Source organism: Marmota marmota, unplaced genomic scaffold, assembly GCF_001458135.2.
Source record: "Marmota marmota marmota unplaced genomic scaffold, marMar, whole genome shotgun sequence".
Lineage (NCBI taxonomy): Eukaryota > Metazoa > Chordata > Mammalia > Rodentia > Sciuridae > Marmota > Marmota marmota.
The window spans coordinates 25,869,399-25,941,487 of record NW_025999932.1 but is presented as its reverse complement, the minus strand read 5'-3'; the positions used below and the strand labels follow the sequence as shown (position 1 = coordinate 25,941,487).

The window sequence follows — 72,089 nt, the reverse complement described above, 5'->3', positions numbered from 1 at the left end:
TCATTTATTCCCAACACAACATACTTGGGCTGTAGTTATTACTAGCATTGAGAAAATTTTTGAAGTCTTCCATTCCTGAATCTCGAAGATTTGCCCCCAACTTAAGACCACAGTAAGGTCTCGATACTATTTACTGAATGCAAACGTTAAAACCAAGCTGCTGGGAGGGATTAATGGATTCACTGGGTGAGTCCATGACACTTGTAGAGCCCAAGACTCCAGGTGGAGCTGATCCGAAGATGTGAGGATTTGCTAAACTGATGCTGTGGTTTTTCTCTAGGAGAAAAGAACTGGGAAGACACCAACTGATCTCAGAAGCCTCTGGAAATGCCATGATTTTATTAAAAGAGTCCTCTCCACCAGCCTTGCTTTCCTACGCAGGAGTAACTTTCCTTATTCACACCAGCAACAAAACCCAAGATCCTGACTCTGGGGCCCCATTCCCAGGCCTCCTCCTGAATGCGTCTCCTTTTAGTTTTTAGTTTTAGTTTTTGGGTTTTTTTGTTGTTGTTGTTATTGTTTTACTTTCAAGCATTTTATATCATTGGCCAAGCCTAAACATCTTTAAAGAACAAAGAAAGTCATCAGTCTGGGAGCTTAAGCTGTATCAACAACCCATTTCTCTAACTCAGGAACAAAGCTGGACTCTCCGATGGTACACATTTTTAATTTAAATATGCCTTTATAATTGAAAATTTCACCAGGTGGTGTATATATTTTTTTCAACTCAGCAGATGCATCTCATTCTCCCTGGCTCTTGTCTCTCTCCTGCCTTCTCTTGAGGATTTGGGGACACTGAGGGACCTGGCTCTACAAAAGGAAGCAGCCATCTGGGGGGAAGTAGGGCCATCTCCCACAGGCCAGGGGGAAACCCAGCCATCCCCATCCAGCCTCCCCGGGGCCAAGGGACCGCCAAGCCTGGGAAAATGCTTTCCCTATGTTTACAAAGCACTAAATTTACAAAGTCATTAATTCCCTTCATAAAGAAAGAGCCTAATGGAGTTTTCTATTAATCAGTGAGATCGCAGTTATAACCCTGAAAGACCAAGAAAGAAATAAGGAATCTAAATGGAAATGGGAGTGGGGAGGGGGACAGCAAGTCATTGCTCCTTTTCAGCTGTCAGATTTCTCCCGTTTTAAGGGGAAATACTTTGGATCACTCCCTCATGCATTTGTGTATTACTGTTATTTTTTTTTCCTTTTCAGGACATTCAGAAATGTACGGACTTTTTTGAACAACCAACAATAAAAAATTAAAAAAAAAAAAAAAGAAATGTACGGACTCACTAAGGTTTCCCTCCCCCTCCCCATCTCTCCCCCTCCCCCCTCCCCATCTCTCCCCCTCCCCTCTCCCTTTCCCTCCCCCTTCCCTCTTCTCCCCCTCCCCCTTCCCCTCCCCTTCCCCTCCTCCTTTGTATTTCTCAGGGGAATGGTGTTCTTTGTCCTCAAAATTGAGACTCCTCACTCCCAGGGCAGGTGTTACTGTAGGGAGAGACATCACCAGGGTCGCAGCCCCTAGGGCCAGACGCAGAGTCCTGGGGTGCTCAGGAAATGCAGCCTGACCTAAGAGACCCTGCTTCTCAAGGACTCAAATTACTCCTTGGATTCCAGGTTTCCAGGGAGACTCTTAACCCTTTGGGGGGCATAGAGCTGCAGGAAGCCGTCCTGTTCTGAGCACCTGGCCATCCTTCTCTTTAGGAGCCACCTGCTCTGGGCTCGGGGGGCAGCCGAGAGGTTGAGGCATGTTCTCTGGACACTGTCCAGGAAGCAACCCTTCCCCGAGGCCTTAGTGCCCTCCACAGGGTGACCATGGGCCCAGATGAGATGCTTATTGACTTGGGCCTCCAAACGGCCATAAACCATGCTGCTGTGGCCCCAGGGAGATGCCAGGAAGCTGCGTAGTAAGTCTCGGAAAGCAGTTTTCAAAATGCAGCCCCCCATACCCCCCCCCCGCACCAAAGTTCTCAGGTCGAGAAAACCTGTTAAAAATGCCGTCTCTCTCCACACCACAAATCCAGCACCGTGAAATCAGAATTTTGAACTGCAGCAGGGGAGGTGGGTCTTCATTCCTGGAAAGACACTTCAAAGGGATCCTTTGCCTGTCTCTGACCCCCGAGATGAGGACTTCCACTGCAGGTGTGAAGATCCTGGACTCCACAGGACCCAGAGCTCACCTGAGACCACAGGGGACCCTCAGGGACCCCTCCCCACGGAGCAGGCTGTACCCCACAGCTCCAGGCCTGGAAATCCTGTGTCAGTGGCCACTGTTCTTACCTTGCTCTTGGGAAGGATTCAACAAGAGAGTGGAACCCTCTGTGAAGGCCATAGTGTACAGATTTCAGTTCACCCTGGAGAGGGCCTCGGTCTCCCCTGCCTGCCTGGTTGGTATTTGGGATCTGATTCAGTCCTGTTTATATCCTTAGCCAAGCACCACCCTGAACCGTCTTCAGTGGAAGAAATGAATAGGGAGGCACAGGGTTGGGGCTTCCTTGACTGGAAGGAATGCAACAACCATTGACAATCAAATGAAGCTGGGGCATCTTGGCCACTGTGGGACCCTTTTGGGGCCCATCTCCTTGGAAAGACTTTTGAAAGGGTGCTGAGACATTTCTGGATTAGTGTTTCCACCAGGCCTTGCTGTTACATGTAAGGAGACAAGAGTCAAATCTTGGTCCTGCTTCTTGTAGCTGTGTGGCCTTGGGTACGTTGCTTACCTTCTCTGCACCAGTTTTCTTTATGTGTAAAATAATAAGAAGCAGCTGGGCTCCCTGGCACACACCTGTAATCCCAGTGGCTCTGGAGGCTGAGGCAGGAGGATCGTGAACTCAAAGCCAGCCTCAGCAACTTAGTGAGGCATTAAGCAACTCAGTGAGACCCTGTCTCTAATAAAATTAAATTAAGTTTTAAAAAGGGACGGGGGTCACTGGGGATATGGCTCAGTGGTAAAGCACCCCTGAGTTCAATCCCCAGTACCAAAAAAATAAATAAGAAGAATGGTGGGATAATGTTCCTGCAGCATTTGTTAGATTAAAAAAGGCTTGTGTCAGATGCTTAACTAGGACTAAAATGTGTCTGCTCCCATCCCCTCTAGCATTTTGCAGGTATATCCAACCGGGAATGTAGGCATATACTTGAACAATTGGAGAAAAGGTTACCAGGGAACCATTCCAAATGTCTGAGTTTGACAAGGAATCGGATTTGCCTAATTCATTCCTGAGTCGAGTGGAAACCATTATTGTTAATGTTTTCAAGCAACAGGTTGCCCAGTCTGCTGAGGACACCTCCCATCTAGGCATATGTTCCACCAAGCTAGGAGTGGCCAGTGCCAAAACCGTCTTGCTTCTCAGATTATCTTCTGAGCCCCGCCGTGCTGGGGTGCCTCTGAGCATGGTAAATATTTAAGCACACATCTCATGTAACTGTCACGGATCTGGATGCACCAGGAGCCACCGAGCAACAAGCTGGCACCTGCCTGAGTGTCCCGGCTCCGAGAGACGGTTGTTTGTGCCAACATCGGGAGTCTGTTGGCTACCAGCGGCTGATAGGTAGCAGCATTCTCTGGTCTGTTAATTGTCTTGGAAGCAAATCCTTGAGTGGAGAGAAAGAAAGCAACTGTAATTAAAGCTTCCCTTGGGCAGAATTTCCAGTGAAGGCAGTTGGCACCGGGGCTCGTGTGCCCGTTAAGCTCCAGGAGCTAGGCTGAGAACTTTACATACATTGAGTCTTTTAATCCTTACAACAGCCAGAGAAGGGACTATTATTGTCACCGAGAAAGGGAGGCTCAGGGAGGTTAAATGATCTGCTCTGAATTCTATAGCTTCTCAGTGTCAGAGGTAGGGATGAAGCTAGGGTTGGAGAAAAGGGGACTCCATGCCCAGAGCCCTGTTGGCAACGTCACTCAAAGACTGAGTGCCCGTAAGACCAGGGAGAAGGCTGGTGTTCACAGGGAATGCCTCTGGGTTCCAATACTAGGGCAGAGGCGAAGCCATGCCCTGGTGCCTCGCGGATACCCGCTGGTGAAAGACATCCTGTCTTATTTCACATTCTGTATTTATTAAGACCCAAGGGGATGGAAAGACATGAGAGGAAACAGAAAACAGAGATACAGCATGAAGTGATGCTGCCTGCAGCGAACAGGACCCGGGAAGCCGTTTATAGCAGAGATGAGGCCACTCCTCGCCTTCATCTCCCGGCCTGTCCTTCCCGACATTCTCCTCTGCTCCCTGCAGGGCCTCGGGGCTTACCAGAGCAGCTTGCCCATTACTGTCCATCAGTGTCCTCTGCAGGTTAAAAGATCCATTCAGAGTCCTGCATCTTCAGGACACCTCTCCTCCCTACACACTGCCAGGCCATGGTAATGTTAGGGTTTGGATATGAGGTGTACCCCCCAAAGATATTCCTATGCTGATGCAGAAATGCACAGAGCTGAAGTTATTAGACGGTGAGAGCTGTGACCTAATCCGTCCATCCTAGTTTGAATGGATTGACTGGGTGGTGACTGTAGGCAGGTGGGGTGTGGCAGGAGGAGGTGGGTCCCTGAGGCCCTGCCCTAGAAGGGTTCTCTTCCCTGTGACCCTTCCCTGATTCCTCTCCTTCCTGACCCCACTGTGAATTGAGCAGCTGCCTTTGCACTAGGCCCTTCCCCCGTGACGTGCTGGCTGACCTTGGACCCAGAGCAATGGAGCCGGTCATCTACAGACTGACACCTCTGAAACTGTGAGCCCCAAATAAACTTTCCCTCCTCTAAGTTGTTCTTGTCAGTTCTTTTGGCCACAGCAACACAAACGCTCATTAAAAAAGGAATGACCTTCTTGTTTCCACCGAGTCCATACTCTTTCTGGATGGCGTCAATCGTCTGCTTATTTATCTATACCTCTGTGAACTACGGCTCACCAGAAGATAAATCTTGTGTTCACCTACACTCCTCCAGGATGTGCCCAGGACACGGTCCCTGGAAGACACTCTATAAATGCCAACCGGGTGACTGAATGGATGAAGACTGGCCAGGGAATCGAAACTTCAAATTTCCAATTCACATTTTGTGACAGGAAGCATCTGAGCATTGTTTTTATTGCAGACTTAATGCAACACTTTTTCAGTCAAAGATAGTCGCTATGACTTTGTTTCCTCAGATAGTAAATATGGTTATACTGCCTCATAGAGATCATCTGAGGGATAACTAACGATTCCATGATACTCCGATATATATTTTCACGAGATCATAAACAAACAAGAATAAGGGGACTCCTAGAATTCAGAGATAATAAACAAGTGTATTTTTAAATCTCCAAGCAGATTATTTTAACTGGTAGCTGGGACAATTCATCTTACTTTTCATAACTCTTCAATAACTCAAAAGTATTTATGGAGCAGCAACCAAGGGCTGGAGACCGTGGGGAAAATTATTAGCATCTTCTACATATAAAGTGATCTATACTTCTCAGCACGTTTCCACATGAACTGCTTCTGTATTTCTAGTTTTCTTTATTATCATAGAACAGTGGTTGCCAAAGACGTCCATGTCCTAATCCTAGAAGCCAGGGAGCATATCACCTTGCATGGTAAAAGGGACTTTATAGAAGGATGAAGTCGGAGGTCTGGAGATGGACGGTATCATCCTGAATTATCCAAGTGGACCCAGTGTAAACACAAGGGGCCTGGCAGAGGAGGCTGGAGGGTTATAGCTGGTCATAAGGGATTCATGAAGGAAGCAGAGGTCTTAAGCCAAGGAGAACAGGGGGCTTCTAAAGGCTGCAAAGGCCACAGAGGGGATTCTCCCTGATCCACCATGAACTTGGAGCCCTGGAAGAAATACAGCCCCACTAACAGCCAGATTTTAGACTTTTCAGAACTGTAAGAAAGAGTTTGGGTTGATTCCAGCCACTAATATGCCATAATTTATCACAGCCACAATAGTAAGCTAATTCATCTTGGAAAAAACCTCTTGGTAGCAAGTGGTTCCCCAGCGCCACGGCCAGCACGCTGGACTTTGAGATGGAGCTGATAACCAACCTTGCCTCATGCATGGTGCTGTTGAGTGGATCACAAAGAGCTCAGAACAGGGCTGGACACCTCGCCAAGCTGTCCGTCAATAGTGTTATTACTGCTGAATTCTATTTTTATTGGGATTTGTGTGGAGACCCTGTCCTGGGGTGTAGGCACGTCTGCTTCATCCCCATATTCATTGCGTGAAGGAGTGTAAAGATCTCGCTATCCACCAGGTTCACGGGGGCCCAAGAGGAAATGAATGGCCTACCTGACCTTAGGAGAACCTGGCAGGTGGGGGAGCAGACATCTCAGCAAGGACAGGTGACAGCCCAGGTGACAAGAGGCATGCTTAGGATTGGAGGGGAGTTCAGAGGAAGACTGGTGGGGAGTAGAGGTGAGCAGAGGTCCCTCTGGTGAGGCCAGCTTTGAGCTAAGGAATGCAGACAGCAGAGGCCACCAGGCAGACAAGAGGAGACAGGAGCAGTGCCCAAAAGTGGCCTCCACAGCAGGGGGTGGAGCAGCTTGCTGAGAGCTCACAGCGGAGACACACACCTCGCCCTTTCTGCTGCGCTGGGGACACTCCACCCTTGACATATTTGCCGGCAGACTCCAAAAGTATACAGTCTTTGTAGGGACAATCAGATATACAGTGGGGCTACAGTTTAAAACAACCATGGGAGTTCCTACTCCAGAGAGTTTAAAAACAGAGGCGACGAAAATATGCAGTGGAGTTGGATGTGGAGGTTTAAGGAGGAGCAACCTGAGTAGGAATTTAATAGGTGAGTCGAATATAGTTGGGCTGGAACCTATGGTAGGACTTTCTCCCTGTGGAGGCTCGTTGGGTGAGCTCCCTCTGGGTGCCAGGGAGAGTGAGGGTGAGCAGTCTAGGTGCCAAAGGTCACACAGGACTTTGAAAGCTGTTTCCGGTTAAAACTTTGTTCTGAAAATGCTCTGATATATGTGTGTCCTCCAAAGTTCATGTGTTGGGAGCTTAACCCTCAATGGAACCGTGATGGGAGGTAGGACTCAATGAGAGGTAAGGATTAGATCATGAGAGTTCTGCCCTTGTGAAGGATTAATGTCCCAAGGGTGGGCTCATTACACAAGCAAATTCAGCCCTCTCTTGCCCTTCCGCCCTCCATCATGAGATGATGCAGCAAGAAGTCCCTTACCACATGCCAGTCCTCTACCTTTTACTTCCCAGACCCCCGAGTCATGAGAAATCAATTTCTTCTCTTTATAAATTACCAAGTCTGTGAGTCTGTATTAGAACAACACAAAAATGGACTAAGTCAGAGGGCCTTTGTGGGAGGGGGCATCTGTTGAAGGATTTTTGAACAGTAGGATGCAGTCCATGTGTTAGGAATGCTAACAAGTCTGTATGTAAGATTAAAACTCACCTTCAGATGTTCAGCGTTCTCAATCATTGTCATTGAATGGAATTGAGACTGGTAAGATGGATGGGAAAGAACAGGAAATCTGATCTGGTCTGAACTGCCCAGGGTTACTTTTCACTGGAGATGGGGTTATTGGTTGCCAACCCCCATAAAGACAACAAACCCCAGCCTTCACAAAGGTTATGAAGTCATCTCAAGTTGATCTCTCTTTGATGCTTCTAGCCTTTCCTGGTAAGTATTGCAATAAGTGCAAATGGAACTAACACTTCTTTGCTCCTGTTTTCTAAGTGGGTGATGGTATGAAGCGAAGACTTGTCTGAGCCTTAGCACCGCCCCAGAAGCTTGCTAAGTCTGGGACGATTCATAGTCAGTCTTCTAAGTTTTCTTTCCAAGCCCACCCGACATGTTCAGAGCTGCTAAACTGAACAAGTGCCAAAAATTGTGGCCCAGAAATAACAGTAGTGCTATTCTAATGTAGAGTGCTAAGAAACTGTGAGTGTAATATCAAGAACATGCTGTAAAAAGAGGGTGCATCAAGCACATGCATTCCCTCTGCATTTTGGCTTTATTTTCACTAAGCACGGTGGACCCTTTTTCCCAAGATGCAGGAATCATGACCACAACTATGGTTGGATCTGATTTGTTCCCCAAAGGCCTTATTGGGGAACAATTATTATTGGCAGGTGGTAGAAACTTTAAGAGGCAGGGCCTAATGTAAAGTTTTCAAGTCATTGAGAGGGTGTCCTTAAAGAGGTAATGGCACCTCAGCTTCTCTCCCTCTCCTTTTGTTCTGGCCATGAGGTGAGCTGTTTCCCTCCTTCACTTTGCTCCCACTGTGATATGCCATCACAGGCCAAAAGCAACAGGGTCAAGAGTTCGTGGGCTGAAACCCCCAAAGCTGTGAGCTAAAAAAAAACCTTTTTTTCTTTATGAATTGATCCTCTTGGGCATTTGTTATAGAAACAGAAAACTGACTATTGCAACCTTCAACAGCTTCTACATTCCTCTGCTTCCCTGGAATAGAACACCCTGTTCCCATTAGCTACAGGTCAGATAAATCTCAGGGAAGGACCCTGGATAGCATAACTGGATCAGGTTTCTCCCATTAACTGGACTGTGGCCAGGGAAGTAGAGACTGGGAAAGGGATGACAGTCCCCATTTGAACTACATGACTGCAGTTGGGGGACCAAAGGCAGTTCCCCTCAAGAAGCGGGTCAGGCAGAAGAACACTGAGGACTCACCCTGAGTCAGGAAACCAACTGAAGGGCGTTCATGCCAGCTTGTGGTGGAGTGAGCCCTTCCAGGGCTCAGTCACTCTCATGTGACATGTGACCATGTCACAGGGGCCCCTGCCTGGGTTTCCTGATGCCTAAGAGACCCCACTTGTTCTTTCACTTCCTTGAGTCAAATTCCACCCCGTCCTGTCCTCCCCTCTCTGCTGGGTTCTCTGACGTCACTGATGCCTGCAGTTCAAAACTCAGCCTTCCCATCAAGTGAACATTGTGTGGAGCAGACACAACAATACGAAATGATGAGAGAGTAGTTAAAGACCTAACTCTCTTGTCAGCCAAAGAATTAAGGAAAGCTGCAGCTTGAAAATGTGAGGGGTGGGTGAAATCAGATTAGATTAGATTCAATTGTTCCTCAGAATTTGGAACCTACACGCCCTTCCCCCAAACACTAGGGTTTGGTCATTGGCCATCACCACCTCCAGTGTTAAGCTTTGGCTATGGTAATCCTGTTGGTTGAGAAAAAGGCTTTGCCAAGGGTGGGACACTACAATTGAATTCAGGGACATTACAATTGAATCTGTGCACCCTGCAACCAGATCTCATCCTGCTGCTTGCAATTGTTTTAAATCCTCAGGCACCGCTGATCCCTAGTTGACCCCAGATTCCTGCATGCCAGAAGCCAGCCCTGTGTATCACCGGCCTCCAGAGCCAGCGCTGGTCCTCTGTGCCTGTGTCCACTGAGCCCGTCTGCGTTCCGCTGAGCTCAGCCACAAAGGCATACTCCGACTGTGAGTCAGTGGGCTCCTCTGGCCTTCAGCAACAACCGGGCCTCCCTGTAGCTACAGCACATTATTTTCTCTCTTATAAAGCTGTTTAACTCAGAGACCTTGATTTTCTGGTTATCTGGCCAATAGAAATCCTGCCGCTTCATGAGGATCAGATGCTAGTGGTTCCTGCGTAAGCTGGTCGCAACCTAGAGAAACATGGAGGGCTTTCGCTTCACTCCAAGACAAGCCGCCCTTTTGCTTTGAGTACCCCTTGAGCCTTCGCCAGCCGACTCTGAAAGTTTCATATGGGAGATGGGGGCCTGGCTGGACACAGTTGATCCTCCATCCCTGATGACCATGTCGTCTTTGTGGACAGAGGAGAGTGAGCTAGTAACCTGAGAAATCATCCCTGGACACAGGGAGCAAACCAGAGCCCAGCTGGTTCTGTGGATACAGGCTGGGGACAGAAGCCACATTGGGTGGGGGGTTGCAAGCTGCAGCGTGGTCAAAGGAATGGTGACGGCCTGAAGGAGACTACATTGAGAGCCCTGCACTAAAACAATGGGGAGCCTTCAGGCCAGCGGTTTATTGGGTGTTTCCAATAAAGATGTAGAGCCCAAGGACTCCCTGGGGATTCCCGTCACAAATAACACAGCACACATTCATCTGGCCACAGTTGGCACTTTTGAGCTCTTAGGTGGATCCAGATTGGGGGGGGGGGGCACGTGGCCTCTAGGAATCCCGCCCCCCTGCCTCTGAAACGAAAGCTACAGCAGTCAGAGGCAGACAGAAGGAGGGGCGCTGCTGAGCCTCAGAGAATCATTAAATGCTCAAAGCAGAACGCCTCCTCAATTGTAGGCTCAAGTATGCTTTTCTCTTAAACCACGAACCTGGAATGTGCCCTCTGATGATGATTACAGGCCAAATCAACAGTCAAGTGATGGAAACCAGGCGCACACTCTGGGGTCCAGGCTGCAGAGCAGCTGTGGCCTAATGAGATCCAGAAGCCCCGGCAGGCCCCTGGAGAGTGGAGGCAAGCACTGTTCTGAGGGGCTCCCTGCCCCAGCACCCCACTGCCTGACCCTAGGGCTCGTAAGTGCGCACCAGAGTCCGTCTGATCCCCATCCATGAAGCCTCGCGTGGGTAACACAAAAAGGATGGTAGTACGTGGGTCACAGCATCTAAACATGTAAGCTTGTCCCAGGACCCCTTTCCCAGCTCAGACCACGATCTATCTCTGTCCCAAACTGCTTCTTTCTCATTACCACACTATCCACATTTGCAAAATGTAGATAAATTTTGCTTTATATTTAATGGAAATGATATCTTTTTTCTGTACATTATGAATTTCTGTGATAATGCACAGCTGGATGTGAAGTGAGGGGTATTGATTCCTGCCCTCTACACAGACTCGTTTGATCATTTCATCTACCCCATTATAACAAAAGCCCATTTTGGGGGGCGGGAATTGAATTGTTGGTTCCTACTTAGGAATCTACCATTTTATCAAACACTTAAAAAGTGCGCATTAAAATATGCAAAATATATAAACCCACTGTCCACCTTTTGCCAAGTGGCCACATTTGGTGAGATGAAACTCTGGCATAATGCATCTGCTAAGGAAGTTTCAGTGTTCAAGAACTCAGATAAATGCCACTGGGTCATCGTCACTCATCAGTGTCCCCAAAGTGGAGGGCAACAATTAAAGAAGATGCAAAAGGCCCAAGTGAGGACACTCAGTCCCCCACTGGGGTGAGTGGTAGAAAAATGATTCAATGGAGAATGAAGGCAGAATATCTGTTCTGGTCCCCAAAGGACAACAGACCCAGAACGGCCTTGTTAATAAGTCTCCTCCTCATGAAGCTCTAGGAAGTGGCTGGTATTTAATTCTCCACCGTTTTATATGATAGGAGAGTCCGTGTCACCGGATCAGCTGTTCCCTAAAAGCATAATTGCATTTTGCAGTCCCGTCTTCATCATCCCCAGCACCATAATAAGAGCCATGGATCCTGCAGGAAGGAATGTTCTTGAATGGTCGGGACCTGCTCATCCCAACTCTAGCTCAGTATTATTGCTGGTGATGTGATGCTCTCAGCACAGGGCTTGCTTCTCGGGAATCTTGACACAACCCAGGAGTCCAGGAACTGTGCCTCATGAACAAGAAAGAAAAGCATTCCCACAGCTTCAGCACAAAAGATGACCTCCAAGAGGACACAGCAGCTGGGGGCGGGGGAAGTTCTGATTTTCCACATTTCACATTCTTCAGAGTTTCCAGGGAAGAAATCACAGTAAAGAGCAGGCCTGGCCCTCCCTGGGAGGAGGTTTGCCTCTGCCTGGACTCCTGGACTCTCTGGAGGTGTCAGTCTATCCAGATGTAGTGACAGGATGACTGTGGCCTCCTCAGAGGGACACCTTACAGACAGATGCATCAGCAGCCCCAATTTTCCTCACAAGCAGAATCCTGCGTACTTCTCCCTGCCCTCTGGCTTCACTTACAGGGAAAGCACTCCAGAATAGACTAGAATATTCCAGAAGTTTCTATACCTTTCTATTAGGCAGTCCAGCTCTCTGCTTCAGTGCACTTGGAGCCTTCACAATCTCCATCTCCAGGTTCTTCCCACATGAACTGGACTGGAGTTGAGAGGAAGGGTGCTCACTGTCTCCATGACAGTCACAGCTCAGATTCTCTTGCTCCTCCGGACAGTCTCACTCTACCTTACCTTCACCTCCTCACACCCCCAGTGGATGTGAGAGGCAGAAGAGCCCCACCTGGGAGTCCTATAAGTAACTGGGAGCAATTTTAAGACTTCCGTGGCCACCCTAGGTGATGGCATGCTCTTCCTTGGGGCCCTCCGCATTTCAGATAGACGTTCAATACAGCTTTTACCCATTACATCGTGACTGTTGAAATGCCTGCCCCCAGAAAGTAACTTTCATTGATTGAGCACTTCCCATGTGAAAGGGCTTAACTCACATTCTTTCTAATCCCATAAGATAGGTATCCCTTTCTCCCTGCAAGATATGAGGGAAAGGAGGCTTGAAAGATGTGAACTTCAACATCCCACAGCCGAGCAGAGAGGCAGCAAGTCTTGGCTGGCCAGCCTGGCTCCAGAGCCAGCTCCTGCCTGTCAATCTGGCCAAGTCTTTCTTCTTTGTACTGGGATGGATGGTTTTCCTGGAATCTTCAGTGCTAAAACAGACAGTTGGTCACCTCTCAAGGAAGCATAGACAGGTGGATATATTGGTGGGCCAAGGCTGACAGAGTGGACACAGGCTGCATGGAGCAAGGGAGAGATGACACGCGATGACAAGCCATAGCATACCTCTCCTACTCCAGGACAGTGAGGGTCAAAATTTCCTTTGTCAACTGTGTTGAGAGTAAAGGTAAAGTCTTCTGCTTCTCAGGGCATCCCCAGTTCAGTCTCCAGGCCAGGACACAACTTGGACCAATGAAGGGTGTGGGCAGAACTGGCTGTTGGGCAAGACTGGTCAAAGGTTAAAGAAACATTCCTGGGTTTTCATCTCTTTTTTATGAATCCAAGAAATCTAAAACTAGTTAAATGTTTGAAAATATGCACAGGTGGACTCATCTTCTGCAGACGCTCCCATCTGAGAATGCTTCAGGGACCAAGACATAATGTGGGGTCTTTATGGTGATCACCCTGCCAACCGTGCACCATCCCAGAGATGGAGTCAAAGCATTTGACTAGATAGACCACCACCCTTCCACCCAAAAAGCCACTCTGAGGTTGGAGGAGAACAGATCCCCCTTTCATTTTCCCATTCTGCCTGCTCCCTGGGTCCTCACTATTCTCTAACTAGCTGGGATGTGCTCCGGTAGCACATTTCCCGGCTGATCGATTTTGGAACTTGAATGCATTTCTCCATAGAAGCAGCCGTACATAGGTGAGGTGGCTCAGATGCCCCAGCAGCCCAGCCCCCACTTTGTGGCCCCAGGCACTCTGCCCCGGGTGGGCTGGAGGGAGGTGCTGGCACCTGGGCAGTTCCCATGGCAGCATCTGAGAAGGCACAGGCAGCAGGGAGGAGGGGAGGAGTTCAGGGGCCCAAGAGAAGGGCGCTTTGTGAGTGGCCAGTTCCCATGGCAACTGCAAGGCGCCTCCACAACAGCCAGGAACCCAGTAGCCAAGGCTAGAAGCTCTCAGGAAGCTCAGTGTTTGGAAGCCTGGAACTGTCTGTGTCTGCAGCCTGGAGCAGAACATGGCTCGAGATGGGATATTTGCAGCACTGACATGCCCTACATTGTTCTGTTTCCATTTCCTGGAAACTAACATTTCTTGAGCATTTGCAAGCCAAACACTGTGGTGGTTACTGGGACCCTGGGAAAAAGATACAGCCACTGGCCTTTGACTGACAGGGCTCCCAGCCTAGAGAGTGAGCTCAGAATTCAGGTAGGATGCAGGGGGATCCCATCCCATCTTACAAGGAGGACATGAACAGGAGGATGAGGAGGACTCAGGATTTTCCCAATCGGCTTTGAAAGGCAATCAATAGAACATTTCACAAGTGAGGAAACGGATATCCAGAAAGCTACTCAAATCCACATTCTTAACTTCTTCCTGGGAGTGCAAAGCCAGGTCTCCCTGGCAACGAGGAGTTGCACGGTGGCTAGACCCATTGCTATGATTTAGATATGGGGTGTCCTCCAAAAGCTCATGTGTGAGACAATGAAATAAAGTTTAGAGGTGAAATGATTGAGTTATGAGAGCCTTAACCTAATCAGTGCATTAATTTGCTGACGGGGATTAACTGGGTGGTAATGGTAGGCAGGAAGGGTGTGATGGGAAGAGGTGGGTCGTTGGGGGCATGCCTTTGGGGTATATATTTTGTCCAGGGTAAGAAGGGCTGTGTGTCTCTCTCTGCTTCTTGGTGCCATGTCCCAATCCGCTTTCCTGTGCCACACCCTATGCCATGATGTCAGAGCTGGCCATCTGTGAAATGACACCTCTGAAACTATGAGCCCCCAAATAAACTTTATCTCCTCTAATTTGTTCTTGTCCTGCCTTTTGGTCCCTGCAGTGAAAAAAACTGACTAAAACACCCGTGGATGGTATCTTTTTTCTCAGGTAGGTAGAAAGCTACCTGTGAGTTTTCTAGTGAGAAAAAAAAAAAAAACAATGCAGGCCACTTCCAGGCCGGTCTTCATCACCCGTGGATTTCACATGCTCTCATCCTCTTCTGTCAGGCTGAAATGGCCATGACCCCTGGGGACTTGGGAATTACCTTCTAAAGATGGTAGAGTCTTTGCCAGCCTGAATTTCTGCGTGACCGTGCTGCGGAGGGCTGCCCTTCCCCAGTTCAGCACTATAACCTAAACAGGAAATGAACTTTGAGTGGGACTCTACACAATACTGGGATCTATATGTGACCACAGTTATCCTTCCCTAACTGGTACAGGAGGACAGTCCCATCTAGCTTTTGGTTTCCCACATCTCAGAGATTAACATTGGTTCCAGGGCAACTGGTGGCATGTGATTTACATATGATAGAGGTGGACATGTCCGGCAATGCTGGAATTGGAGCTATACTGTTCATCACCCCAGCTGCTTCCTGGGATCTGGAGATACTCCCAAAAAGTTGGCCCCCAAGACAGAACATGAATCATTCACAGAATATGTTTTTAGGGAGATCATAGATTTGCTGCATGGTTTCTGAACTTGAAAGGTATCCTTTAAATATTAGTCTGAACAGATGGGTGTGTAGGTGGATAAATGGATGGAGGAGTAGGTGGGTGGATAGATGGTTGGATGAATGGATGGATACATAGGCTGGTCAGTGGGTGGATAGATGGATGTGTGGATAGAGCCATGGGAGTACAATAGAGACACTCATGGAACAGGTAAGGAGAGAGAGTTACTCACTCCAGTGACCATATCCTCTTGCTAAATGTTGACAAGTTCAGTTTTGTAGAAAAGAGTAGGAGACCAGAAATGGGCAGTCCCAGGACATAGCAGATGTGTGGCCTAAGTGGCCTTTGCTTCTGAGACAGCCTTCCACCTATGCTAGGGTTGCCACCTTAGCAAATGAAAACACAGTTAAATCTGAATTAAATTACATTTGAATTTTAGTTGTACAATGGCTATCTGCCCTTGTGATATTTGGGACATTCTTATACTAAAAAATGGTTCGTCTTGCACCTAAAATTAAACTTCCCTGAGAACACTGTGCTTTATCCGACAACTCTAAACCAGGCTACCCGGTAAATGACCTGGTATAGGCAGATGGGGGGAAATCCCGGCACATAAAATGCCAGTGTTTTGAGGACTCATGTCCTATTGCAGGGATAGGTCTTAAAGACCAGGAAGAAAGAAACCTCCAGCAACTGCTTTCACCTCTTTCCCTCATTATAGAAAGGATTCTGGGTGCCAAATGTGGCAGGTCTATAAATAGTGGTGTAAATTAGAGTGGCAAAAACACACACAGACGCCTTTGGCCTTCAGTCCACCAGATCCCAAAAGGAAACCATCCAACCCAGCGACTATTTATTAAATGTGAAACATAAAGTTTCATTTGTAATGGGATTTGCAGAATACGAGCACAGAGGGCCTTTCTACTTTGAACCTTTGGAGAAAGTCTTCATGGGTTTTTTTCCAAGATTCTTAAAACAAACATGTTCACATGCAGTGACTGTCGCTGTGGAGAATCGGATGGCTGTCACAACAGAAGTCCTGGTCAGCCCTTGCACAGGTGCCATTGCTCTCTCCCTTTAAATTAAACACCACTTTAAGCTTATTTTCTTCATATGTCCAGGAGCCATGGGAGAACATTCTAGAAGTAAAGGAAATCTTGCCTCCCCCCTTTCCTCCTGCACTAATCATAAGTTGACATTTAAACCTCCACAGAGAAGGAAAAAAAGAAAGTGGACGAGAGGGCTGAAGGGATCAGCCAACCCCTCTTCCCAAGGCAGGTGAAAGACAGTCCTGTTCCCTGCCACCATTCCTGGCAGATGTGTGACACCCAGCATCAGTAACAGACTGGATGACTGCTTCCCCACATTACAGCAGCACCTCCATCACCGTCACCTCCACTTCCCACATGTGTCACTAGTCATCACTCTCGGCCAGTGTCCTTATTTACATGCTTGTGTCTCTGCGGGCCATGCTCCACCAGCAGCCAGAGAGGGCTTTGTAAAATGCCGTTCCCTGGTTTAACCTTCCGGTGATTCCAGTGAGTACAACTTCCCACTCCTGTGGTTGTACGTGATGTGGCGTCACACTGGTCGTGTATTCATATATGAACATGGGAAAGTTATGTCCAGTTCATTCGACTGTCTTTCCCATTCCCACCCCTCTCCCCGCCAGCTTCAGAACAACTTTTGATCCTGAAACCCAAAGCAGCCCCCCTTCCCCAGCCTCCCCACCTTATCCCCCATTTATCAGGGTACATGCCACTACTTGATTGCTTTTTTCTTTCTTTAGATACTATCTTTATCCTCAAGATACATTTTAAAAAATCCATTTATCAAATTTGACCCATGTCCTCAGTCCCTAGAAAAGCACACAGTAGGCTGTCAATAAATGAGGAATGAATCAATGAATCTGATGCAGAAAGTTTCAAAGCTTCAGCACACCACCAGGCATCAAAACCTCATGAAAACAATGTCCACACAGCTGCTGATAATGATAGCAAACGCTGACCCAGGGTTACTACATGCCCAAGCACTTTACATGTATACACATGTAATTATCCCTGAAAATTGTGTCTTCTTATTGTTTATTTTAGAGACAAGGGAATATAACCCAGATGGGAAAAGTAACTTGCTCTTAATCCCACAGGGTAAGCAGTGAAGTCAGGGTGTACACCCAGGCAATCCAACTCGAACTGATCACTGCACTGTGATCACCCCAACCAAGGCCCAAATCTTGGCACACAAAGGGGCCTAGGTCCAAACTGGTTTCTGGAAGATATTCCCGTGAGGCTTTTGGTTGTTTATGTTACTTTGTTTTATACTATTTGTTGATTTCTGCTCATCTGTTCAGTGTTAGGAGAGGACCACCCGTGATTTGACTAGAATCAAAAGAAAACCAAGAACAGAGGATGCAGGAGGTGAGTGGAGGCCTCTGCAGACCCTCTGTCTTCCATGTTGACCCACCATCCATCTGTCAATCACTCCACAAGTTTGCAAGCACCAACGCCCAGCTGCTCACTACTCTAGACACACTCATCAGCCAAGAGGTGGTGAGTACGGTGGAGAGACAGAGGGAGGTAGGGATGGGTGTTGGCGGAGAGGAAGGTGCCGCTCCACAGGAGAGACAGTGTGAAGATTGGCCGGAAGTTCCATGTGGCATCTGGGAACCAGATGCTCCAGGCAGAGGGGACCATGTGTAGAAGCCCGAGGCAGGCAGGTGCAGGGAGTGTTCCAAGGATGAGCAAGAAGCAGGCCTGCGACAGCAAATGCAGAGGGCTAAGTCAGAGGAGGAGGGAGGGGGTCTTATAGGTACTGTTCAGTGCTTAGATTTTACTCTCGGTGGATGGGAAGCCGTGGCTTGTTTTACATGTGCAGACTGTCACTCTGGCCACTCAGAGACTATGGGAACAAAAGTGTGAAGAGTAAACCAGCCATGGAAGTAGTTCTGCCACTTAGTGGACATTTGGAAATTTCTAGGGAAGATTTTGGTTGTCCCAAATGGGGAAAGTGGTGGATGCTATTGGCATCTAGTGGGTTGAAGCAGGTGTCTTAGTTCATTTTCATTGCTATAACGGAATGCCCAAGACTGTGTAATTACGAAGAGAAGAAGTTCGTTTGGGCTTAATGTTCTGGAAGCTGTGAAGTCCAAGGTCAAACAACTGCATCTAGTGGTAGCCTCATGCGGCTGTGCTTCACAATGGAAAGGAAAGAGGGCATATGGAGGTAGACTCACTTTATAGCAGCCTCATTGCTCAGTAATAAACCCAGTTCCACAAGAGCAAGAGCTTAGTCTTCCGAGAAAGGCATTCACGAAGGCTCCATCCCACAACCCAAACATCACTTCTAGGTCCCAACACTGCCCCACTGGGGAATTAGGGTTCCAACATGTGAACTTCTGGGGGACATACTCAAACCCTGGCACCAGGGATGCTGCTAGTCATCCTACAGTCATCGGACAGCTCCTGCCACCAAGAATTATGGGCCCAACATGTGAATAATGCCAGGGCTGAGAAATCCAGAATTAGGGATTACTGCCATCTTCAAGGAAGAGTCACTCGTTGTATAGCTTCTGGGCACTTAGGCAGTGCCAGGCACCATTCCCAGAACTGAGGACACAGCAATGAGTAAACCAGGCAAAGGTGTCTGCCCTCACAGAGCTCTGTGTGGCAGTGATGGTGGAAGCCAAAAAGAGGCTGGGGTGCAGGGGTGGCGAGAATGATCCGATTTTAAAAACATCTGAAGGTCAACTGCCAGGATTTGCTGAGAACTGTGCTGCAGTAGGAGAGGAGTCTCTCAACCCCGGGGGCTTCACTTTGAGCAATTGGAACTGAGTTATCATGCACTGAGATGGGACCTCCAGGGGAGAAAGGGATGGTGGGGATGGAAAATCAGGGGGTGTTGTTTTGGATAGAATAAGTGGAAATGAGGGCAATTGGGTATTTTAGTCTGGAGGTCAAAAAAAAGAGAAAGGTCTCTTTTGTAGGAGATAACATTTAGAAATTGTCAAGGGTGAAGGAGATCACTGGGGGGCTCTGCCGATAGAAGACATACATGCAGCAAGCCTGAGTTCCCTTCATGGAGACTGGAGACCAACGAGCAAGAGAAGACAGCACAGGAAGAGGGCAGGAGGCCAAATGAAGGCTGAATCTCCAAGAGGAGAGAGTGATCAGACCATGCCAGGAAGAAAATCTGAATCCCACCGCATCCCTGTTTGCTCAAATGACAAGTTTCTCCAGGGTGGCATTGGCACAACCTGGTTCATTCAGGAAGCTGTGAAGTCCAAGGTCAGACAACTGCATCTAGTGGTGGCCTCATGCTGCTGTGCTTCATAATGGAAAGAAAGAGGGTTCATGGAGGTAGACTCACTTTATAGCAACCTCATTGCTCAGTAATAAACCCACCATCTCTCCAGGGATTTTCAGCCTCTCTTAGGGGTGTGTTATGGTTTGGATGTGAGGTGTCCCCCAAAAGCTCACGTGTGAGACCATGAAAGAAAGTTCAGTGGAGAAATGATTGGATCATGAGAGCCTTAACCTAATCTGTGCATTAATTTGCTGATAGAAATTAATTGGGTGGAAACTGTAGAAATGTGGGATGTGGCTGGAAGAGGCGGGTCACTGGGGGGCATGCCTTGGGGGTATATATTTTGTATCTGGCGAGTGGAATCCCTCTCTGTTTTCTGGTCATCATGTGAGCTGCTTCCCTCCTCCACACTCTTCTGCCATGAAGTCCTGCCTCACCTGGATCCCCAAGGGATGGAGTCGCTGTCTATGAACTGAGACCTCTGAAACCGTGAGCCCCCAAATAAACTCTCCTCCTCTACAGTTGTTCTTGTCATGTCTTATAGTCACAGCAGTGAAAAAGCTGACTAAAACAGGGTGATTCAGTCAGGGGTAATTATTAGGTATTTCTAAGCAATAAATTGAGCTAGATGTTGTGCAAGATGCAAGTGTTTAATACACAGTTCCTGTCCTCATGAAGCTTCCTCTCAGAGAAAACACCCCGTCCACAAAAGCTTCCGCAACCTCCAAAGAAGAAATTAATCCATCAAGACTCATTGTCTGCTATATTCATAGCACTCTGCTTGTTGCTGAAAATATAAAAGAGAACTGTCAGACAAGCTGTTTCCTCTCACAGATTTTCAATCTAGCTGGGGAGACTGGAGTCAACTCAAAAGAAATATTTAGAGTAGGAATAAAGGCATAGTTACCGTGCAGAGTGTAAATGCACCAGGCATTTGCAGAAAAAGGGAATCATTCATGCCGAAAGCTCCTCTTACTGATCTCTAGCCTGAAATGCTACCTTTCGCTGTGGTTCACACATGCATGGGAAAATGGAACTCTCAAGGAGGTTGAGGATCTGGCAAGAGGACGTGAATATATTAGCATAAGACCAAGACAGCCTCCAAGAAAGGTACCCCAGAACACCCCGACAACCCACTGGCCCTAAGAGAAGGCTTTTCCTAGATGCTCAGCTCCATGATTAAGCTTCCACCAGGAATGGAGGTGGAAGTGGAATTAGGGCCAACATGGAGCTGATACGTCTTGGTCTCTCTTCTCATTCATTAGCTCCTGTTACCTTCCCCAGAAGTGACCAGATAAAAGGGGTTTTGCATTTGAAATGCTGAGACTTTGGAAAAATCAATTTCCACACCAATTTCTCCCTCAGTTCGGGTACAGTAACCCAAAATACTTCTCAATTCTGCATACACAAGCATTCTAGGGGCCAGTGCATGAATTTCTGCATAATATAAGCAAATCTTCACATTACACTCAAAGCCTTGGTACTCCCAAAAACTCTTTTTAAAAAGCCAATGGAAAAAAAAAAAAAAGCCAAATGACCCTGAAGGGTAATCAGGCATTTGTTCATCTTAGCCTAGTTTCTAAAGTATGGGCTGGACAGTACTTACAGTATACATACAACTTTTTCTCTAGAAATTTCTAGCAGATTTTAAGGTAAATGAAAATGAGTAGGAAATGAAAAAAAAATATGCATTTTCTTTTTGTCTAATTCTTGAAATATATTCTGATAAAACACAAGATACCTCGGAAGGAAGATAGAAGGTAAAGTATTTTAAGAAAATGTCCCCCTCCTCTGTCACCTCTCCTCCCTTTTCAAATCAGTTTGCTTTAGCACCAGTAAGATAGTTCAGTTCTCCTTTCTGTCAACACTATGCCAAAGTCAAAGGAAACACGATCATTTTGCTTTGGTGCAAATCTTATGGGAGTAAGTTATTTGTTCGAATAGCAAAGGTCTCCAGAGTTGGAAATTACACACAAATCCTAAAGGCTTGCGGGTGGGGGGTTATCGGGGAAACTCCTTCAAGTTTTCTTCTTGTTGTTGTTGTTTAACACATGAACAGAAAGACCTGTTTTTGTTTTTCACAGTGTGAAACCATCCTGTTTTCTTTGGGTCCAGTTCCAAAATTGGAAAATTCAGAAAAAATAAATGACAAATACGCAGGATCAATCGATCTCTCACAGGTGTGATTTTTCTTACCTGACGCGTTTTCCATAAATTACAGCAATGCTGCTCTGCTTTTAAATGAATAGACCAGCTCAATATGTCTGTCTGCAGAAGAGGAAATGAAGCATCCTGCTTGGGGCCCCGTTAGTGGATGACTTAGGACCGGCAGCTGTCAGGCGAGGCTTCTGGATTCCGAGGCTGCCCGTGTAGACAGTGGTGCTGAAAACCTTTGAAATATGATAGAAGAGCCTGACCACGACCCTCCCCATCCCCTGGCCCTGGCTGAAGTAACGTGAACAACACAGATGCCCCCCCCCACACACACACACACACACGATTCTGAGGGTGATTTCAGGGTCTTCGCACCTCCCTGTCCCTGAGTCCAGACCCTGATGCCCTCTCTATCAGCTCCTAGCTGTGTGATCTGGGACAAATTATTTTCTCTCTCTTCACAGCTCAACTTCCTCGTCTGAAAAATGGGTGTGTGATAATGGCCCCTGGCTGCCTTCCTTTGGATATGTCCCCAACAATTTGATATGCTGGAAGCTTGGTCTCTAATGGAACAATACTGAGACGTGCCAGAACCTAGGAGGAGGTGATTAGGTCATGGGGCACCACTTTCATAAGGGACTAATGCCTATCTCTGGAAAATAGGTTATATCTTGCAGGACTGGATTAGTGAATGTGAAAGGATGTTGTTATAAAGTAAGGCCACTCCATATCTTTGGTTTCTTCACGTGTCTGTTTCCTCTTCTTGCTCAACATGCTCCTTTTATGTGATGCCATTCACCATCATCATGATACAGCATGAGACTCTTACCAGATGTGGCCACAGATCTCACCTCCAGATCTGTGAGAAAAAAAAAAAAAAAAACCCTCTCTCTTTTCTTTATAAAGTATCCAGCCTCTGTTATTTTGCTATAGTAACACAAATGAACTAAAATATTGGCTCATAAGTTTGTTTGAAATATTAAAGAAACAGATGTATCTAAGCACTTGGTATAATTTCTTGTCCATCATAAAAGCTGGCCATTCTTAGGGCATTGGTTAGTTTCCCTTTTGGGTTATAAGTTTAAGATTCCCTGGTCAAAAAGAATATTGGGTATTTTATAGTTTGTTCTATCAATTCAATGAAACAATCTCAATTATGGGTTTATGGGATAGCAGTGAAGAGTATGGATTTACTTTATACATCCATAATTACTTTAGAATTGTTAGACATTGAGAATGGAATCATGAGTTTGTATTTGTTGAAGTCTCACCTCTAGGGACATTTAATTGCTCTAATAGAAACTTCACTATCTAGAGATTCATCTGGTATGATATCAGAAGGGCATGCTCTTCAGAATTCAGTCATCCCCTAAGGCTTCGAAAATTCGCATCACAAGTGTCAGAAATGGGTTTTGATGGGTGAAGTGAGAGGCTTTGCTAGTCACAATCTTGGTTACCAGAAATAGACTCTCAATGGTAACATTGGTACATGCCTAAAATATTGCATAGGTGTTTCTCACCTGTGCAAAAACAGGCGGAAGACATCCAGTGAGGCCTGTGACCCCGCCCACGGGGAGAGCGCTCATAAACAACTCCATGACCAGCTGCTAGCTCAGAGGATTTCTGGTTGTCTAATGCCAGCCCTCGGGTATCAGGGTTGGGCCTCTGCAGGAATATTGTTGCATCTGCTCCCCGGGGAATTTCATCAAGGGGTGGAATTCATCAAGCTCACAGTTGCATGAACTGTCCTCAGCTGCTTTCTGAAAGAATGTTTGTTAAGGGGAAAAAAAAAAAAAGTGTGTGTGTGTGTGTGTGTGTGTGTGTTTGGGGAAGAATTTGTTCAGAGAATTGCTTCCTTAATATTATGATAATGAGGTCTGAGGACACAGCTGACCCTCACTCACCTTAAACATCTCTGTGTTGTCATAGACCCCCCAAAACGCAGGAGTCATGCATGGATTTATCTTCTCTCAATTCACAACAGGCTTGAGATAAGACAGGCTTTGGATTCCAGACGTGCTACTCCCTAGCTCTTGGACCTTAGACAAATCTCCTTACCCATAAAATGAGGAAATTAATATCATGCACTTCATTGGGTTATTAAAGAATTAAAGGAGATAATGCCTATGTGATGGTTAATTTTATGTATCCATCCGACTGGGCTAAGGGATGCCCAGATAGCTAATAAAACATTATTTCTGGGTGTGTTTGTGAGTGCATTTCCAGGAGAGATTAACACAAGAATCACTAGACTGAATAAAAAAGATCTGCCCTCACCAAGGTGGGTGGGCATCATCCAGTTCACTGAGCCAAACAGAACAAGAAGGGGAAATGAAAAGCTCCTTCCTCTCCTTAAGCTCGGACATCCGTCTTCTGCCCTCAGACATCAGTGCTCTTGGTTCTGGGGCCCTCAGACTCCATGTGGCTCGTTCACCTTGCCATCACCCTCTCCCACCCCAACTTCTCAGGCCTTCGGACTCAGACTGAACTATACCACCAGCTTGCAGACAGATGATCTTGGGTTTTCTTGGCCTCCATAGTTGTGTGAGCTAATTCTCACAGCAATCAATCAATAATCAATCAGTTGATCGATCCTATTGGTTCTGTTGCTCTAGAGAACCCTAGAAAAGCACATAGTACAGTACCTGGCTCACAGTAAAAGAAGCGTGGCCATAATGACGATCAAGTGTGTAGGAATTCTTATTTCTCCTTATTACAAATGGCTTTCCAATGTTCTCTGCCTTATTTTCCATGAAGATCTGGAGGTGTAAATTGAGACTGTATGCTCTTTGGCTTCTGTGACCTACTTTCCTCTGGTATCTTCTGCTTCTCTCCTTAGCGTCCTGCATTGCAATGACAGTTCTGTGAGATCAGAGACCTTGTCTCTTTAGTCACTGCTGAGGCCCAGCACCTAGCCCTGGGTCTGGTAATCGGCAAGGCCACAAACAAGATTTATCTATTCTATGATTCTCCTCATCACCCAGCCTCAGAACTGGGCATTCTGCTTTATGCGCTCTCTCTCTTCTTTGTTCCCCTCCAATAAAATATGCCCACCGGTTGTTGTTCCTTCATAATGTTACATCCTAATTCCATCCTAATTCCACCCTCAGTCCCTGCCTAAGTTTGGGTGCTATCTTGTATTTAGACCACTGAAATTGTCACTTATGAACTGTCTCCAGTCTACCTGGTTTCTGTCTTCAAAGTATCCTTTACAAAGCTGCCAAATTATTTCTATTAAAGCCCTGCTTTGTGCACACACGCGCGCACGCACACACACACACACACACACACACCACAACACATTTTTAACAACTGTCTACTGAGAGCATCCGAATCCTATAGACCAGCAACTAAAGTCTCCATCACCTCACTCAGGAATCTTCTTTGAGGGAATCCTTCCCTCAGACCAGAATGTTTCCTCATTATTTCCAACCATGCCTGCAGTCCCAGCCTTTGTTCACAGTCTGGCGTCTCTGAAACTTTTCCACCAAATTCTCCCTGAATGACAGAGGAGGGTTGACCTTGATGTAGTACCTACCAGGAGATGCTGCTTTCAAGTGTTGTGTTTCCTATTAAGAACCCATGGGGGGCTGGGGTTGTAGTCAGTGGAAGAGCGCTCACCTTGCACGTGCAAGGCCCTGGGTTTGGATACTCAGCACCACATAAAGATAAATAAATAAAACAAAGGTATTTAAAAAAAAAAAAAAAAAAAGCTTTGCAGTTCTGTCTCATAATCTATCCATGTTTGTTTTAATATATAAACATTTTAAATCATAGTCATCCAGCAATGTTGGAAGGGTCCAATCTCCTGCATCAGGAAGATGTGTGGGGTTAAGCCTGTGGCTTTGTGCATCCTTTATGGTTCCCACTCCTGAGCTCTGCTCTTCCTGCATCACCTCTGCCAGACCCACCCACAGTCTGTTCTCCTGGGCCTCGGTGAAGCTCCTCCTCCAGATCCCTGACTGGCTTCTAGGTCCATGCTGCTAGTGCCCCCCACTAACTGACAATCTTTTCATCCACAATAATGTTCCCCCAAATAGAAGGTAGCCTCCTTGAGACAAGGACCCTTAGTCACACCAGCTTTATTCCCTCTGATGTAGCACAGAGCTTTGGAAACAAGCAACTCTCAACAATGCATCCTCTATGCCTTGTGTGCTTTCAAGTGCCTCTTTAACATTTCCATTTTATATTGATTTTTTTTTCCTTTTCTCCTCTTCATTTCCTACCCCTCTTTCATAGCACTGCCTTCTCCTTTCTCAAGTCTGAGTGAACCAAACACCATGTTCTTGCTCCCTGATAGGAGCTTTGCTGATGTTTTGCTTTAAAAGGCTTCAAATGGAACAGTAAAACGAGTAATAAGAGTCATAAATAATGCCTCTTTTTTGTAGCATTTCATCAAGGTCAGGACTTGTGCTCAGCGCTTTATTTGCCTTGTTTCATAACACACCAGCTGGGAATCCCTCACCAAGGTAAAGTGGAACATTCTAGAAAAATACATAAGCAATTCTCAACTTCCTGATGACCTACTTCCTTTCTCTGTCTGGCCTTTCCCAGTTAATGCCTGGGTGGAGCCCTACCACATAGGAGAAGCGAAGGCAGGAAACTCATGGAAGGAGGGCTTCAGAGTAAGGGTTAAAATGAGGTGAAGGTCAGGCATTAGCTGTGCTTTCCGTGGTCCCCATTAACCCAGGTGATTGAAAGGGGAGATGGAAATGATGTGTCAGCCAAAGCCAAAGTGACTCTCCTCCTCTCAGCAGACACCCACTACACACACACACACACACACACACACACACCCTTCCCTCCAGCCCCTTCCCCCAGTCTTTTTCTGAGGCTGAAAATCTCAAGGACTATCCAGCCCTGCAGTGTCAATCACAGCAGCCAGAACCATTTTAATTTGTCGCTGGTCAATGCATTAAGTTTAAACATAATTTGGGAGTATTTGAGTCCATTTGGGCTGCTATAATAAAGTATCATAGACCAGATGGCTTGTAAATGACAGAAATTTTTGTCTCACAATTCTTGAGGCTGGAAGTCCAAGATCAAGGTACTGACAGCTTTGGTATCTGGTGAGATCCTGTTTATTGGTAGATAGATGAAGCCCCCTTGCAGCAACCTCATAATGTAGAAGGGGCAAAGGAGCCCACTTGGGCCTATTTTGTAAGGCATCTGTCCCATTCATGAGGACTCCATTGACCTAATTATTCTGCAGAGGTCCCCAACTCCTAATGCCATCACCTTGGGGGTTAGGATTTCAACATAAGAATTTTGGAAGGACACAAACATTCAGATCCTAGTAAGGACACAGGGGGGGTTGGGGATATAACTCAGTTGGTAGAGTGATTGCCTTGCATGCATAAGGCCCTGGGTTCAATTCCCAGCACCACTACCTCCAAAAAACAATAGTAAGGACAGAGGGAGATTATAGTATTGGCACATGGTCCCCTGTCTCCAGGTAAGAAAAGGCTTTTCCAGACAGTCACTGTGGCCGCATTATGGCTGCCACCACATTATCACTAAGTACCCAAATGTATATGCACCAAAGGTTCTTTCTTTTGCCCTCTGGCTGATTGACTGAGCAGCTATTTAGTAGTTTGAATTCTCAGAAGACTTATATTTTATTGTGTTTATCAGTGGATTCCATCTGCTAATAACAAACCCATTTTTGCAGTCACTTCTCAACTACTTAAGCCAATTTTTATTAAACCGTTTCCAAACATTATCAGAAGGAGTTGATATTTTCAATCCAGGAAACCTGCCCTGATTTCTTTTAGGCCAATGTGCATTTGCAGGACTCTGGTCAATTTTAACACATAGGCTCCATGCAGACAATATGTGCTACCCATGAGCACCGCATCCAAGACTTTTGCGAGGCTAACAAGAAAAAAGGAAGCTACACGTCTCCTGGGATTCTGGTCTATTGGCGTGCCAAGCCAAATTTTTAATTTGGAGAGCAGTTCTGCAGAAATGAACAGATACTCCTCTCTAAACATTTTAATAAGAATAACCCCCCAAGCCAATATGCAATTGAATGCATTGCTTTCTAGTAATTTCATTTATACAACCGCTCCACAAGCTGTTTCTCTTTCCATATTCAGATAACCCTAGCCTCTAGGGTGACTGTAAAAATGATATTTTAATAATGTGCCACATCTGTGATCAGAAATACTTAATGAAACATTCTCATGATCATAGGGTAAGAAGCTTCAAAGAACTATTTTCCAGATTTAGGTAGGACCGGTATGTTGTTTGTGGTCACTTTCTTAGGCCAATTTTTCCATTTGTCTGCAAGAAATCATGCCTAAAGATGAGTGTTTAGCCCAGCCTTTGTTGAAGCCGTGAGGACTTGCCAGCTCTGGGGAACTTATAGATCAGCACCTCCAACAGGACCATAAGGCAAGCTGCATGTGTTGTTTAAGATTTTCTAATAGCCACATTAAGCAAAATACAAAGAAACCCATGAAATTACTTCTGATAGTACATTTTGTTTAACAGTGTATATTTAAAAGAATACCATTTTGTATTGTTTAATTAATGCAGAAAACATTCTAATGCAATATTTTGCATTCATTTCTTTCCATAATGTCTTCAAAATCTGGAGTGCATTTTACATCTCTGTTTAGAGGAACCAGATTTCATGAGCTAGGGAGCCAAGTGGACCAGTAGCCACAGGGAGTATGCTAAAGCAAACACACGCAGAACTAAGGCCTGGGGAGAGAAGTCCCAGAAGTGAGGGTGGAAGGGAGCAGGGATTCCACTCCCTACCTGGAACTCTGAAGACAGGAGTCTGACCACCACGTGGTGCTTACCTCTGCTTAGAGAAGGGGTCTCCAGTTTAGGATCTCTGTGCCTGAGGCCCTCCTCTTTCCTAATTAGGAAGCAACTCTCCCTCCATCTTAACCCCCTGGTATCCTCAGCCACTACCTTGCCCCCAATCACACCAAGGTCAGCCATGAGTCATTTCCTCTCCTAGCTCTTTAGAGGTGTCATGGTCAGTTTGAACAGCATAGCATCCAACAGCTAAGGTGTTACCAGGTTTCATTAAGCATATTGTGGCCTAGCCCCCTTTTAGGAAAACAGATTCATCTTGGTTCCCCAGGACCATCCCAGTTTTAAAATAGAATACCTCGAGTGATGCCCATAATCCCAGCAACTCAGAAGGCTGAGGCAGGAGAATCAAAAATTCAAAACCATCATCAGCAACTCAGCAAGACCCTGTCTCAAAACAAAACAAAAAAAGGGCTGGGATGTGGCTCAGTGGTTAAGCACCCATAAGTTCAATCCCTGGTGAAGAGGAAGAAGAGGAAGAGGAAGAAGGAGGAGGAGGAGGTGGGAGAGGGAGAAGACCCCACATCCTAGGAAATCCCTCAGTCCAGGGCAAATTGGGGTGAGTGATCACCTTATTATCTATCCTCCAAACCAAGTCCAGGCAGGAGAAGACCTAGTGTCCACCCCACCCTACCACCTGCCTTGCCTTTTCTGTCACCAAGAAGAGGAATGCCTGGCTTGGATATTAGGGTCCTGTTCCTAGAGGGCAAGAGCAGAAGCAGCTATCCTAAAGCAGTCAGTGCTAACAATCTGGCTGGATGAGGTGGACAGTGCAGGCCCAGTGCCAGGAAGAACCTCAGCCTGGACCATCAGAATGACCTGAGGAGCCAGGTCCACTGGGGGTCTGCTGTGATTTGTGAATGTGTCCTCCAGAGTTGAATTGTTGGAAACTTAATCCCCAGTGTGAGAGTATTGAGCGGTGGGACCTTGAAGACGTGATAAATGTTGCTATCAGGAGTGGGCTCATAGTCAAGGGAGTGGATTTCTTATAAATTCATCCCTCTCTTGATCTCTCTGGCATGTGCTCTCTTGGGTGCTGCAGCAATAAGACCCTCACCAAGGGCCAGGCCCTCAACCTTGGACTTTCCAACCTTCAGAACTATAAGAAATCTGTTCTTTATAAGTTACCCAGCCTCTGGTATTCTGTTACAGTAACACAAAACAGACCAAGACAGAGCCTCTCCCTTGAACTGAGAGGTCTTCTTGTCCTGAGGGTTACACAGGAGGCCCAGTGATCCAGACCTCAGACTGCACCTGTTTCCATGTTCAACCAGCCCCACTCCCCCATGGGCAGCTCAGGGAGAGCTTACAGGGAGGTTCAGGGCCTTCCTAAGATTGTGATCATCATAATACTCACTAGGGGACTGAGGCAAACCATCCTATTGCTGGTTGCCTCAACTGAAGCTCAATCTTAAGAGTTTAACTCCCCTCCAAGAGCTGGCTTTTCTCTGCTGAGTGTCCTGGATGTTCGCACCCTATGTGTTAGTCAGCTTTTCGTTGCTATGACCAAAATACCTGACAAGAATAACTTAGAGAAGGAAGTTTATTTGGCTCACAGTTTCAGAGGTTTAGTCCAGAGTTGGCCAACTCCATTGCTCTGGGCCCAAGATGAAGCAGAAGATCATGGGAGATGGATGTGGCTGCTCCCTTCAAGGCCTCCAGGAAGCAGAGAGAGAGAGGAAGTGGCTGCAGGGAAGATGAACCCATCCAGAGCAGACCCCCAGTGACCCACCTCCTCCAGCCATGCCCCACCTGCCTACCGTTACCACCCAGTCAGTCCGTCCAAGCTAGGATGGACGGATTAGGTCACAGCTCTCACAATCGAATCACTTCACCTTCCATCATCCCTGCCTCAACACAGGGACTTTTAGGGACACCCCATGTCCAAACCCTAACATCCCCCCATCTTCTAGCTGTGCTTAGGATGTCAAGAGGCATCAAGTGTGATGGTGGTTGGATCACTACAAATCTACCCACAGGCTGAGCGTGGTGGCACATGCCTGTAATCCCAGCAGCCTGGGAGGCTGAGGAAGGAGAATCACAAGTTCAAGGCCAACCACAGCAATTTAGTGAGACCCTAAGCAACTTGGCAAGACCCTGTCTCTAAACAAAATATAAAAAGAGCTGGGGATGTGGCTCAGTGGTTAAGCACCCCTGGCATCAATCCCCAGTACCAAAAAAAAAAAAAAAATCTACCCACAATAACGGGAAACGGTTCAATATGCATCTTTTATTAAATACAACCAGCAATTTATGAACTCACCCACCCATTATTGTTTTGTCCAGCCACTATTTGGAAGCACCTGGCATCATCTTAGGCTCTCACAGGGGAATTATAACACATTTTTAAACTGCATAATACGGTAAGTATTGGGCACGATGCTAGCATAAAAAGATGCCAAACTAATCCATACAGGGTGTTTGTGGTGGCAGGTACTTTATCAATAGAAGACTCTTTAGGAGGCCTATCTTTCTATAATCTGGGTAGTGTCTCTTTTATTATCATCATTTATGTTGAAGAAAACAAACTAGGAGTTCCTCTATAAAGATACATCCCCCCCCCATAAATGAGCCATCAGCCTAAAACTTGTCCATGCATTTTATTTCAGGAAAACATGTATCTGGTCACAAGACATCTGCATGACAATCTGGGGGCCACGCTACCGGCAAGGGGCAGAGCTGACTCGAAATTCTTTTCTTCCCAGAAAAGCAAGGTTAACTGAAGCTTCAAAACCCAGATGGCCATGAGATTTACAGCTATGTAGAGGGGAGCAGAATCCTTTAGAGGGCTGAGTTATGAGGCCTTCTAGGTATTGATTAGATGAGAGCAGCAGCCCGTATTCAGCAGAGAGTTAGGGAATGAGAAGCAGAGGGGAGATGGTGGTGGTTATGGTCTTTATGTAGTTTTCAAAGTCACTTCCGAAAAAGAGGATGAGGTAATAGTTGAGTATACCAGCCAGGGACATGAGGAGCAGGAACAGGATGATGCGCTTCCCAAATATGTAGCCAGGGGTGCTGAAAAGAAGAGAGGAGAAAAAAGTATAGACACAGCCCAAGTGACACCCATTTCCCAAAAGCATGTCATCGCTTTCAGCCTCGTGGGGTCTGAATTATAGCTCCTTTGGCTCCCCAGTGCTCCCATTTACCCATTTCCTTTATACAAAGGGTGGAAGTGTCCTGGATGTTATTAGTCGTTGAACACATTTCAAAGCCAAGGTGAAGGAGCCCAGACCTCAAAACCCATCATCATTAGAGCTCAGTGGCGCCGGCTTCTCTGCACTCTCCCATGTCCTTAATGCCAGCCCCTTGACAGCGGGAGGGTGGCGGGTCCTGCTGGTTGGCAGGCAATCTCACCAAGGGTTAGGAACACCATCAACTCATTAAAACCCTCTCTACATGGGCCCCTCTCCAGGAGGGTCTATAAGACCCATGCTGGGGCTAGTGGCCGTGTGTATGATGCAGGACTGTGTTAGGAGTCATGTTTTAAATGAGCCTGCAAAGCCGGTGGCATCTCAAAGGTGCTTCGGCATCTGAGAGTTCCATCTCTTCCCCTGAAGAATGATTCATGTTTGCATTAATGAGAGCTGAGCACCCCCCTACCCCGTGGGAAACAGGACCTTACTATTTTGAGTGGAGGAAGAGGGACTTTTTAATACATTCAAATCTTTCTCTCAAAGGCTCAAAATCCTAAGCTGCTTAGGCAGATCATCAGCTGGGTCAAGAGGCATTTCCCCAGTGAGAGGTAACCACCTAATTGCAGGCAGAGGCTGCCCTTGAGGCCTCTCTCCTGACGGCCGTGTCTGGGCCCATCTGCATGGAGCTAGCATCTCTGGAAAGTCCTGTCAAGTGGACTTGTTAGCAAACACCCTGGCAAGGGGCATCCTCTGGTAATCAGGAACACTCACAGAGACCAGCCCACTTGCCTAATGGGTGAGTTAATGCCTCTACAACCTGTTTCTTGCCGGACTCAGGGAAAGAAAGCAGAATTTGGCCACCCCAAAGGTTCATAGTATAACTCAGAATTTTCCTACAGCAAAAGTTTGGAAGTCACTCGGCAGTTAAGTGTCCACCTCTTTGTTACTCAAAGTGTGGTCCGTGGACCAGCAGCAGCAACTTCTGCCTGTCAGAAATGGAAAATGGCAGGTACCTGTCAGACCCAGGGAATCCAAAGCTGCACTTCCACAAACTCCCTGTACAACTCAAGGACACGTAAGGATTTGAAAAGCACCACTGGCCCGTGCCACCCCTGTTCCTGGCCAGCTTTGTTCTTGTCTCCTTAGGTCCCTGTTCACAGACCTGCTCAGGAAGTGGGGGCATCCAACTCCTTACCAGGGAGCAAAATTGGTCCCAAATGAAAGTATTATGGCCGAATTGTGTCACCATCAAATTGTGTCACCAATAAATGTTAAGACTGAAGTCTTAACCCCCAGTACCTGAGAATCTGACTCTGTTCAGTGGCAGGGTCTTTCTTTACTAATATTTTAATTGAAAAATAATAATTGTGTCTACTTGTGGGGTACGATGTGATGTTTTGCTCTATGTATACCTGGTAGAAAGATCTACTCAAGCTAATTAACATATCCGCCACCTCACCAACTTTCCTTTTGTGTGTGTGTGTGTGTGTGTGTGTTGAGATTGTTAAGAATCTATTAGCAATTTTGAAATGCACAATACATTATTATTAACTGTGATTGCTGTACAATACAACAGATGAGTAAAAACTTCTTCCTCCAGTCTAACTGAAACTTCATACCCTTTGATCAACAACTCACCTTTCCCCAGCCCTCCCAGAGATAGCATCTGTAAAGAGGCAATGAGATAGAATGAGGTCGTACGGGTGAGCCCTAATCTGTGCAGACTGCTGTTCCTACAAGAAGAGGAGAGTAGCACACAGACAGGTACAGAAGGAAAAACATGCACAGTGTGAGAAGATGGCCATCTACAAGCCAGGGAGAGAGGCTTTAGAGAAAGCAAAGCTGCCCGCACCTTGACCTTGCACTTCCAGCCTCTAGGACGGTGAGACAGTACATTTCTATTATTTAAGCCACCCGGTCTGCAGTGTTTTGTTATGGCAGCTCCAGGGAACCAAGACAGGGAGCCACCTGCTAGCGCTGGTAAAGGAAGGAGAAGAAAATAAAAGGAGTCAACACAAGGGATATTTTTAACTAGAGAATAAAGGGTTCTGAGAAATTAAATTGTGACAAGTCAAATACTGTCCTGGCTCTGATCTATCTAGCACAGGAATGAGGCCACCATATGCTCATTCCAGAAGCAAGAAAAAGTGATTTGCTGACTCATTTTGTGCTTGAGCTAAAAACGCAGTGAAAGGTGAAATAGGGGTGTTCTTGACTTTAGGTAAAATTTGTTCAAAGTTCTCAAGACACGAGCTCCTGTGGGAGCCAGGATCAGGGTACTATCACTAGTCCCAGGCAGAGTGTGGAAGGCAACCGCTCAGTCCAGGGCTCCATCACCTTCAGAGCTCAGTGAAGAGGGGCCCAGTCCTGGGAGATGGGCACGGCGTGCAGAGGTGGGAGCTTAGGCAGACCACCCAAGGAAGCCTGAAATGACACAGAGGGCAGAAGTGGCTGCTGGGTGTCTAGGCAGTGGCCACGCAGCCCTTGAAGAACCCAGATCTCTCTTTCATTGTTTCTAAAAGTTGATACCTGATTCTCTCTAAATGTATGGAGAAAGTAAGAATTAAATTATTAAGCATCTGTTGGAGTCAGGTGTTTTATATCCTTGTCATTTAATTCTCACGACCACTCTGAAAATGTGTTGTTAACCTATTTTCCTACTGGTGAAACCAAGAGCAGAGAAGTTGAGTGATTTGCCTCAGATCACACAGCCAGGAAAAGGTAGAGTAGGGACTGAAACCTGCCTGTCCGAGGCTGCAGTCCTGCTTTTTGTACCATAGTGACTTCCTGGAGACTCCTTCAGACTTTGGAGGCTGGGATTTGGTTTTAGTTTCGAAACAAATCGGCCCACCTCGAGCGGCATGAAGCTTGCATGGAAATATAAAAGAGGTATTATGCTAAACAATTTCCATCTGGACTGTGCTGGCAATCTCTAGCATAAGGTGGGAGATACATGGCAGGGTGTCCTACCCACCCACTGGACCAAGAATGAGACCAGAACTCTACAGTGGACAGGGCCAAAGCAACTTCTGGGAAGGAGCAAGAGAAGACCTGGAGCCCAAGAGAGAAGATTCTCATGAGCTGGATCCTCCCAGATTGGTGAGGCCAAGAGCAAAGGAGTTCCCAAGAGCACCAGGACACAATATGTCTGTAGAGTCGAACACAGCCCACAGGACAGATGGGGACTTGGGTGGAGGTGGGTCCTAAACTGAAGAGGATATTAGCAACTAATTTCTTGAGAGTAGAATTGAAAATCCTCTTGGACTTAACCATAGAGACCCTTGGTCACGCATCTACCTCAGGCTATATTTTGGTCTAGAGTAGGACTACGCCTTTCTTCTAGTATCTATCACTTCTATTGATGACTGCTGCTCAGAACTGAGTTAAGGATTCTGGAACCAGGTTTGGTCTCAGCAAGAAAGAGCCCTAACGGTGGGAAAGTAAATTAGTATAGCCATTAGGGAAAACATAATGGAAGCTCTTCAGAAAATTAGAAATAGAACTACCAGATGACCCAGGAATCCCACTATTGGGTATGAATCCAAAGAACTGACACTGTTATGACACAGACACCTCTGTACTCATATGTTTATTGCAGCACTATTCACAACTACCAAGATATGGAATCGGCCTAAGGGTCCATCAATAGATGAATGGATAAAGGGAAGGGGGTATGTGTGCACACAGAGTATTATTCAGCCACAAAAAAGAATTTGCAGCAACATAAATGGAACTGGAGAGCACTATGCTTAGTAAAATACAGGCACAGAAAGATGACTATCAAATGTTCGCACTTTCATGTGGAAGTTAAAACAACCTCGAAGAAGTAGAGAATAGAATAGCAGTTACCAGATCCTGGGAAGAATTTGGGAGAGATGAGGTGGAGAGAGGATATTTACTAGGTACAGAAGAACCATTGGAAAGGAGGAATAGTCCTAATATTCTACCACACAGGGGGAAAGCTATGGCTGACAAGAATTAATTAAACCTCTCAAAGTAGCTAGTAAGAAAGGATTTTGAATGTTTCCACAACAAAGAAATGATGAATATTTGAGGTGATGGATATGCCAACTTTGTGTACATGCATTAAAAATCACACTGTATTCTATAAATATGTACAATGAATATGCATCCATTAAAAATAAAAATATTTTTAAAAGAAGGGAAATAAAAGAAGGAAGGGAGGGAGTAAGGGAGGAGAGATGAAATAGCTCATGCCTGTAAGTCCTGAGACTTGGGAGGCTGAGGCAGGAGGACTGCAAGTTCAAAGCCAACCTCAGCAACTTAGCAAGGCTGTAAGCAACTTAGTCTCAATATTAAAAAAAAAAAAATTAAGGACTGTGGATGTATGTATCTCAGTGGTAAAGTGCCCCTGGGGGTTCAATCCCCAGTACAAAGAAAGAAAGAGAGAGAGAGAGAGAAAGAAAGAAAGAGAGAGACACTATCACACATCAGTGGTGCCCACCATGGCTAAGGGGAGGTGAAGAGGGCTTAGAACATGCACCCCCTGAGAGGGCATTAAAATGGGATTATTTTACCACCATCTGATGAGAGACACCCCAGGGGACATTTGTATTTCCGTGAAGTCCAGAGAAACCGAATATTTTTAAGATTGACTGTGATTCCATATCCTACCATTTATCTTCACCAACATCTATACATGGCCAAAGAGTGATCAGTGAACACCACCTTTAATATTAAAAGGGCCTGTGGGTAGCTGAACAGATGTCATGCCTCACAGATTGCCCCGGAATTAAAGCAGCCATCGTATTTCAATCAAGTGGTGTCAGAAGATCAGTAACTGAAGGGGTAGGGGGACCGGGCTGCATAGGGAACCAGCCCAGGAGAGGGGAGCCTTTCACATCCTTGCTGGACAGCCTGCCCCCCTCCACTGGTAACAGCAGGTAACCATCTGGGGAAAGGCCTGATAGATGCTTTCTGGGGTGAAAGAGAATGAAAGGTATCATTTAAGACAGTGTTGAAGAAAAAGAGGGTAGTGGACCTGGGGTTGAGAGGAGGAATGAGAACACCTCCCCACAGCGGGGAGAGTGGGGGAGAAGGGCCACAGAATGGTGGACACGTCCTCCTGGCTACAGCCCAGCTCACCATCAACCCCCTCAAGGCACGGAGCTTCCCAGGTGACCAGCCTCCCCCTATGTAGCACTTTCAGCTGCCAAAGTCCCCGGATGTCACTCTACTGTCACCACTGAAGGATGCCTGTCTAAAGGGACAGCCCGCAACCCAACCACTAGAGAAAGGGTGCTATTGTAACAGGAGGGAAGTAAAGTAGACGAGGAGGACAGGGAGGACTGGGAGCGTCACAGTGGGTGGCAGGCTCTGGGAGACCTCCAGACCTCCAGGAACTCCTGCCTCTAAGAACTGGTGTCAAACTGTGACCCAAAATGCCTTGTCGTCACTATCAGAGCTTATTGTATCCAGGTTTCCCAATCTGGGTGACCTGGAAGTATAGGGCTGCTTTGGGGCTTCCTTTCTGGAAGCTTCTGTAAACAATGCAATGGTGCCTCTATCCACAATCTCCTTGCTGGGATTCCCTGCATCTTATGTTCTTAGCATCTTTTGTGCTGGTCTCCAAAAGATCTGGGGAACTTACCATAAGGGGAAAACTTTAGATTCATTTTTCTAGACCAGCAATGAACTGTTTCACACAAAGGAGACCTGGAAAGCCAGACAGAAAAATTCATCCCAGTCCCAGACCCGGAAGGGTGGGAAAGCACCCTGGGTCAATGCAACACCAGGCAGAGGAATGTTCAATGGGGAAACCAGATGAGTCTGTGCCTTCAGAGCCCTCAAAATGCAGGGAGACCCAGATGTGAGATCTTAGTCACTGCTCAAAAGAATGAATCCCTTCATGGTTCTTCAACAGTCCCAGTGACCTACCTCTGAGTCCTCTCCCCCAGGTAGCCGACAAAGTACTTCTGCCTCACGAACAGGTACATTAGTCCAGCGAAGGAAGCAGGAACTGAGTGGAGATGGGGAGACACCTGCGTCAGTTTCACCGTCACCCAAACATGCACTGTTAGCACAACAGCAATACAGACTTCACCGGCAACACTGGTCACAATGTCCAGTGGAGGCCACAAGTTCCAGTGGTGGAGGCTGGTATGGACTTCAGGCTGGGAGAAACTTGAGAATTTGAACAACAGCAGTATCGCCTCACACCAGCCCCCATGGGGACTGTGTGGATTCCTACAGAATGTTTGCCTATCCACCATTGGATGTGAACCCTTTGGATATAACTGGGATCAACATGCCTACTTCTAGATGTGGAAAATTGGACTCGGGTGGTCAAAGGGGCTTGTATAAGGCTGGCAGCTGGTAAAGAGAGAGGAGAAGGACTTGACCCCCAAGCCCAGACCTGAGGTTGCTTCTCTTGAAAGCACATCTTTCCCACCCCCCAACCCCCAACCGAGGTTCCCAGCAGCACAATGCTTAACCTCTCCTGGAAAATTGCTCCTGATGATCTCTAGGAAAGAAGATTCCCTTTCCATTCTAGCCCCTTGGGAAACAGCCACAAGCAGCACCCCAATAACCCCACAGAGTGCTGAACTTGGGGTGGGGAGCTGGAAACCCAGCTCCACTAGGACTAATTTATCCGGTACATGCGTTGAACATGTTCTACATGTGGACCAAAAGCTGATTATAGCTTTCCCACCTCTGAGGAATTAATGTGAGAGTGAAATGCGGCCATTGATATAAAAATGATTTGGAAATCTAAGCACTATTCAAATGACAAATTAACTGCCATCAATGAGCACTTTTTACATGCCAAGCATCTCCAGGCATTCTGGAAACTTGGATTCCAACCCTCCCAGCCACCTGCTGGTAAGAAGCAGTTCATTGTCACTATACAACAGAAGAGGAAATTTAGGTTCAGACCAAAAGATCTGTGAGGACAGCTGCCTTTTGCTAGATCACTCTGTGCCTAGAATAGTGACTGGCACATATAATAGGCATTCAAAATATATTTTTCAAATGAATGAAAAAAAAAAGTCAGGCAAGTAATCTCAGAGGTGGAATTTCAAACCAGGTCCTCTAATTTCAAGCATCACCACCAGCAGCACCACTGATAATAACATCTACTATAGCTGGATACAGTGATGCACACCTGTAATCCCGGCCACTGGGGAAGCTGAGAAAGAGGATCACAAGTTTAAGGCCAGCCTCAGCAACGTAGCGAGACCCTGTCTCAGAATTCTAAAAAGTGCTGAGGGTGTCACTCAGTGATAAAGTGCCCCTGGGTTCTATCCCCAGTACAAAAAATAATGAATAATAATAGCATTTACTGAATTTTCATTGTTAAAGTGAACCATACAAAAGTGCCATTTGTGGGTCATAAAAAGTCAGGTATTGGAAGGTTTTTTTTTTCTTTTCAGTTTTTTTAGTTGTAGATGGACACAATGCTCCTACCTATTTATTTTTCTGTGCTGAGGATCAAATCCAGTGCATCACACATGCCAGGCAAGCGCTCCACCACTGAGCCACAACCCCAGCCCTGGTCTAGGCATTTATAAGGCTCAATCTGGCATACGCCAAGCACTGTGTCAGGGGCCTTATGCAAATCTTCTCCTTTCCTCATCGCAGGAATGCAACAGGTGGACCATGGTCCTGTTTGACAATGAGGAGTCTGAGGCATAGAGAAGCAGAGTTACAGCCTGGGTCACACACCAGCAATGAACATCCTTGGATTTGCTTCCAATCTGTCACTCCCCAACATCCAATTCTTTCCACCACTCTACCTGCCTTACAAAACATAATTGTTATGTTTTGTAAGACAGATAATACAATTGGAACACAAAAGAACTGTTATTCTCTGGAAGTCAGGAGATTGCCACCATCCATGATTTGCTTTGGACCAAGTTTTCCCACCTGGATGGCTGGGTTCTCATTTACTGACCCATTTCCCTTTTGATGGGAACTCAATTGAACATGAGAATAGAAATCAGGAGTGGAAAGGCTCTGTACCCGTTGCCCTGCTCCAGGGAATGGCAGGGGCCTCCCGTGGGAACCTGAACCACACAAAGGTGACAAATCTGGGATCTAAAATTCTGAGGTTTCAGCAAGCCACTCGTCGTCCCTCTGGGGCTTTGACTCCTGCTCTGGAAAGTGAGGGGTTTGGATTAGAATAATCTCTAGGGTTTTTTTCAGCTAAAAAATTCCACACTGTACTTTATTCATAAGAAACGACAATTATCCACCAGGGATGACTGATGGTTTCTAGTCCTGGAAATGCCAATGTTTGTTTTGACAGGAGATGCATATTTCCAGGCTCTGAAAAGTCTTCAAACTCCCTTTGTGTTTACCTAGCTAGCACTACTGTAGATTCATCTCGATCAAGTATCATTTAGGACATAAAAGGAATCATAACTCCTAGTATAAGCGTAGTTTGACTTGATTTTTCAGGTAATGCCAGACATGTTTCTTACTTCACTCCAGATAGAAAATAAAACATATGTGTTGAGCTTACTGGCGGCCTTCCAGGCCCAGGGGGTACACAGGGTCCCTTAAGTGGCTTCCACTGTCTATCCCGCCCCTCCATCCGGCATGGCGTGTCTCACTCTTGTCAATAATGCATCTGTTCACCTACTTTTCTGTGTCCATCTTGACAATCAGTAATGAGCTTCACCACCATCCCTGTTTTATTTATCCCTATACATTCAGGGGGTATAGTGTAAATTCAGTGTGTACTTATTATACAAATAAAAAAAAGTAAGAAGATACTTGTGAATTTAGAACTGAAAAACCGGAGCTCTGATTCACTCTGTGTGGCTCTTTAGTTGAGAAACCCCAAACAAATGACTTATCTCCTGCGCCAAAGTGTCTGCAAAGGTAATAGGGGAAAAANAAAAAAAAATATATATATATATATATATATATATATATATATATATATATATAGTATATGCTTTATAAGTTGTGGAGAGTGTGATAAGAATTAAATAGTTCCCTAGAGGATTGCTTGTGGCCTTTCTGCATGGGCCCTGCTGAGCCACAAAAGCCAACCTCCTTCACACCCAGCTACCATCAGACGTATGCCAGTCATGGTCAAATCTCTCTGGTGCTAAAATTCCAAAGAGGAACCCCCCCCCCAAAAAAAAAAGACTGGTTTCCAATTTAACTTTAAATCAATTCTGGGAGTTGATCTGTTCTCCCAACTTGCTGAAGTCAAGACTGTGGGCTGCTGATAACCCAAGGTAGGCTGAGGTCCTGGAATCCAGCCCAGGGCTCTGTGGACACATGCCCAGAGGAGGGCCACTGTGCAGGGAGCTTATTAGCAGAAGAGCCAAGTAACAGCAGTCCCAGAATAGATCCCTCCGGCACTCTCATTTATAATGCCCTTGTATCTGAGCTAACACTGTTTAAGGATTCTGAGTCACATTTAGCCTTAAACCACCCTTGTCAGCGCCGCTGCTCTCAAGCAGCCGCCAGGGAGCTAGCATTAGCAATGCATTATCACACGCGCTGCGCAGGCGCGGAGCGAGCCTGGAACAGAACCTCCCAAGGGCTCTCGCCTCTCCAGAGCTTGGAGGGTCGGAGCTGGAGGTCAGGCAAAATCTTTTCAACAAAACGGCCGCCCTTTGAACCTCTGAGAGATGCACATTATAGAAAGAGAACACAACAAAGGGAAGTTACCTTGGCTGCAAAGTAGCCCTGCACTCCAGAGCACCACCAGGAAAGTGGGGTAGGCGTCTACACAGTTCTGGCTGTGGAATAAACAAGGAGGAAAGAAATCAGGAAATGCGTTACTGCGATGTGGTCTGAAAATTACCTGAAACCTCAAGCTAATAATCACCACCATGCAAGGAGCGCAAACGCCTCTCCTTCCACTTACATCTATCCAGCAAGACGTGGCCGCCAGCCACCGCGCCGGCCACGGACCGCGGGGTGAAGCCAACACACGTTCAGAATCCATTAACTCCCTTCCTACAGCGAGCCGATCTGAGATTTGGTGTCTTGATGTATTCGCTTTGGCAGGGTTCCTGTTCCATGTGCTTCTTGGAATTGAAAAGTGAGCAAAGCAGACAGCAGGGTGTGGTCATGAGCAGGTGGGGGTGTCAGGAGAGGAAAACCCACCTGAGCTGACCTCCATGTCAGACTCACAGATCAGCCCCTGTCTGCAGCCCAGGCTGAGCAGGAAAGGAGATTTCCAAGCAGTAAAGAAACCAGGTTCCCATCACAAGAGCCGATGCAAAAAAAGCTAGCTTGCTAATGGCTTGGCTGTGTGCTGGGCACAATCCTCGCTGCCTTGGGGTCGGGGACATCACTGTACACCAGGCACAGAGCTGATGTTTTATGGCCTTCGCCTCCTTTAAACTCACCATACGCCTGTGAGTACACAGGACATCTGCATGAGTTTCCTCTGGCTTCTGTAACAAGTGGCCACAAACTTGGTGGCTGAAACAAGGCAAAGTCATTTTTTCTCAGGTCTGGAGGTCACAAGTCTGAAATGGATCTCCCTGGAATAAAGGCAAGGGTTCAGCAGGGCTGTGTTCTCTCTGGAGCTCGAGCCGTTTCCTTGCCTTTCAAGATACCTGGCATTCCCCCTCTCAGCGCTCCTTCCAACCTCAAAGCCAGTGACGGCTGCTGAAGTCTTTCTGATGTTTTCTGGGGAGGTATACAGAGCCAGACAGGGTTTTGTGGGTTTTTTTTTTTTTTAATCATATGGTTGTTCTTTTCAGTGCTAGGGATCAACCCCAGGTCTTGGAGCAAGCCAAACAAAGCATTCTATCCCTGAGCTACAACCCCCAGTCCAAGCCTTTCTGATACAAATCACTTCTTCCTTCCCCATTTTAAAGGACCCTAGTGATGACATTGAGTCCTACTTAGATATTCAAAACAATCTCTTTATTTCAAGTTCAACTTGTTAGAATGAAACTACATATTTACAAGTTCCTTGGATTAGATCATGGACATTTTTCGGCCTGCCACTACTATCCTCATGTTTCAGATGAGAAACTGAGGCTCTTAGACCAGGGTCTCGCAGCCTGGGGGCAGGGGGCAAAGCCAGGATTCACACCTAGTCATTCTGTCTCCAAAGCCAGGCCTGTTAATAATTGGACTATACTAAATTAAATAGGAGGTGTCCTTATGAGGAGTCTGCAGTCTAGATCAGGACAAGAGATAAGCAGTAATTGGAAGGGCACTCGACTAGGACAGTCCCCATCCTAACTTAAACCAGCTATTCACCCCTGGCAAAGCAATCTGTCTAGACTTAGTCTCCTTATCTGTAAAACTAAGAGACAAAAAAACTAAGAGACTCCACTGACATTCTGGAGTCAAAGTCCTGAACCAGCAGTATTGACATACCCCAAAAGCTTGTTGGAAATACAAATTTTTGTGCCCACCTCAAACCCACAGAATTTAAAACTCAGAGGAAGAGACTCCGCCACCTGTTTTAACAAGCCTTCTAGGTGATTCTGATGCATGCTGAAGTTTGGGAACCATGGGTGAGTGGAAGGCAAAATATATAGGCACAAGCAAAAGTGTAGTTTCTAAACCGCTGTTCTAACTGCTAGGGTCCCGCACCTCAGTGTACATGAGAACTCTGGTGCTAAGGTTAGAATATGGGGAGTGTCCTCCAAAGGCCCATATGTGTGTCAGCTTTTCATCACTGTGACCAAGATACCGAATAAGTATGACTGATAAGAGGAAAAGTTTATTTTGGGCTCATGGTTTTCAGAGGTCTCAGTCTATGGTCAGCTGACTCTGGGCCCAAGGTGAGGCAGGACATCATGGTGGAAAGACATGGCCGAGAAGCACTGCTATGCTCATGAGAACCAGGAAGCAGAGAGAGCAAGCGAGGTGCCAGGGCAAAATGAAAACCCCAAATGCATGCCCTTGGCAACCTACTTCCTCCAGCCACACCCTACCAGCTTATCGTTAGCACCTGGTACAGTGGTCCGTTCAATCCACTGGTGGGGTTACAGCTCTTACAATCTAACCATTTCCCCTCTTGCATTAACACACTCCATATCCCAACCATAACAGCATGTTAAAGGCTTGGTCCCCAGAGTGGCACTATTAGAAAGTACTATGGACCTATAGGAGATGGGGCCTAGTGGTAGGTCCTTAGGTCATTGAGGTGTGCTCTGGAAAGGGACTATGGGATGCCACTGTCTTCTTTATACCTCCTGGCTTGAGATATGGACACTCACTGACGTGTTCCTGTCAAGATATGTTGCCCTCACCAGAGGCCCAAGCCAAAGAGCCACCAGATCTTGAACTCAAACCTTAGAACCGTGAGCCAAAATAAACCTTTCTTAACTTCATAAGTATCCTGTGTCTAGTATTTCACTACAGTGATACAAAGATGACTAATACATCTGAAATGGGCATTCTCTGATCCAACACTGCAGCGACCCCACAGAGATCATGTTGTCTTTGCCTGATCACAGGAAATTTCAGGCCCCTCCGATGGTCAAAACAGCCTTCTCTAGGCTGGGGTTGTGGCTCAGTGGTAGACTGCTCACCTAGCAGGCATGGGGCACTGGGTTCGATCATCAGCACCACATAAAAATAAAAATAAAGATATTGTGTCCACCTAAAATTAAAAAATAAATATTAAAAAAAAGAGTCTTTTCTAGACAAGTCAGTAAATGTGATAGGGGAGAAATCCATGTATCCTGTCCTGGGAGACATACACAATCAAAGCTAGGCACAGGGCAAGAAGAGGAGGCCCCTGCTGGCTTTGCTAGCTGCTCTGGACCCTAGAACTTTCATGAATCTAGTGAACCAGTTACTCCAGAGAGCAGGAGGCCCTTGCAAATCGTCATTGGGGGATGACATACTCAGCAAATAAATAGGCCCAACATTATAAATGCAGCAGCCACTGAGTACCAACCTCACTTCTATTCTTACACATTTTTAGAGGCACAAAAATTACAGCCTCAGGACTGAGAAAATGTGATTCATTTCCAAGCTCAAGAAAACGAGAAGGAAAAAAATTTCTTTTTCAGTTGGTTGAAAAATGCTATGTCTGACGGGAAATAATTTCTGATGGTCTTATAGTTTAAAAATATACTAATACCAAAAATTTCCCCTGCTTATTTCTCATTCCCATGTCTCTTGGGGGTTTTGTTTTGGTTTTAAGTAGTTTTGTCTGGTAATGACAAAATAAAAAAAAAAAATCTTTAATTGTCCAGGAATCTTCTGATTAGAGAGAACTGGTCAGTGATTCAACATTGGATCAATCCTTCAATCGTTCCTTCCTATTATTTTATATTACCTTGGTTCCTAATAAAAACATAGTCGGTCTGGAATTGAATGAAGCTCTCTGAACTGTCAGAGAATGGTCTCTTTCTTGGGATTTCCAGGATATTCTCAGATCTTGCCTCTTGCTCTAGTGCAAACCAGTCCCTCTCCCCATCCAGAATTTCCAGTCCACCTTCCATTCTAAGCTCCAAGCACACATACCCCTTTGTGAGAGGGGGCTGCTGCCAGGCTGAACTCAACGACCGTTGGTCACCTTGCCGTGGAGTCTCATGGCTACTTGCAAGGTTCACAGGACCTGGATCCAATTTCAGAGCTGCCGCTTACTGGATGTGTGGATGCGGGTGCATTTCCTAGTCTCATGAAGCCTCGATTTGTTCATATAAGGGGTGAAGGAAGACATTAGTCATTATCCCCCCAAACAGTTGAGAATAAAATGAGATAAAGCTCTGCACGCTCACAGGAAATGTTCAGTAAGTGGTGACTATTACCGCTCCAGCGTCTTCCTTCTTCACCCAGTGGGAATGTCTTTTCCTACTGACACATGATTATTATTCTGGATTTCTTTTGAGGAGTTTTGTGCCATTTCGTTCTGCAAAACAGAACTGACAAACCCATTTTGATATCCATTTTTAGATATCTAAATAGGAGCTTCTGGGCAGCTCTGGCAATAATTCACTGAGCTACGTTCAATTTGGCACCCTGCACTCTCGCTGCTTCTACAGAAAAAAGGACTTGTGCTATTTTCCCTTTATTTTTCTCCACCTCTGGGAATATAATAGAGAAAAACTTTAATGTTTCACTAGTTGGCTTGGGTTGATTTAAAATAAGGAAAGATGCACTGTGGCATAAGCCTGTAATCCCAGGGGCTCAGGAGGCTGAGGCAGGAGGACTGTGAGTTCAAAACTAGCCTCTTCAAAAGCGAGGCACAAAGCAACTCAGTGAGATCCTGTCTCTAAATAAAATACAAAATAAGGCTGGGGATGTGACTCAGTGGTCAAGTGCCCCTGGCTTCAATCTCCGGTACCAAATAAAACAATAAAATCATGAAAAGGAGTTAATAATAATACCAATACTAATCAATGGGATTATTATAAATGTATGACCTTCAAATAATTGTTCTAATTTCCACTACTTGAAAGTGAGTTTACAGTGGATGCCAAGTGATGGACAGAATAAGTGATATTAGGGTGGCACTTCCCAAAATGATCTGCAAAAAATATCTGGAAGAGGAGGTAGCATTTATGGAGAACCAAGAATTAAAGTACTGCTTGGTATATTATGGGCTCTCAAAAGTCTGGTGTTCTGATTTAGATGTGAGGTGTCCCTCCGAAAGCTCACATGTGGGACAATGCAAGAAGGTTCAGAGGAGAAATGATTGGGTTGTGAGAGTCTTAATCCAATCAGTGAAGTAATCCCCTGACAGGGATTAACTGAGTGGTAACTGAAGTGGTGGGGTATGGCTGGAGGAGGTGGGAATTGGGCGTGGCTTTGGAGTATATATTTATATCTGGCAAGTGGAGACTCCCTCTTTCTGCTTCCAGATAATCATGTGAGCCGGTTCCCTCTGCCATACTCTTTCACCATAATGTTCTGCCTCACCTGGGGCCCTGAGGAATGAAGCCAGCCTCCTGTGGACTAAGATCACTGACACCATGAGCCCTCAAATAAACCTTTCCTCCTCTACAATTGTGCTGGTTGGGTCTTTCAGTCACAGTGGTGGAAAAGTTGATTAAAACATCTGCCCATGAAGAACTTTTCCCTGCAACACATGTTAATGACTTATGAACTTGGAATCCATAGAACACATTTCAGGAAATTACACATCTCCAAAGACCCATCCCCTGTACTCACCTCAACTCACCTCAGTCACAGGGAGAAACTCTAGATTTTGTTTAGCTAACTAGGATTTGTCTCCAAAAACCAAACCTTGACCAAGGCTGTACTAGCTGTGCTCATCCTCTGGGAACAGCGCATAGAACTACATTTGGACTGTGTGAACAGAGAGTCAAGGTTCACCTCCTTTTAGTTCTGAAACCCTGACTCAGCACTGCCCTAGTGGGAGATGGGTGGTGGGACAGGTCATTAATCAAGGCCAAGTCTGTGCTGATACACTACGCTGCCTGGGATGTCTGTTAATGCACCAACCCAGAATATTGAGCAATCCGTATCTGTCAACAGTCATATTTTATGCTGAAAAACATAATCCACCAGTATCATTTATCCTTTATGCTATTTCCCCCTCATAGCCAGGATCTTTAAACATTTATGATTCTGGACCCCAACAACCAAAAGTTGTGATCATACAACCTTATGATAGGTACATTTATGTATAAATTATGTATGGCACAGGTGCCACTGTCAATCTGTGTATTCAAAATGGGTAAAGTTTCATTTCTTATGTTTTAGATAGCAAGATTAAATGAAATCTTCCTGCACCCCCATGAATCATCTTGTACCCCATTTTGGTGCTTTCAGAGACACCCCCCACACACACACCAAATGCAATTGCTAGGAATGACTTTCTATTAGGACCACATATAATCAATCTCCTTCCCAGGAGTCTCAGTGCAGGCCAGCAGCAGGGGTACCTCTAGTTAGTGCTTGAACCTGCTGCATGGATCTCTGGCCCCTTCTTGCGATCCACACAGGCACACATGTACTGCTGTCGGGCCAGGGAGGAAGTGGTCTTTGTAGAAGAACCACAGCTATGTCTGAGCAACCTTTATCTTACAGAAAGTTCTCTTCCCCACCCCCTGACTTCCTACCTCTCCCTCTCCACATGATCTCTCCTCTCCCCTCGTTCGTTCTTCTTCCCCTCTCATGGAGGCTAACTGGTAAAAACACAGGGGTTTTGAGAACTGGGCTGCAGCACCCACATGGTGAGGATCCCAAGCAGCAGCAATTACCCGCCACCGTCCTCTTTCACCTTCTTCCCCCTGGAACCTAAGTGATTGCAGAACTTCCAAGCCACGTTCTCCAGCAACACAGCACAACCCAGCCAAACTGCACTTCTGCAATTTGGAGACTGACAACCAACAAGTCCAGGTGTAAGCTACACTGGTGTCTTCAAAACAGAGCTATTTCACTCCTGAGGTGGGGTAGGGTGAGGCCCCATCCTCTCCATTTCTTGTGCATGGCCAGCAAAATGGAAACTTAACTTCTAAGAAGGTACGGTGAGATTCCACCATAACTTCTCCCAAATGGAGGAGCTAAATACTCCAGTGAACCCCGTGTACCTGGCAGGAATGTAGTCTTCTGGATGCAAAGAACCTGCTCTTTCCACACTGGTGGAAAGAATTCTTGGAATCCGAGGTGTTTGGAGCCCATCCCTGATCAGAGGCCTTCTTTGTGCCTCTTGTGCATGATGTTCTGAGCGCTGACTCGCCACACCGCCCCCACAGCAAGTGGGCCCAAAGACTGATGGCAGCTATGTATTCTCCCCGCCCTCCCTCAAATGGGTCTACCATGTCTTTTAAATGACATCCTTAATCTTCTTAAATTGATTCTGAGAATTAATGCACCCAAGGTCCAGATGCTAAAGTAGAAATCTCCTTGTGGGTACTTCAGCAAAGGATTTCCTTGAGATCACTGACGGAGTGACCCTGGTCATGCTTGCTACGGAAGTGGGACGGAGAGGGAGAGGTCCTGGGGTACACTGCAGAGGCAGTGTAAGTACTCCAGAGTGACCCCAAAAGGCCAAGGGCCCAGAGAGGGTGAAAGTCAAAAATCAGCCCATGACCACCCTGCCAATATATCTAGGAGAGGTCCAGACAAGATATACAACAATCCAGAAGTTAAGGGAAAAGTGAAGCCAATGATTAGAAACTTGCTAAGAGGAAGACTCCCCTCGTCCTTCCCCCATGACCATGCCTCACGGGAAGAATAAACAAATCTAGATGACGTAGAGGACTCAAGAGAAGTCCTGAGGATGGTGATGCAGTACCCTCCAAACCCCTTGGAGTCACTTTAACCCACAGAAAGCTGACCCTTAGCGGGACCCTCCCTCCAGCCCACAGAGCCAGCAGGGAGCCCAGGGCCTCCTGCCCCTTCCCCGTGAATCTGTGTCCCTGAGTTTGCCTGGGCTACTCTTGTCATTCTAGACATACTGTATTCCGTGCCGTGACTCCCCTTTGGAAGGAGCTCTGGGGACATGGAAGTCACCTCTGGGCTGGAACTGAAGGCCAGCTCTCTAGTTAGCTCCCGAGCATGCAGCCTTCCCTTCTGACAGGCCTCAGAAGCCTGGAGAGGCAGGCCAGGACACCCCCGCTGATCCTCTATTTAAATACACTCCCCATGAAGGGAGCGCCATCTTTGAATAACTAACTGTCCTTTGGGATTTGCATCCCAAATAGAGCACACCCCTCTTCCTTTAGCTGTTCTCCTGTTTTCAAACAGCTGTTTTATTCATAAGTAAAGACAGAGGGGGGGGGGGTCACACAACAGCGTATGCCCCATTCTTTCTGTCCTTGTGCTGGTGGCTCAAAGGGACCCAGAGTTATGAAACTTACTGGCGTCACCTCCAGACTGTCACCCGGGACAGCCAGGGCGGTAAGTGGAGGTTGCTGCCCCTGTGCATGGCCTGTTGCTCCGGAGCTGGCTGATGAGTCAGGGCTGGTTTTCACCATGGCACCTCCAACCAACCCACAGGAAATTGGTCAACTCCCCTGACTGAGGGACTGCCACAGATGCTTCTGGAGCTGCCGAGATCACACCTCCCCCAGCTCCTCCTGTCCCCACTTCCTTTCTTCTGACACTAGCCCAGGTTGGCCCAGGCAGATATGTGGTCTTGAGGGTGGTCTTCACTCCCTTAAGGAAGCCCCCAGGCCCACATCCTCACTGTTAGTCAGCATCATCAGGGTTTAGACTCACTTGGCAGTGTAGACCCGCTCAAAGGCGAGTGTTCCCGTCCTCTGGAAGCTCCGCCCATTCTGCATCTTGCTTTCATGCTCCACCTTGTGGGCAAAGAATCCTGCCAGAGGTAAAGGTTTGGATTGGTCATGTTCAGGAATATGTTATTTCACTGTTTTACTAGAACATCAAAGTGTCTTTGACTCGATCTCCAAATAGCCCTAAATGTCCTTCATCAAATGTCATTGCAAAAAGTATGTTCAGCAGATGATCTCTCCCGATGGCTGCATTTGGTTTGAAGGATGTGATAGCAAGCAAGACACAGACCTACTGTCAGGCTGTAACGTTCTAAAGAAATAGACAAAGGAGAAATAAAACTAAAGAGTGATTCATGTCAAAATGAGATTGAGTGAGTACACAGCCTTATAAAACATCAAAGGAGGCAGCTTTGGGTCACGAAGGATTCCTAAAAGCAATAACACCTAAGATGAAATCTGAAGAACAAGTAGGAATTAACCAAGCAGATGGAGGGAGCGGGGAATGAGGGAGACGATCACTCTACTCCAGCAGAATAGACATGCAAAGGTCCAGAGGCAAGCACTGTCTGTGGTTCCATATGTTCAGCTTAAGATGGGGGAAGGAAGAGGGCTGGGGAGCAGGACACAGTAGAACAAGGTCAAAGGGGTAGACAGTGAATTGTTCTTCCACTGACATAAATCTATTATCATTTGTCATGAGCCAGACATTTGCATCCAAGAACAAAGCAAACAAACAGCCTCGGTGTAGAGAGCTTATGCTCTGGCAAGGACACTGGAGGAGGAGACAGGTTCATACACACTAAACAAGATGCACAAACTAAAACTATACAGTGCACTGAGCTACGGACAAAAGAAGAAGAAGAGCCTGCTAAAGGGCCATCGAGGGGCCCAATAGGATGCAGAGAGTGAGGCTCAATGAGAAAGAGAGACTGAGCCAGGGCTTGACAAGGCGATCATCAACAAGTGTCCTGTGGGTTTAGCAGAGCGGCCTTGGCCTTGCAGAGCTGTAGGAAAAGACTTGGAACCTAGCTCCCTTTGACAGCAACAGGAGTTATGGAGTGCAGGAATGGTGTGATCAGAAAGCCACTCTCTCTTTAAGTGTGGAAGGTTCTTTTTGAGGGGTCAGACCCAGGATGGAGGTTGGACAAGATAGGATCTGACCAGGGTGACGGCTGTGGACATGTAGGAAATGCTGAGGGACAGACTCCTGCAGGCACGACTGGATTGGATGGTGGGGGATGGAGGTCTCTCCCCCTCCTGTTCTACATCTGAACTATCTCAAGGGTGAAAAAGAGGAAGATGTGGCTGGGTCCTTTTCACCACCTTCATGTCAGCCTCCTCAGAAAGATATGACAGGAGCATCTTATCAGCCATGTGGGTAAACAAAGGCCTATGGTAGGTTTCTTTTTGGCAAAAAAAAAAAAAAAACACATCCTTTCTGTAGGAGTGTGCCCAATTTGAGCTACCTGTAGGCTGGCGTGCACCCTGGGGGATCCGCCACACTCCAGGCATCCTGGGAGGCACCTGACATTATTCCCTTCCTGAGCCTCTCACCAGCTGGTGAAGTGGGTAGTACCGTCCCCACTCTGTAAACACAGACACCGGTGCTCAGGGAGGTCAGGGAGGTTGGGAATTGGAATCCAGCTGAGCGCATGAGGGAGGACATCTCTCTCCTCTTGCTGTGCCATGAAGCGCCCTGCAGGATTCCATCAGCCTCACAGGGTGCAATAAACCTGTCCATTCTGAATGTCCCCGCTTAGCACACAGTACTACAGAACATTCTGTCACTTTCTTTCCAGAATTCAAGATTTTACCCGAACATGTAAACAGGGCTGGTGTTCAGACACCCAGAGGTTATTTCTCCGCCAGCAGGACAACTTGGCTATACTCCTCTAGGTCCAGCCTCTGTCTTCGTCTCCTTGCTCAGAGAGAAACAATCCCTTCCTTTCTTCCAAGTTTTCTCCCTCCTCCTGTGAACTTGACCCCAGTCCTGCCACCCTTTCAGGGCTTTGTTCTGTCGCTGGTTTCCACACTCCGGGACCCTCAGTGTTTGGTTGTTTTCTCCTTCTCTTCACCCTACAAACACCCGCAGATCTTTCCTAGTCATAACACAAAACACAAGCAAGTCCATCTCCCTCCGATATTCTATTAGGGTCTACCTCTCCCTCCTCTAAGCTGCCCTTGGAAGCACTGGCTGCCTCAGTACCCATTTGCCCCCCAACCCCTTGTAATCTTCCAGTATGTGCCAGAAACCAGGCATACAAAGACCAATGATCCTGGCTAGCTGCTAACATTAAACTAAAACCAGGAGAGAGAGAGAGAGAGAGAGAGAGAGAGAGAGAGAGAGACTGGCACACACAGGGAGGGCTGCAGAGAGCACAACAAGACCCCTGACGCCCCGCCTGTCATCTCGTCTCACAGGACACATCCACAACCACCTGTGGAAGGTCTTAACAACTCCACTTCTCAGATGAGGAAACTGAGGGCCAGAGAAGGGAAATGAGCTTCTGAAAAACACATAAAAAGATCTTGAGATTTTAGCTAACTACCAAATGATTTGGAGTCAGCAGGGTGGTTGATACGAGTTCTCAAGTGAATAGTTTCAATGTAGATGATTTTAATGGGCTGGGTCTCTCAATCTCAGGTGTCTCAGTTTCCTTGCTCAGAAGACTACCGGCATTCTAGAAAGAACACAGGAAGCAAGAGGTAACCCAATGGCCTGGAACTCTGAAAACCAAGCCATTTGAGAAATAAGACATTACAGAAGGGACATGGCAGCTCACACTGTAACACAGAAGCAGAAGTCAGAGTCTAAGGGTTTCTAGACAGAAGGACAGAAGACACAGGGAGCAGGTTTCAGCTCAGCATAAGAAAGAACTTCCTGAGCATCTTGCGGCAACATACTAGTGCCAGTGTCTGCTCACTAGATGTTTTAAGTTTGAATCCCAGTTTGACCCCTGTGGCTCTGGGACCTGCAACCAAAATGAGCTAACTTCTCCATGCCTCCCTTTGCTTATCTGTGAAATAGGAATGAATTATAGTAAATATTTTATAAGGTGAAAGGATAGAATGAGATAATACTATGCACAGCAAAAAGCACTGGACTTGACACAAAGGAAGCTCTCCGTAGGCCTAATAATAGGAAGGGCAAGCTCAGTGGGCTGAGTTTTCCATGGCTGGAATGTTCAGGGAGGAGCAGATTCAGGTGATGTGAAGACTCTTACATTGAGGAAACTCAAATCTCTGCCTTTTCTAGATCCCATCAGACCCCAGGGTGGATGGCCAAGCCTTCCAATATGGCACCCGTGAGGTCCCTTGTGAGTATGTGCTGGGGTGGGACTATCAGGGAACCATGGCAGCTCAACTCTCCTCCCTACAATGCTCACAGACTTCATCCTGCAGGTCCAGCGTATCACCCTTCTTGGCTTCAGAGCAAGACTAAACCTGAAGGAGGCTGCCTCTTCTGGAGGAGAGAGAAGGAGGCTGACTCTTCCCACCTTCTCCTGCAGCCAGAAGGGCTATGGAAACAGCTTTGCTCCTGCTGAAGGTCATCCTTCCTCTTTGTCCTCTGCCATCGTCATGCGGGGCTCAGTGCCCTCCTGGAGACCTCCTCTCAGCTCACCTCCTTCTCCCAGTCTCATTAGTTTGGACTCCTTTGAAAATGACTTTCTCCAAAAACAGGTGCTCCTCTACTTACAATGAGGTTACTTCAATAAATTCATCATCAGATGAAGATAATTGAAGTAAAAAATGCATTGAATCCTCCAAACCTGCTTGCCATCACAGCTTAGCCTAGCCCATCTTAAACATGCTCAGTGGCTCGGTAGCCTCACACTAAGCTTATTTTATAATACTATTGAGTATTGCATACTCTAAGTGAAAAAACAGAATGGTTGTATGGATATACTTTTGCACCATGATAAAGTTAAAAAAAAAAATTGTAAGAGGAACCACTCTTAAGTTGGGGACTTTCTCTGTTTTCCCCAGGTTTGCCTTGTCTCAAAGTCGTTGGCACCAGGACAGGAGAGAGTGGAAACTCTCTGCCTGTTATTCATAGAAAATGCATCTGTCTATACTTCTATACTCCCTGGGAAACCAGGTTTTGATAATTCTTGTCTAGGTGTATTTTAAACTTGCTTTGTTCTGCCAAATCTGCATTCTGCAGATCAAAACTGGAAGACAGCCACAAGTTCAAAGATCTTGATGACTAAAGAACATTTGAAGGCAGAGCAGGAAGTTGCACCAGGCGGGCTGGGCTCTGCCCACCCTCAGATAATCAGGCTCACAGAGTGTACCGAGAATATGGAGCCAATGCCGTCATGGACACATGCGTATGGTACCTCGTTGTCTTGGGACACAAACAGAATGGGCAGTGCCTGGTAACAACATGGAATACTTTGCAAAACTAATAGGAAGGGTTCAGAATAACATTTGGGGGTGAGGGGAGCACAGGTTTTGCATATTTTTTTTTGAACTCTCAGAGATAGGTTTATGGTTGCAACATTGAGGTTAATTAGAATTGCAAAGAGACCCTTGGACATGCACCTTAACCTTCACATTTACCTGAAAAATTCAGTTAAAAATAAGTAGAGGTGTCATCTTCCAGCTTATTTGAATTTTTCTTTTTAAAATGTTTTTATAGTTACACATAATAGTGGGGTTCATTTTGGCCTAATTATACATGCACGTAATATAATTTGCTCCATTTCAGTCCAGCACTGAATTTTTCTTGTTACCCCTGAACAGACAGAGTCAGCAAAAAGTTCTCACAGATGATTTCTTCTAGGGATTTCAGGTCCCTCCCTAAAAGAAGAGCATGACTTACCCTAAGCCACTGAGAGGTGCCCAAGGGGCCCTTCTGGGGCTTCACCAGAGCAACAGAAACTTCCTTCCCTTGGATGAGAGCTGGTTCCCAGGGGACTGGGGAGGGACAGGGCAGTGATGTGCCGACCATGCCAGACTCTGGTCATGTGTTTGCCCAACATGAACGTCTTCAGTCCCAAAATATAGGTCCGTGCCAGTGCATATTTGTACCTCCCTGATCAGGAAACCTCCACCACTCCCAGGAAATTGTGTTCCCGAGGCCACTGTGTTTTGTTCTTATATATCTTACCCAATCTGGGAACAGCCTTTAGATTGTGGTTGTGAAGACTCTCCCTAGTTGTGCTACAAAAGAAGACTTGATCCCATCTGCCAAAAATAATCAGAAATCTTACCACCCACCTCAAGTCTTCCTGGGGTTTGTGAGGTTACTATGGAAAAGCCCAGGACCCACTGGACAGAGTAGGGCCGAGTTCCCGGACTTCTCGGTTAGTAGGGGTGAAGACACTGTTCTTACAACAGAGAGCCTTGCAGCTTCCCCTGACTCAGCTCTGAACTGAGAGGGAGCAGGTGAGAGTGAACTTGAACTTCCCAGCTGAGTCTATCCCCAACTGCTTAGGAAGGTGAAAGGCTTTGGCATCTCCGGTCTACTGATGCCTGTCAGTCATACTGAAATGGATGTAGGGGGGAAGAACCAGAGGGGAGACCCTACCCAGAGCCGAGCTAGTGCTGCTCACCCACCCATGCAACCTTTGCAGAGCCTGGAGGGGCTGCTGCAGGCTTCCTGCTTGCTGTCTTTTCCTTTCCTTTCCTTAACCGCAGGAGCCAGAGCCATCTTGCTCACTGCCATATCCCAGGTATCCAGTCTCCTGCCTGGTGCACGGCAAAGCCTCTGAAAGTGTGTGCAGGCTGAATATTTATCAATCCATCCTCAATTTATAAGGCCAAGGAAACCCTCTATAAAATAGAAATGGCCTGAGGAAGCAGCAATCTCAAGAAGCCATTTGCTCCCTCTCTGAGCTAAAACTTGATTGTGTGTGATTCAGTATGAAAATTGGGGGGTCCAAAAGGTGCAAAATAAAAAAATACTTGGAGTATGCAAAGTTGAGCCCCTCTGATATGGGAAGCTGAGGGGAAGCCTTGTTCTGTACCCAGAAGGCAAAATCACTAGCATTTGTCCATGTTCAAGATGGGGACAAAGATGAGGAGCAATTCAATACTTCAAGTTCCAAAGTGTGACCGTGCATAAACAGCCAGTAATTGCCGTTAATCCAGAGCAGATGCCCTTAGTAATTACCCTCCAGTTTTCTCTTGTCTTAATAAACTGTAAAACACAAAGCCACTGGAGAACCTTGTAGAAATACTCAGAGGCAGTCCTAGGTGAGAACTCAAAGGAGGCAGCTCTGCGCAGTCCCGCCTCTTTCAGATCTGGTACACCTGCTTGGTTTTTTTTTTTTCACCTGACAGCAAGGCTAATTAAAATGCAAATTCCAAATAAGAAAATGTTTCCTCTTTCTCTCTCCCAGTATGTAAATATGAAAAATACTTCAAAACTCATACATTGCTAGACAAAAAGAAAGTGCTACAAAAAAAATGTTTCTTCAAAAGAAAGAAAAAAATTTCAGAAGTAAAATAATATGGTGATTTCCCCCTTACACTTCCCAAACTCACTTTTTTTTTCTCTTCTTTAATTCTTTTTTGTTTCTCCTTATTTTAGCCTACAGATGACATGTAACTTGAGTTGCACTGCAGGTACATTAATGAAGCCCCGCGTATCTCGTGTCCCTTTCTAGGCTGCTTGCCTTCAACCTCCTCCCTGGCTGAATTAATGAATAGCTAAAAGGCTGATTTCAGATGCTGGAGTGAGGGGTTGTGCATGAGCCCCTCAACTTTGCTGCCTTTGCTCGGAAACCATGATTTATTCTCTCACCAATAAAGTGAGAGAAAGACCAGGAGGAAGAAAATCTCAAATTCACCCAAAAATACACACCCCTGTATACATCCAGAGAAATGAGAGATGAGGAAAAGAGTGTTTGCATTCACTCATACACACACACACACACACACACACACACACACTCACACACACACACACACACACACACAGAGTAAGCCTGACTTGCCCCAACTCTGCTCTTCCCTGAGTGAGGGGCTTCCCTTACCATTCTGGATCACGCTGATCAGGGTGACGATGGCCAGCAGGACAACATTGCCCACGGTTTCTTGATCCATGCTTGCTTGGGGCTGTGAAGAGGGAACTGGTTTGGCTCCAGCGCTGCAGCCTGCTCTGAGCAGGAAGGGGAAGTGTGGGCCTGTGCTGTCTTTCCTCATTAGACATTCTGAAGGTCCCCAGCACAGTGCCTTCTTCTTTCTTCTTCTTTTTTTTAATTAGCCACCAAAGCATCCAGGCTCTGAGTCCGTGTGACCTGCCTGCCAGGAGAAGCAGGGCTTGGAGGAGAAGCAGACAGGGCTGGCCCACTCGCCTGCACTGCCTTGTCATGGGAGGTCCCCCTGAGAGTCTCCAGAATCAGCCCAGGAACCCAGCCCCTGACCAGTGCAAGCCCCATGAAGGAACCAGAGATCTCCAAAAGACTGTCATCTCTGATGGTGGCAACGAGAAAGAAGAGAAGGTAAATGGAAAAAAAAAAAAAGAACTTCTATGTATATATAGCACCAGGAAGACCTGTGTCCTGAGGACTTACTGCCTTTATTCCTTGAATTCCTGGGGAGGTTGAGGAACCAAGTGACACTTAATACATTGGGACTCAGAGGAGCATAGACTTGGATAGATTAATGAATGAATGGTGATGAGTGTGAGAGAGCTGAGGTCTCTTCCTGCAAAATGTTGATGGTGATGATAATGATGATGGTTATGGTGATAAAAAGAATTAAAGAATTAAGCCAAAGATTAAAACTGAAACATAGTAAGGGTCAGAAATGGAGTTACCAGCTGGGCACGATGTCACATGCCTGTGATCCCAGCGGCTCAGGAGGCTGAGGCAGGAGGATCATGAGTTCAAAGCCAACCTCAGCAACTCAGTGAGGTCTTTAGCAATTTAGCAAGACCCTGTCTCAAAATAAAAACATAAAAGAGGCTGGGGATGTGGCTCACTGGATAAGCATCCCTGGGTTCAAACCCGAGTACCCACCCCCCCCAAAAAAAAAATAAAAGGAAAGAAGAGAACCCCTAAGGAAACTTCCAAAGAAGGATTATTGAACACTGGCTTTTCTGAAGCAACTATACAAACACCTCCCCTGAATTCTTTCCAACTTAATAGTAAGAGTAGACTCCACTGTCCCAGGAAAGGGTAAGAGTGCACCCCCGGGTGGTCCAGGGGGTCTCCTGCTGCTTTTCCAATTGCAAGATTCCTACAATCTTTGTCCCAGACTCAACTATTTGGCATTAATAAGGTGGTACCTTTTTCAAAACCTTACTTTGAAAGAAAACATTGGCCACTGTTGCTGGTGGTAGCAGGCAGTTCTCAGTGTGGAAAAGGTGGTGAGGGGGAAGAGATCATGCCCCCATACCTACAGCAGCAGAGGCCAGCTGGATTGTCCTCAGTTCAGCTTCAAGAGAAAGAGATTGGTGGAGGCAGTGTGCAGTTTGGATATGTAAAAGCTGGTAGCCATGTCAAGCTGGCCATGACTCTCTTGGGTGCTGTCTGAGTGCCTGGCTCATTTTGTAGAGTATAGTCAGGATTCTCCAGAAAGGCAGAATAAATGAATACAGATAGATAAATAGATGATTGATAGATAGATAGATAGATAGATACATACATACATACATACATACATATGCATGAGAAGGAGATTGACTTATTTTAGGAATTGGTTCTCACAGTTCTGGAGGCCAAGAAATCCTGCAATCTGCCACCTGGAGAACCAGGAAAGCTTGTGGCAATAGTAGATCAGTCTCAGTCCAAAGGCCTGATAGTTGGGGAGGCCAATGGTACCAGACCAGGTTGAGTCCCAGAGCCAAGAGTCTGATGTTCATGGGCAGGAGAAAGCAGATTTTCCAGCTCAAGGAGAGGAGAGAATTCATACTTCTCCCACATTTGATTCTATCTGGGCCCTCAACAGATTGAATGATGCCCAGCCACATTAACTAGGGCAGATCTTCTTTACTCAGTCCAGCAATTCAAATATTAATCTCTTCCAGAAATACCCTCACAGATTCACCCAGAAATAATGTCTAACTAGCTATCCAGGCAAACCCATAACCAAGTAAAGTTGACATAAAACTAACCATCACAGAGTTATTACAAGATTAAATTAGGGGCGCAAGGCTAGTAACATTTGTGGATGCCCCTAGGTGAGAGTTCATTTGCACATGCAATTTGGTAAGCTCCAGGGAATGTGCAGTTTTCCGAAGCTAGTAGTTTGAACTCCCATACAGAGTGAGCCCTTCTAATAATTGCCAACCTCGATAACAAAAGCCAGTGCCCTGCAAGGGCAGTCCAGTTGCAAGTAATAGGAGGAGTTCAAGCTTGCTTGGGCAAGAAGGGAAATTTATTAGCTCAAAGAATCCAACGAACTGAGAAAACAAAAGTTGAAAAGAGCAGAGTTGGGCCTTGGAGCTAGGGAGTTCCCTCTCTCTCCCTCTGTCACCCTCCCTCTCTCTGTCTCTGGGCCCTCTCCCTCCATCTCTCTGCCTTTTTCTCAGTCACTCTTCCTCCCCACCCACCCCTGCAGCTTCTCTTAGCCTGTCAGACATAATCTCTCTACAGTACAAAGTTCTGTTTTCCACACAGTGGAAAATATGTCCACCTACACCTCAGGAGTTTTACATTTTTGATCTTCTGCCAACTGTCAAGAGCAGACTTCTCTCATCTAAGCTCTTAGAACAACCTCATTGGCCCAAGCTGGCCAGGTAGCCATTCCTGGGGAGGCCAACCAGATGGCAGAAAAACAAGAGCCTAGTAATTCCCATGGTCAGGGTCGAGGGGAATGTTCCTAAATTAAAAAAAAAAAGAGGTGGGGAGAGAGTGCTAATAAATCTACCAAGGTGCTTTGCTTGCTACTTATAGCCCCAGATTAAATTTTCCAGTGTTTGAAGTTTCTTTATCTTACACTTTGGTGTCTCATCCACATCGCATCCTGCTTGAGGGTTTATGTTATGCAAATGTGTGGCCCACGTGCCAGCACCCAGAAAAACGGCATCCACAGGACCTAAGGAAGCAGACCTCGATGCTACTTGGACCCTTTGATCCCCACCAAAGGCAGGGGACCAGGTAGGTGTGCTCTTGCTCTTTCCCCAAGACTTTCTAAGCCCCATAAACTGGGGAGAATATGTCCACTTCTGAAGGTGCCTGATTGGAGGTTCAGTGACGCCAGCACCCGGAGCTCCCTGGAGTCACCCAGAATGGAGAGCACGTGCTGGTGGCACGAGTCCTCTTCACCCGGTAAGTGCGTGCTCATAGCCACCCGAGATGGCCATTAAATTACAGTGTGCACATTAAGATTCTGGCTGCAGCTACGGAGGAGCACTTATCAGAGGTGAAGCCTCTGGAAATGCCATTCATCTCAATAGAGAGCTGCTGAGACAGAACAAAAAGGCAGGGGCGCTTGGGGGCTGGGGAGGGGCGCTGCCCGCCTTTCCCTGGCTCCACACGGGCACCGCGGGCCGCGCCAGGGACAGTCCAGAGCAACCCATGGCCTGTCGCACTGGGCAGCTGTGTCCGGAGGCCTGTGCTGGGCACTGTGCCAAGGGCTTCACAGTGGATAATTTATCCCCCACGCACGACACCCTACCCACCCCCTGCACCCACACCGTTGCCCAAACGTGGTCAAGGACAGCCATGTAGCAAGGAGCAGAACTGGGATCCAACACAGGCCTATCTAGCTTTAACGTCTGAGGTTTCAACCACCCTACCTGCTGCTGAGGAATCATTTTCAGAACTTGGTACCCTCTGCCATCCGCATCATTGCTTGGCAATCCTGTCCGAGGCTGGCAAATTAAGCAATGGCCTCTCCACTCTTGAAGAGAGATTTTTTTTTTTTTTAAAGGAAGGAATGGAAAACACACACCCATCACAGGAAATAACATATCCCAAGACACCTGGCTGTTCGTTAAGATAATTTGACAAGAAATATCCCACAGCTCCAAGGCTGTGGGCCTGCCCCTCTCCTGCTGACCTCCTGCTCCCAGACCCTCCGTACAGAGGCCTGTGCTGCACTTGTCTGTGTATGACAGCTTCCTTAGACAAATGTGCCGGGAGTAGGGAAGGATAATTAGCACATTCATTAATTAGAGTACTGTTAGTAGTTTGACTGTGAAGGACAACCATTTGTCAACAGAGATCAGGACAGCTGGGGCCAAGCAGTGACTCTGGGGGGCAGCAACCCAGGGAAGGCAGTGGCACTGACCAGCTGCTATTTAAAAACAGGGAGGCCTCTCATACACTTAGAGCTAAGCACATCCGTCACCATGGCAACATGCAGCCACTCCGCCTGCCTGTCAGACCACATTCGTGCATGCTTCACCCTCACCTCAGGGTGGGTGCTGCCATCTCATGAGATCTCTTCCTTTTACTTCCCATTCAAGGTGCCCTCAGTGTTCATTAGGATGAGGACATACCCGCCCAGAGGTAGTGACAGAGGGGACACATGAAGTGGGGTCAACCCTAGGTGAGGCGTAAAGATGCAGCCCAGGTCTCCAGGCACAAACTATCCATAGTTACAAAACCGTTTCTGTTCATTTCCATTGATCTAAAGAATATTCAAATTGATATTGATCTGAAAGATAAGTGTAAACGAACAAAGAAACCAGTTGTTCCAGATGTCTCAGGCCAATACTCTTTGAGTGTCATTTCTCCTTCCCTGACTGCCATCAGAGAGCCTTTCCTTCCATGAACAGTCTGTGGTTCTGAATTGAATTGAACCAAATTGAGATGAATCCTCACATCATTCTATAGATGAGGAAACTGAAATTGAATTTGCTACAACCTGAAATGCTGTCGACTAAATCCCATGCATGCTCAGGGCACTGAGGTAGGTGCTTTACAAATCAAAGTGGTATATACAGGTGCGACCTCCCCTCTCTGGTGTCTCAAGTTATAAGCCGATCACAGCAGTGCAAAGCAAGACGTTTTACAAGTCATGGGCATTCACACAGCAAGGAACAGAGGAGTATCCACAAAACCTTTTCTCTCTCCCATCAAACACACACACACACACACACACACACACACACAATGGTGTTCATGAGTTTGTAGAAAAATTAAGCAAGTGACCCATAAGTGTGGAAAACAACGTGTGTGGTGAGCCGCTTCTGCCGTTTATGCAAATTATGGTCGCCATTACAAGATGGCGCTGGCTCCGCTGTGGTCTGTGACAAACAACTCCTTATTTGGGAGAGTTGGCGCATGACTTTTCATCACCCTATGAGAAAGCTCCACGTGGCTGCTTTGCATTGGGGCTTGAGATGCTTTATTAAGGCTGGGAGGGGCATCCGAGGGGTTAGAAGAAGAATTGTCAGGGGCCTGAATAAACTGCTGAAAGAAGATTCCTGAGTGTTGCGTCTTCCTTGCGGGCAAGGGGCTGCGACAAACGTGTAGCAGTGTGTTGTGTACAAAATCGAAGGTTAGTCGTGCTAACTCAAGTACCTCACCTTCACCTGTCTTCAAGGCTCTCTAAGGAAGAGATCAGTAATGAGCATGACCTGCCTTGAGAGCATTCAGTTCAAGTAGGATTAAAAATTGTGTGTTTACAATGGTTTGAGGCACAGAGTTTTGCTTAAAAGAGTCCTGAATTTAAATTCATGCTCAGATCCCATCTATTACCTCTTTGGTCTCTGCAGAGTAGCTTTACTGACACTATAAAACTAGTTTTCTCAATGGTGAAATGGAATTAATAACATCTATTAATGGGATTAAATTAGTTTATGTATGTAAAGACTAACCCATGGTCAAATGGTAGTAGTTAAAATTATCATTTAATAAAAAAAAAAATTGTGTGTTTAGCCAACAAATAAATAAAAAGAAGGAAGACCAGGACAGAACAGAGGAAGGGGACTAGGGGGAGGGCGGAGGGAGGGAAGAGGAAGCACTGGGGACTGAAATGGAGCAAATTAAATTTCCATGCATGTGTGATTATCAAAATGAACCCCACTATTATGTATGACTATCATGCATTAATAAAAGCATTTTTAAAATAAAGTAGTGGTGCTTGGGCTGGAGATGTGGTTCCATGGTGGAGCACATGCTTAGCATGAGGAGGCCCTGAATTCATTTGGGAGAGCTGGAAAAGAAAATAGTTACAATGTTCATATCTGCTCAGTTGACTGTTGACAAAGTAATTCAAGGGGAAAGGCAAGTCTTTTCAACAAAAAGCACTAGAACAACCAGATATTCATATGGGAAAGAAAGCGAACCTTGACCCTTCCCTGTAAACACACAAAATGAAACTAGATATGAGTCTTAAATCTAAACCTAAAAGCTAAAAATATAAAGCTTCTAGAAGGAAACATAGGAGAAGGTCTTTGTGATTGTGAAGAAAGCAAATATTTCTTAGAGAACACAAAAAGCATAAGCTATGTAACAAAAAATCCAATAAATCAGGCTTCATCCAAATTTAAGGCTCTTCTGATCTTCAAAAGATACCATTGAGAAAATAAAAGGCAAGCCACAGGCAGGGAGAAAAATATTTGCAATACATAAATCTGACAACGAACTTACATCCAGAATATATAAATAACTTACTTCCAGTAAATGATAACAAGATAAACAATCCCATTTTAAAATAGCTTAATTGGGGTGGAGGTATAGCTCAGTGGTAAAGTGTATGCTTCGCACACTCAATTCTGGGTCTATTCTCCACAACCAAAAAATAAAATAAATTAGTAAATGACTCGAAAGGACCTTTCACAAAAGAAGATAAATGCATGAAAACACTGACCATCAATAATGGCCAAGGAAATACAAATTAAACCCACAATGAGATAACACTGTGCACCATTAGGATGGTGAGCAAGGGTTCGAGAAACTGGAATTCTAATTGCTGGTAAGAATGTAAAATGGTAAATGTAAAAATGCAACATCTAAATACAAACACTGGAAAAAGTTTGCAGTTTCTCAAAAAGTTCCACTTACTAATATGACCTAGCAATTCCATCTGGAATTTCTTCAAAAGATATAAAAATACCTATCTTATATCAGCCAGGGTTTGACTAAAGAAGCAGAACCACTTGGAGATGTTATATATTTTTAATATATATAGTTAGATATCTATATTTATATATGCTTGTACTTTTAAGGGATTTGTTATAGGAATTTGACCTTTGTGATAAGGAGAGCTAGTTAAACAACTTTTTTATTTTTATCTCTGGGGAGTCACTGTAACAAAGTGCCACAAGTTGAATGGTTTAAAACAACAGAGATTGATTGACTCACAGTTCTAGAGACAAAAGTCAAAGTGTGGACTTTTTTTGACAAAAGTCAAAGTCAAAGAAGCCTAAAGTCAAAGAAGCCTAAAGTCAAAGTGTGGGGGGGCTGGCTCCCACTGCAGTCTGACGGGAGGGTGCTCCCTCACCCCTCCCTAACTTCTGGGGATAATCCTTGCTTTTCCTTGGCTGGAGTCTCCACTTCCAGGGTCACATGGCACTCTCCCCTCCTATCTCTGTCTTCATAAGGACACCAGTTACCTTCTGCTCGGGGCCCACCCTACTCCTGTATGGCCTCCATTGATTACGTTTACAATTACCTTGTGCAAAGAAGGCCACATTCTGAAGGACTCGGGGTTAGGACTTGTCTTGCTGGGGGACAGAATTAGATCCCTAACAGTGAGGCTGCTGTTTCTGTGGGCTGTTGCTAAACCCTAAAATCTGAAGGGCAGGCTGTCAGGAAAGGAAAAGGGACATGAAGAATGGGAAGCAAGGACAAACGGAAGCCTTCGAGGATGAGCTGCTGTGGAAATCTGCTGGAAACTAGGAGAATGGGCTGGAACCACCCATGCCTGTCACTCACTGACTCAAAGACCCAGCCAGTGTTGATGCTGGGCACTTTCTGCCAGAGAATCTGGGGCCCTTATGGAGCCATCAGAGAAACTGAAGGAGTTTCCAGCAGAAGCTGGATGAGCAGGGGCCAGGACACTGCCCTGAGGCAACCCAGTGAATTGGCAGGTTAGCAACAATGTGCAGCAGAACTGTGTACCCGCCACACCCGTGAGCATAGCAAGATGGCTGCCCCTGCACTTCCACCTTCCTAAGCTCATATGAAACGTCCCACACTAACCCAGAACTATGCAGGGAAGCGAATTCAGGAAACACAGATCCCACATAGGTAATTGGGCACAAAACCAATCGGCCATTGACCACACTTGGCACTGATCAGCCAGGTACACGGCTGTAACCACGCCAAAGTTAACTTCCAGAAAAGACAATGGCAAAATCATCTTCCATCTAACATAACGAAACCTTCCCTCATCCAACAGAACAAAACACTTACCTTCTCTCCCAAGAGAGGGTACAAATCTTTGGGTGATGTTCCTTCTGCTGGTAACTGAGTCACTTTCTCTTTTTGATAGATGGTAACTTAAATACTGAGATACAACGTTAACTAATAGTAATCAACACGTTGTGTTACACAGGAGGGGAATTGAATAGAGGAATTGAAAAAAAATGGTTAATATATACACAGATATCATTATAGCAACAAATGTTCAACACTATCACGGTCACTGTTTCCAGAACTGGTTAGGTGGTTGTTGACTATCCATATGTCTATTCATATGTCTCATTCCCAGACTTTGTCACCAGTTTTCCAATCTTGTCCATTCTAAGTTTTAACCATCAGCCTACACCATTCTACAGTCCTTTGCCCTCAGCAGGCAACTCAGTTGGTCAAAGATCCTCACTTGGTGAGGTGACCCAAATCTTTGTTCCTATAGGGTCTGAATCGTCAGTCCTACATGTATTGGGTTGTTATTGTTGTCCGTTGACATTAATCCAGAACATGGAGTACCCACCCTCACCTCCATTGTGTATCAGCAGTCCAACCTCCCCTTAGTGATTAGGACCAATCCAGGTAGGAAGGGAACTCCCCTTCCTTGCCCGTTGGTTCATTTAATAGACTTGTCGCTGAATTCCCTGATAGAAGCATCCCCCCTAGGAACTAAGATTTCTATACTAGCAGAGCTTCACATTGCAGAGTTGGGAAGGAAATCTTCACTGCAGCAACAGAAGCAATAGTGAGAAAAGCCACTCCCATTTTTACCCCATGATTGCTGAACCCATGAATCCTGAATATGGGAAAAGAAGCATCACAGTTGGTCATTGAGGTAGAGCACATACTGCCTCTTGGAGGACAGAACCCCAGGCCTGCAAGGTGTTGCCACCCAGCTGTATTATAACTGAACCTTTAAAAATCCATGCCACTGTTCTAATCACGCCACCTGATCACGGCAGGACCAGTAAAGCCCAGGACCACAAGCCCACTGCTATACTCCCTTGGATGTAAGACTACTTCTCTGTTCAGAAACAGTGATAGATGGAAAACAAAATTAAATCGTTAGAGTGAGGGAAGGTGAATCTATACCCAGAGTAAATGTCTATGCCCGTGAAGAAAGGCAGCCCTGCCTCTTCCAGGATGGAAGTGCTCCTGTATAATCAACCCGCCACCAGGTGGCTTTCTAATCACCTCCCCTAACCCCAGGAACGGTGCTATGTTGGTGTAGATGTCTACTCTTGGCAGGCTGAGGACTAGCAATAGGTTGAGCCAAATTAGCCTTGATGGGTAAAATCCACGTGGCTGTGTCCACACATGGCCCTGACCTCATGGTCATTATTTGTTAGCGCATTGGACAAGGGCCAAGATGACTGAGGAAAGAGGCTGACCATGATGTCAGCATGGATGATCTTGGCTACCTGATTATTAAGATCTTTCTCTTCTGTTTTACGGTGAGTAGTCATGCGTAATATATACTCTCGCATTTGGTGGTGCAGATGATTCTATCCATATGTCTCTTACCCAGACCTTCTCACCAGTTTTCCAGTCTTGTCCATTCTAAGTTCTAACCATCAGCCTAAACCATTAGCCACTGTCAGTTATTTAGTCTGTTTTTATGACCATCTTTTCTTCTGGGCAAAATGAACACTTACTGGTACTTCACCACTGTCCTTCAGGGGCACCCCAGAGTGGACCTGTAGTGCTGCAATTGTCCATTTTGTCAGTACCAGCATATGTGCAGACATGGAGAAAATACAGTCCAATTTTTTCTTCCTTAGTCATTGGAAATTGCCATGAGCAAATTGAGAGGGAGCAGTCAACATGGCTGCATACTGGACAAAGGCAGGTGCTATTTGCTCATGCAACAGAATTGTTCTTGCAGGACCTACCTGAGTCCCTTTGATGCTGAAATGCTGCTGTGTGCCCCCAACTTTCTGGCTTGAGTAAGATGATGCTCGTTGATGATGGACAGCTCAGGTCACAAACTGTGGTGGCCCACAGTGATACATTCAGTGTTTATGATTAATAGTAAGCCAGGTGTTTCTCAGAAAGAGAATATTTATCTTCAGAGGATGATATATCTCTGCTCCAAAATCCTTAGGGGTTAGGCTGGGACTCACCTAGAAAAACCTGCCAAAGGCTGCAAGCAACTTCCCTATCTATCCCGACACTTCGAGTCTATTATATCAATTGGGTCTTAAAGCATAAGTGACAAAGAAGTTTGCACAATAGATTGAACTTATCTATAGAGACTTGTTCTGGTGTCACTCAAAATGATAAGCTTTGTAGGTTACTCAGTAAATGGGTGGGAATAGCATGCTCAAATGAGGTGTAGACTACCTCCAAAATTCACATAGATCTACTAAACATTAAGCTTTTTTCTTTGTGGCAGGAGGATCAGAAGCAAAACCTTATCCTTCATCTTGGGATGAATAATTTGCCATGATCCAGACTACTGGATTCCTGAGAAATTTCTCAGCCTAGGCAGGCCTCAGGTGTGTGTGTGTGTGTGTGTGTGTGTGTGTTACAAATCCGCCCCATGTCCACACAAAGGCCTATACTATAATGTTTGTAGCCATTATTCAAATAGCCCAAAAATGGAAATAACCCAAATGTTCATCAGCAGGTGAATGAATAAACAAATTGTGGTATATTCTTACAATGGAATTATTCAGTTAAAAAAAAGGAACAAACTACTGATGCTTACAACATAGATGAATCTTCAAGCCACTATGCTGAACCAAAAAAACAAAATAAAACTGAAAGCATGTTGTATGATTCCATTTGCATGAACTTCTAGAAAATATAAATACCATCTATAGTGACAGAAAACAGATAAGTAGTTGCCTGAACCTGGGGTTGGGTTTTGACTGGGTCAAAATTATAAAGCTGTATACTTTAAATGAGTACATTTTATTGTATATAAATTATATCTCAATAAAATTGATTCTAAAGAGCATTTCAAAAAATTTTTGATGTGTAGTCAGCTCAGAAGCATTTTTCACTTACAAGTTAAAGTGAATTGCACAGAAGTATGAATCACTTTATTTAATAAAGTTTCAACAAAGGAATTTATATTATCTACATTATGTAATATATGGGATATAGAATCTCCTGGCTTTGCATTAGTTTAGAAATATCAGATGAGGCCAGGTGTGGTGGCACATCCCTGTAATCTGAGTGACTTGGGAGACTGAGGCAGGAGAACTGCAAGTTCAAGATAAGCCTCAACAACTTAGGGAGGCCCTAAGCAACTTAGCAAGACCCTGTTTCAAAATAAAAAATAAAAAGGGGCTGGGGATGCAGCTGAGTGGTTAAGTGTCCCTGGGTTCAATCCTTGGAATAAAGAAAGGGGTGAGGGGAGGAAGGAAGGAAGGGAAGGAGGGAGGGAGGGGGAGAGAGAGAGGAAGGAAGGAAGGAAGGAAGGAAGGAAGGAAGGAAGGAAGGAAGGAAGGAAGGAAGAAAGACAGATCAGGTAGGGAAAGCTCTGTTAGCCTTTTTCCTACACAGACCAACAATACTGCCTATAGGCTTGAGCCAGTTGCACGCATTCCTTATTGTACATCCCTTGTTCTTCTGCTGACTTTGGTTTCTGTCTTAAGTAGTTACATGGTATGATCACCCATCTGTGATTCTAAGGTAATCAGGTGTCCTGGAATAGTCTAAACAATAAATAAATTTCACCTATATGGAAAAAAACAATGAAATGGCTACAAATTGCCTCTCTTCCCAGATCATCTTCTATCTTTGGCCAGAAGCCACCCAACTATGAAGTTGGATTACTATCCCCAAATAAGGAAAGAAAAAAAAAAGCATTAAACACAAATGAGCTCAAATAATGAGCCAATCAATTAAAAGATAGGAATTTAGCTGATTCTGTTAGTAATTTGGAGAAAAGTCTTAATGAAATTTTGTCACTGTGTAACTTAATCTCAAGCAAAACTTGTAGGGACCAACTATCCCAAATCAAATGGAATGGTCATATTTTAAACCTGAATCCTAGAGTACCAGAGTAATATATACATGAAAAGGAACTCCACCCAATATTGAATTGTAGTAGGTAACATTTATTGAGTTTCTGCCTAGAACCATGCTAAGCACTCTATATACGTTATCTTATTCAGTTCACTTTGCCAAGATATAAACTGAGAGTCACAGTAACTTGCCCAAACTTACCATCTAGCAAACGGTAGAATTGAGTCTTTTTTCTGGTCTAGCTTTCACTTTTTATGGGCTCTGCTCTCCTTTCAATTTTCTAATATGAAATATGGGCATTTCCAATTATCAACACATTCTCAGAAAACTAAGAATTGAAGGAAACTTCCAAAAAAAAAAAAAAAAACCTACCATACTTCATGGTGACAAACTAGAAACTTTCCCACTAAAATATTAAAGAAGGCAAGGAACTCTCTACAAACAACTTCCTTTGAATATCATAAAGTCTTAGATAAAGAATAAGAAAAGGAAATAAAAGTTATACAAATTTGGAAGGAAGGAATAAAACTGTCTTTTTTCACTAATGACATGATTGTCTACAAAAAATTCTGAAAGAATAAGCAAAAACTCTTGAAAATTAGTGAGCAATTATAGCAAGGTTGCAGGATATAGATCAGTATACAAAAACAATCACTTTTCTATATACCAACAATGAGCAACTGAACTTTAAAAGAAAGTTCATTAAAATCACAGTGCCTCTTACATTTTCATCCACCCCAAAGAAAATACTTAGTCCTAAATCTAACAAAATATGTACAAATCTAGATAAGGAAAACTAAAAGACTCTAATGAAAGAAATCAGAGAAGAGATATCCCATATTCATCAATAAGAAGACTCAATATTGTCAGGAAGTCAGTTCTTTCCAACTTAAACATCAGATCCAATGCCTTACCAATCAAGTCCAAGCAAGTCATTTTGTGGATATCAACAAACTGATTTTAAAGTGTATGTGGGGATGCAAAAGACTTAGATGAACCAATAATATTGAAGAAGAAGAAAAAAGAAGACGGATGACTTCTTCAGGAATTACTAAAAAGAGACTTCAAGACAAACTGATATTAACAAAAGAATATATATCAGTGGGACAAGGATCCTATAAATAAACTAATATAACCTATTATAGTCAATAGATCAATGACAAAGAAGCAAAAATATAATGGTACCAAGATAGTCTTTTCAACAAAAGGTGCTGGAACCAGACATCCACATTAAAAAAAAAAAAAACCCACTAGACATGGATCATATGCTCTTCACAATAAATAATTTACTACACATTATTCTGTCTACATATTCTACTTCTTTTATCTCTTAGCAATGTGTCATTGGATCTGAAACAAATCATGCTCTTACAGAATCTTCAACATGGCAACTATTTTTAAACATATATGATTAGAAGAGTTCCAAGTAATTAGTTAGAAGTGATCCAACATCTCCCACTGATCTATTAAAAGAATCATGGATTAGATACAGTTCTATAAACCCAGACCCTAAAGAAGATCAGATGACATTAGGCAAGAGGACTAAACATTTTATATCTTCTGTGTTTTTTTTATTTATTCACTCATTCACCAAGGATATATACCATGTGCACTGGTTTTATATTAAGCAATAAATCCAGTCAGTGTTAATACTAGTTAGACTTCAGTTTATTTGCTACAAGCAAAAAAACACAAAATAGCAGTGTCTTAAACACTTAGACATCTAAGCCATTAAATGAGAGTTTTTATGGTCTAACCCATAAAAACTGGTAAGCAAACCAGGGTTGGTGTGGCAACCCGAAGGCCACCAAGGACCCGGGTGACTTCTTTCTTCTCCCACCATCATAAGATATGACTTTAACATAACCTGATTGTCTTAAATGATTTCTGATGTATCTGCCACATGCTCTGAATTTAGGAAGCATGAAAGAGAAAGATTAAGGAGAAAAAAAAAAGGAATTACCTCTTCAAAGAGCTTCCCTGGAAATACCACTCTTGAACTTTCATTTCTCACTGGCCAGATTGTTGTTACATGGCCATTCCTAGCTGCAGAGGAAACCAGAAATAGAGTCTTTCAGTCAGACACATTACTTGCTCAAATAGAGTCTGAGATGAATGGGAAAAAGATATTGAATAGGCCGTTATCACAGTCTTTCTCACACAGGGTAACAGGAAAATCTACCCAAAGGATGTCGGGTCTTGACAAAGACATGAGGAAAGAGGAAATAATATGTTCGAAGATCTTAAACAGAAAGAAAGTCATGATGCAGTTGAGGAACTGAAATTTTTTTTCATTTAGCTAGAAAAGAGATTGAAAGTGTGGTGTGGAAGGGACTTAGGAAACCACATCACAAATGCTTCACTAGTCCAATCCAGGGGTTTCCAAATGATTCTGGGGCAAGGAGAAGCCACTTGAAAACTTCAAGAGGAGCAGTCTCACAACTGAATTTGCATCTTAGGAGGTGGCTCTGGCTGCAGCGTGGAGCACATGTTGAAGGGAAATGGAGAGCAGCTGGAGTCCCATGCCAGAGGTCCATGGAGAAAAGATGGTGGAGAAGACTTGGGTGGTAATGATGGCATGAGGTGGAAGTTGGCGGATCTGAGGGCTGTCCACAGAAAACTGGACTGTCACAATAGAAGGACTCTCGGATTTCTGACTTACACCACTGGATGAATATAGGTGCCACTCCCTGAGAAATCCCTTTCAGGACCTTTTTGCTGTCATCCTTCTCACAGTGCTTAGTCAGGGGGCACTTGGGGGTGTGGTTGACGTTCTTGGTCTTGATTGACTTTGACTATTCTTGAGTGAATAAGCCTTGCAGCCCCGCCCCCAAACCATTCAGCAGTGCTATTGTAACGTGGCAAAATTGGACTTGATGCAGTTGTATGATATTAAGAATGAAAATGGGTAATAATGATGTAATGCATTCCACTATTGTCATGTATGCAAAAAATAAATAAATAAAAGAATGAATGCCCATCTCCTATGGCCTCCTGATAGGGAAAGAAGAAGGATGAGGGGTGCAGCATACACACCCCGTCTTGGGACTGGATTCTGCCACAAAAGCATCTATGCCCACAGAGAAGGGAGGAGAAAAATTAGAGAAGCTGTCTGCTCCCAGGATGAGCTCCAGGGCACAGGTGAGCCATTCTCTTAGGGATGAGAAGGGCAGGGAGAGGAGAAGCTGCTTTGCCGGTTCTTTCCTTTATTGACAGAAATTATGCAGCCAGCAAGGAGACAGAATACTCATATTAAATGACTATGCATTCGAATATTCAAATGTT

The 72,089-nt window shown here is 45.6% G+C and overlaps 1 protein-coding gene across 1 annotated transcript; it reads right to left on the bottom strand.

Moving 5' to 3' along the window:
- Positions 1-30,901: 30,901 nt before the first annotated feature.
- Positions 30,902-56,707, bottom strand: LOC107140972 (arachidonate 5-lipoxygenase activating protein). The gene is made up of 5 exons (XM_015484188.2): positions 56,550-56,707; positions 49,550-49,649; positions 41,102-41,172; positions 37,349-37,430; positions 30,902-31,331 (listed from the first exon to the last, which is right to left on the bottom strand). The coding sequence occupies exons 1-5, from the start codon at positions 56,617-56,619 to the stop codon at positions 31,169-31,171; spliced, it is 486 nt and encodes a 161-aa protein (XP_015339674.1). The 5' UTR covers positions 56,620-56,707; the 3' UTR covers positions 30,902-31,168.
- Positions 56,708-72,089: the final 15,382 nt, after the last annotated feature.

Coding starts and splice junctions, on each gene's coding strand:
- LOC107140972 (XM_015484188.2), bottom strand. CDS start 56,619: ATGGATCAAGAAACCGTGGGCAATGTTGTCCTGCTGGCCATCGTCACC. Junction 41,173..49,549: donor GAGCGGGTCTACACTGCCAA/GTGAGTCTAAAC, acceptor TTTATTCCACAG/CCAGAACTGTGTAGACGCCT. Junction 37,431..41,101: donor AGGGCTACTTTGCAGCCAAG/GTAACTTCCCTT, acceptor ATCTCCACTCAG/TTCCTGCTTCCTTCGCTGGA.